The sequence below is a fragment of the Neomonachus schauinslandi genome, chromosome 3, assembly GCF_002201575.2.
Source record: "Neomonachus schauinslandi chromosome 3, ASM220157v2, whole genome shotgun sequence".
NCBI lineage: Eukaryota > Metazoa > Chordata > Mammalia > Carnivora > Phocidae > Neomonachus > Neomonachus schauinslandi.
In genome coordinates, this window is record NC_058405.1 from 61,901,163 (window position 1) to 61,973,251 (window position 72,089).

The window sequence follows — 72,089 nt, forward strand, 5'->3', positions numbered from 1 at the left end:
GGAGAAGCGGCAGGCAGAGGGAGAGGGAGAAGCAGACTCCCCGCTGCGCAGGGAGCCAGACGCGGGGCTCGATCCCAGGACCCTGGGATCATGACCTGAGCCAAAGGCAGCCGCTTAACCGACTGAGCCATCCAGGCGCCCCAAGCCACTAAGTTTTGGGGTGGTGTGTTAGGCAGCAATTGATAACTGGAATATAGAATGATTTTGCTTTTTCTGTTCATAGAAGGATTGTCAAGTTCATTAGTGTAGAATTTCATGAGACATTTAGGACAAAGTCACTGATGTATATATCAGGACCAATTTCAGTTGATTTGCTGCCTCTTGCCAAAGGCACATTGTTCTAGGAAGTGCATTTCAAGGGGGCACTGAGAAGAAAATTACTAGTGAGTCCATGCCAGAATAGAAGAAGGAAGGGAAAACATTTTCTACTTTCAGGCTACATTTTTGTTGCTTTTATAAATGATTGCTTTGGACAATTGCACAAGTTACATTTTTTCAAAGGACAGGTTTTTTTCTTTTCTTTTTCTTCGGATGTATTGAAATTCTCCTGTGGTATAATTTCTGGCCAATTTTCTAACTGCAAATTTCTAGCTGCTTTAATTATCTTTTTTGTTAAACTCAGCTTTGCTGAGATATCATTTATATGCAGTAAAATTCACACATCTTAGGTGTACAAGTCTACGAGTTTTGGTAAGTGTGAAAGGCCATGACCCCCCACCAGAATCAAGATATAGAGTATTTCGGTAAGTTCAGAAGTTCCCTCATGTTCTGTCGTACTCAGTCACCTCCGTCCATCCCCACTTCCTGGTAACTTTTTATCTGATTTCTGTCCCTTTAGCTTTGTCTTCTTCACATTGTTATGGAAGCAGAATCATATAGTGTGGGGTCTCTTAGGTCTGGCTCTGTTCACTGAGCATAATGACTTTGATGTTCATCAGAAGTAATAGTCTGATCATTACTTTTAATACTGCACCAATTACAACATTTTTTTCTTTATGTGTATCCTAAGTGTATGCAGAGCTGTGAATAGCTAAATAGGCCATATTGTCATTGTAGTATATCGCAAAGTTTTGTCTGAAGACCACCTGCACCAGAATCACTTGGGGTGCTTGCTAGAATCTCAGATTCAGATCTTCTGAGCTACTCAGTAATGTGCATTAGTAAGCGCCCCCACATGACTTTCATGCATAAGTAAAATCATAAACCCTCATGTATTCCAGGATGAACAAGAATAGCAGAGTTAAATGCTTCCGAGTTTAAATTTAGCTGTGCCATTGATTAGCTGCTAGAAGTTGGGCAAATTACCTAAACTCTCTGCACCTATTTTTTCCTTTGTACTTGGAAATAATTAATTTATTCACCAAATATTTTTGAGCATCTATCATATGACAGGCATGGTTCTAGGAACAAGAATTGCAGCAGTGAATAAGACAAAGTCCATTCCTGCACGGAACACACATTCTGTCAGAGTGAGATAACAAAAGCACATAGATATGAGATAAATTTCACTTAGTGATACTCTGTAGAAAATGAAACAAAGTTTTGACATAGAGGGTACCTTAGTTAAGATACGATCTAGACTACCTATCACAAAGAAACTCAAAAATACCTTTAAACAAGAAGGAAGTGGGCCCACCCCCCCTTCTTTGTGACTGTCTGGAGGAGGTAGTTAGGGACAGAGGTAGGGTGGCTGTCATCTTCATCTCTGAAATCCTTCATCTCTCCATTCCCTAGCTGCTTCAGCTCCTATAATCTTGTCTGTATTCCAACTAGGAGGAAGAAGGAAAAGTTTGAGGGGAATCTGTGCCAATTTTTTTAGGGGCACATCACTTCTATTCACATTCTATTGATAAGATGCAGAGGTACCTGTCTGCAAGGGAGGCTGGGAAATGTAGTTTCTGCCGTGGCCACAAGGGATAAAACTCCAGAGGAAGAGGCAAATGGGGATTGGTAGACAACAGCAATCCCTGGCAGAGAGTGTGACTGGATGGTGCAGGAGGCTATTTTAACTAGGGTAATCAGAGAAGGCCTCTTTTGGAAAGTGGTATTTTTTTTTAAAGATTTTATTTATTCATTTGAAACATAGAGAGAGAGCATGAGCAGGGAGAGAGGCAGAGGAAGAAGGAGAAGCAGGCTCCCTAGTGAGCCAAGAGCCCAATGTGGGGCTCGATCCCAGGATCCTGGGATCATGACCTGAGCCAAAGGCAGATGCTTAACCATCTGAGCCACCCAGGCGCCCCGGAAAGTGGTATTTGAGAGTCTGGGGCACCTGGGTGGCTCAGTCGTTTCAACCTTGGGAGTCTTGGTTCTGACCGAGGTCCTGATCTCATTGGTTGGGATGGAGTCCCGCCTCTGGCTGTGCACTCAGCAGGAGTTGGCTTGGATATTCTCTCCCTCTGCCCCTTTCCCTGCTCGTACTCTTTCTCTCTCTCTCTCTTTCTAAAATAAATAAATAAATCTTTCAAAAATTTATTTAAAAATTAAAAAACAAAAGAGAGTTGAGCTAGGCTAAATTTCAGTCCCTACTAATTCATTAAGGTCATTTTCCTCAACATGTTTATGACTCATACGCTTTTCTGTATTTCCGTTTACAAAAAATTCCCCACCAATCTTGGTTGTCTTTTGAAATGGTAGGGGAAAAGTTGATGTCAGCATTCAACTGCCAGCATGCAATTCTAAGCTAGAGGGTCCCATGTGGCCTATCAGCTGGCATTCTCCCGGGGGTTTATGCTCATGCACTTCCAGGTTTGACCACCCCTCATCCACTGCTCACGGCCTTCATGGAGGGCAGGAAGAAGCTACGCCTTTCTCGTGCAGATTTTTATCTCTAAAACCATCTTTGAAAAAAAAAAAAGAAATATGTATGTCTCATGTTTTGACTCTACATCAAGAACAGAGACTGAAGGGCGCCTGGGTGGCTCGGTTGGTTAAGCGACTGCCTTCGGCTCAGGTCATGATCCTGGAGTCCCGGGATCGAGTCCCCGCATCGGGCTCCCTGCTCGGCAGGGAGTCTGCTTCTCCCTCTGACCCTCCTCCCTCTCATGCTCTCTGTATCTCATTCTCTCTGTCTCAAATAAATAAATAAAATCTTTAAAAAAAAAAAAAAAAAGAACAGAGACTGAAAAGAAATACTAATTTATCGGGCAGCGTGTCCTATGGTAATTTTTCTTTTTTAACCCGGTCGCCACGGATCGTTCTGAAAATGTGATGAACGCTGTGCATCCTCACCCCAAACACAGCCCAGTAGGGTCAGTTCTCCGCCTCATTTTACTGAACTCCCCAAAAGTATTTGCACAGTAGATCACCCCCTCCACTCTCTCCCTCTCCCGTCCGGGTCCTGCCTCACCAGCGCATCTTAGGTGAATTCAGGCATCCACTCCACTTAGGTCACTAGAATCGCCTGGAGGAAGCCGACTGGGCCAGGCCGAGGGCGAGCCCGGAACTCAGTTTCCGGCCCCTGTTGCCCACCGGAACGTGAAGGGAAGGAACGCGCCAGGCCGGGGAACGGAAGAGAGAGCGAGGGACGTGTTTGGCAAGGGACGCGCTGTTCCGCTGTGCTCCCGGTTCAGTTTGTTTCTTGGCGATGTTTCCAAGGGTCTCCGCGATCCTACCTCTTCGCCCCCTCTCCCGCTTCCTTTTATGCTCTGGAGGCTCAGAGGCACCGGCGGCTGCGATTGTGCTACTCGGTGCTCCGCACGGAACGGTCAGGTACCGCATTTGGGCGCTGTTGGCCCTGCAGGTCTTCAGGCAACCCCTGGCTTCCCTCCGGTGCATTCAGTGATCATTCCCAGGCTTCCTGGGATCGATGTTCTAGCCCGCGGGATCTTAGAGCCGTTGCTTTAAATCCAAGGAAAGGGAAATCCCAGAAAGGTAAAATGACTTGCCCAAGGTCATAACGTGAGTGAGAAACAGAGCTACGGTTACATGGTTGGCTACTGTCCCGAGCACTCTGCTCCATACCGCGCCTCCTACCTCTTGCCGCTCCTCCCCTCGTTCAGTCCAGGCTCCAGTAGCAAAGTGGTCTTTATTTTTTTACTTCCCCAGCCTATAACGGCCTCATTCCTGCCTCCATTTATTCTTTGGTTCATTATTGAAAGTACTTACAGTGTACCTATACTGGTGTTAAGCCCCGAATAACAACAGTCCTGCATCACGGAGCTTATAGTTCACCAAGCATGCAATTCAAGTTTAATGGAGTAAAGCTGAGGTGGTGTAGGTAGCACAGAATGCTTTATTAATTACAGTAATGGCTGGGTGAGGAAGTCGGGACAGCTAACTATTGCAGGAGAGGTTCAGAGTTCCTTTCTGGAAAAGAAGTCTGATAAAATCTAAAGGGGGACCAGGGGTTGGAACTAGCCAGGCAAGAAAAGTAGTTATGCATACTTCATGTTGGTATTTATTCTCTGAGAACCCTCATCATTATGGAATCTTAATTCTGCATATAGTCCATGTAGAACGATTTGGGGCCAGTATGGTTAAGTGTAGCTCTAAGCAGGTTAGTAGCAATGGGGATGGGAAGAAGTAGCCGGATGGAGAAGAAAAATTGCACAGGTAGAATTGATATGATGTGACATATGAAATAAGGGTAAGGTAGAGAAAAGATTTCAGCATGCTACCCTAGAGGACCAGTGTACCATTAGTGTTAATAGAAGATTGAGGAGCAGCTTTGAGAAAGCTTTTAAAATATGTCATAGTTTTTAGAATTCAAAATATCTATTATGGTAAGAAGCCCCTTCAATACAGAAGGGTGAAAAATGGATAGTATGAGAGGGGAGCTCTTTTTTTTTTTTTTTTTTTTTGAGAGGGGAGCTCTTGAATGTGGTTTTGGATGTGTTGTATTTGAAGTGCTGATGAGATGCTCTCAGTGGAAACAAGCCCAGGTGGGAGGTTATGACCGAAGTTTTATTATTTTAGTGTTATGGAGTTACTGCCTATACATGATTTTCCTGTACTAAATATAGATTACTTTCTGTGGCCCCGTAGCAGTCTTGGAAGGAAACATTGAAGGATGGGAGGTTATATGTGAGATTCATTCTCCTGATTGCCGCCTTTTGTTATAATACCTTTAATATTAATTTAACTTTCATATGTGAAATAATATTTTCCTAAGTTGAATTGTACCATAAATCCTGTGTACTGATTATAGGATATTAGTTATGCAGTTGGTTTTGCATTCTAATTGTTAAGTGCCTGATTTGGTAGCCTCTAACATTTTTATAAGCAGATCAAATGATTTGTTCCAGAATTCTTTTTTTGATAGGTTTTTTTTTTTAAGATTATTTATTTATTTATTTATTTATTTATTTATTACTGTGAGCGCAGAAGCAGGGGGAGCAGCAGAGGGAGAGGGAGAAGCAGGCTTCCTGCTGAGCAGGGAGCCTGATGTGGAACTCGATCCCAAGAGCTTGGGATCATGACCTGAGCTGAAGGCAGATGCTTAACTGACCGAGCCACCCAGGCACCCCCAGAATTCTTGGAAATAGCCGTTTTGTCTTTCATTAAAGGGTCCCTAGTCTGGTACTGCTATTGGCTGGCTTTGAGAACTTGATACCATAAGTAGCCCAGGGTCTGATGTGGGGTGTTGAGATGAGTTGTATCAGAATCACCTGGCATCTTGGGTGCCTGGGTGACTCGGTTGGGCGACTGCCTTCGGCTCGGGTCATGATCCTGGAGTCCCGGGATCGAGTCCCGCATAGGGCTCCCTGCTTGGCAGGGAGTCTGCTTCTCCCTCTGACCCTCCCCCCTCTCATGTGCTCTCTCTCTCTCATTCTCTCTCTCTCTCAAATAAATAAATAAAATCTTTAAAAAAAAAAAAGATACCAAGGCTGTGTCTTTAAAAAAAAAAATCACCTGGCATCTTGGTTAAATGCAGGTCCTTGGGCCTCATTCCAAACTTAGCAACTAAGAATCTCAGGAATATGTTTTAAATAAGCTCCCTACGTAATTCATATGATCCCTAAAGGTTAAGAACCACTGATTTAACCTCTTTGGACATCAGTTTCTTGTTCTATTAAAACAGAAGTAGTAAAACCTGTCCTATAAGGTTGTAAGGATTAAATGACATACGTAACATAGTTCCTCAAATGGGGTCCCCTGATGGGTAGTATCAGCATTACTTGCAAACTTGTTAGAAATGCAAACACTTTGAGTCCCTCCTCAAAGCTACTGAATCAGAATTCCTTGGTGGGACCACAGAACCTATTTTTTTAAAGTCCCCTAGGTAATTCTTATGCATATTGAAGTTTGAGGAACATGTTCTAGCCTGTTAGCTTCAGAAAGATAAGGACCATGAAATTCTCATTTACTATTGTATCGTCAATGCATAGTATAGTGTCCAGCACAGAGTAGATACTCATTGTAGTTAATGAATGACTTTTTATACATTTTACTTTCCTAATCTAACACATTCGTTAGCTTCTTAAATTCTTTTTTTTTAATGTTTTCTCTTTTTTTTAAGATTTTTTATGTATTTATTTGGGTTAGAGAGAGCGTGCACGAGCAGGGGGGAGGGGCAGAGGGAGAGGGAGAGGGAGAAGCAGGCTCTCCACTGAGCAGGGAGCCCGATGTGGAGGACACGAGCTCGATCCCAGGACCCTGAGATCATGACCTGAGCCGAAGGCAGATGTTTAACCGACTGAGCCACGAAGGCACCCCATGCAACCTTTTTTTTTTATGTTAGTTCATGTCTTTTATTTATTTATTTATTTTATTTATTTTATTTTTTTAAGATTTTATTTATTTGCGAGAGAGAGAATGAGAGACAGAGAGCATGAGAGGGAGGAGGGTCAGAGGGAGAAGCAGACTCCCTGCTGAGCAGGGAGCCTGATGTAGGACTCGATCCCGGGACTCCAGGATCATGACCTGAGCCGAAGGCAGTCGCTTAACCAACTGAGCCACCCAGGCGCCCCAGTTCATGTCTTTTATCAACCCATATACAATTACTTGTTTTCCACTTTGTTGAAGCAATAGGTCAGACGACATTTGTCACAATAATGTCTGTCAAAGTGGCTAGCCATGAAAACTCCAGCACCACATTCATCTGAAGGGCACTTCTGACAAAGGTGACTGATTTTGCCATTCTCATCCACTTTATAGTATTTCAGGACAGCTAACTTAACCTTCTTTCTCTTATGCTTATTCTTCTTGGGAGTGGTGTAAGACTTCTTCCTTTTCTTAGCACCACCGTGAAGTCTCAGCCAAAGAAGAAAAGTGGACTCTTTTGAATGTTGTGTCAGACAAAGTAGGTCCATCGTGCAGTTGCTTGCCAGCGAAGATCAGTCTCTGCTGATCAGGAGGAATTCCTTCCTTATCCTAGATCTTGGCCTTTACAGTTTGTTATATCCGATGGTTCATCCTGGAGAGTGGTCTTTCCCCATAAGGTTTTTCATGAAAATCTGCATCTTGGTGACGTTTCCACCGCAGATGGTGGATCAGAAAGTTGTCTCCTTTTTTAAATGTTATGGAACGCATAGAAAATGATCTTTGTATCAAGCCTTCAGGTAAATGGAGGGAGGCGACAGATAGGAGCACCAGCAGCGACACACTTCACCCAGCTACCCCCAAAGACCAGGTGATCAGTCAGTCTCAGCACACCTGTAACCCATTTGTGACTCACCAGTGTGTCTTAGGCCTTAGTGAGCCCTGAGCTACATGACCTTGGGTAAATCACTTCACTTCTCTGGTTTCTAGTTTCCTAACCTGCAGAATGGGGATAATACTTGTGGAGTTGTTGTGGGTATGTGGAAGTGTAGTAAATATGTTGCACCAGACGAAGCACATAGTATATATTCAATAAATGTTAACATTGCTGTTGTTATGGTCACCGACAATAATAATAAAAAGCAAAAGGGAAGAGTTTGAATTAGAAAATTTTAAAAACACACAGAAGCAGTGTTTTGAATCCTTGTTTTATTATTTTGCATTGTATTTTTCTTTTTTTTTTTTTTCTTTAATGCTTCTTTCCAGGACAAAAAATAATGCCCAAAGATATTTTGGCACTAACAATGTTATCTATAGCAAGAAAGATGAGCAGTCTGCTCCAACACCTGAGATTTCCAAAGAAACAGAGAGCCAAGAGAGTGTAAAGGAGAATACAAAAAAAGACTTGTTAGGTATTATTAAGAGCATGAAAATTGAATTAAGCACAGTAAATGTGCAAACAACAAGGCCATCCAGCAGAAGACAACTTAAGAGTGTGGAAGCTACAATTGGCAGGCTTCAAAAAGCTCCGGAAGGTGTCCCAAAGAAGAGGTAAATTGAATTGAATTTCATTTACATTGAATTTTTGAAACTCCTTTTTCTTTTAGGAAAAAAAAAAAATTGAAAATAGAGGACCTGGGAGATGCTACATGAAGACTATCAGTCTGTAAACACAGAGACTCTAACACTTACATGAGAGACAGTTACCCTTTCTATATTTATCTTTTTTTTTTTTTAAGATTTTATTTATTTATTTGACACAGAGAGAGATAGTGAAAGCAGGAACACAAGCAGGGGGAGTGGGAGAGGGAGAAGCAGGCTTCCCGCGGAGGAGGGAGCCCAATGCGGGGCTCGATCCCAGGACCCTGGGATCATGACCTGAGCCGAAGGCAGACGCTTAACGACTGAGCCACCCAGGCGCCCCAGTTACCCTTTCTATATTTAAATAGGAAGGAGAGAGGCACCTGGCTGGCTCAGTGGGTAGAGCATGTGACTCTTGATGTTGGGGTTGTGAGTTCAAGCCCCATGTTGGGTTTAGAGGTTACTTAAAAATAAAATCTTTAAGGGGAGCCTGGGTGGCTCAGTTGGTTAAGCATCTGACTTTGGATTTCAGCTCAGGTCTTGATCTCGGGATCGTGAGTTCAAGCCCCGTGATGGGCTCCATGTTGGGTGGGGCGTCTACTTAAAAATTTTTTAAAAACGGGGGAAAAAATCGAAGGGGACATCTGCATACAATCTAGAGAGGAAAAGAGTCATGATCTAATTGAGAATTCCATATGTTTTCTTACATATTCATCAGTGTTATTAACTGCCATTTAATTGCCTCTTTAAACTGTTAATTACCAAATCGTTTATATCCTGATTTGGAGGTAGCCTCATGTCTCTAAAGGATTGATTTTTGAAATTTCCATTTTAAAAGTTCCACTTAGGATAGAATTTAAGTATGTTGATTACAGCTGTTTTATATGACTTCCTTTGACCAGTAATTATCAGTGCTCTCAGCTTATGTGGTTTCCTCAAAATATTGTAATTACTTGTGCTTGTGAAAAGAGTATTATATTTCACTGATTCTAAATGCAATCAATAATATTTTAGCATTGTGTTGTAATTTAAATGGCAGTGTTTTGTTTTAATGACACTTAAATAATGGTGAGTCTTACACAGATGATGTCATTGATTCAAATAATAAGGTATGTGGCTTTAACATCCCCATCTCTGACTTCTCAGCAGAATCAGCAGCTAACGTAGATTTCTATTTTCTAGAATGACTTAATATTTTTATGAAACTTCTTGGTTTCTATATTGTATCAAAACTACCCCTGGAAAGCATAATTGGGTGGTAGAGAATAAGCTAATTCAGTGCATGCCCATCATAGGTACTTCCTTCTTCTCTATTTATTTATTTATTTTTAAGTAATCTCTACACCCAATGTGGACCTCAAACCCACAACCCTGAGATCAAGAGTCACATGCTCTACTGACTGAACCAGCCAGGTGCCCCATCTTCCTCCTCCTTCATAGAAACAAAATAAACAAAAATATTATATAAAAGTATATAGAATTAGATGATACAGACACACACACACATATATACATATATGTATATATTTATCAAGAGTTTTTTTTTTAAGCTTCCAGACCTGTTTGTGACCCATTGTGGTTTTTATTATAATTATATAATTTAATTATCTATTATAGAAATGGTTAAAATGAGTTGAATGTTTTGCAAAGACTCAGAAAAGGAAATTTTTAAAATTCTTTTCCAATTAGGTATGAATGAGACAAGCAGAAAAATGTAAGAAAATTCTGCACTCAGAATGCTTTGTAAGCATTTTTAAGTTCTTGATCTGAGTTTCCACTTTAAAGAAACCAAAATTGGAACTCTTGGAGGATGTACTATGAGTGCAGTGTATATATAAAAGATATATGTTGGAATTTCTATTCAAAGAAGGGTTTTGGTCCTGCATCAAAAGATTGGTGAATGAGATACATTTGTTTTATTTATTTTTTAAAGAAAGTGTTTTTTTTTTTTTAAAGATTTTATTTATTTCTTTGACAGAGAGAGACACAGCAAGAGAGGGAACACAAGCGGGGGGGGGGAGTGGGAGAGGGAGAAGCAGGCTCCCCGCTGAGCAGGGAGCCCGACACGGGGCTCAATCCCAGGACCCTGGGACCATGACCTGAGCTGAAGGCAGACGCTCAATGACTGAGCCACCCAGGCACCCCAAGAGATACATTTCTTTTAAAAATTTATCTTTTAGGGGCTCCTAGGTGGCGCAGTTGGTTGAGTATCGGACTCTTGGTTTTGGCTGGGGTCATGATCTAGGGGGTCGTGAGATTGAGCCCCGCGCTGGGCTCTATGCTTGGCACGGAGTCTTCTTGTTCCTCTCCCTCTGCTTTCTCCTCTGCTTGCGCGCTCTCTCTCTCTAAAATAAATAAATAAATCCCTGCCCAGCGGGAAGGCTGCTTCTCCCTCTCCCACTCCCCCTGCTTGTGTTCCCTCTCTCACTGTCTCTCTCTCTCTGTCAAATAAATAAATAAAAGTCTTTAAAAAACAAATCTTTTTAAAAAATATCTTTTAGGGGCACTTGGCTGGCTCAGTCAGTAGAGCATGCAACGCTTGATCTTGGGGTCATGAATTTGAACCCCACATTGGGCATAGAGTTTACTTAATTAAAACAATTTTTTAAATGTATCTTTTAATGATTTTGTTCTCCACCCTCTTTTTTTAAGGGATCCTAGATGCACAGATTTGGGTTAATCATCTTTGATTCATGATGACTGTCATGGCTCTATGTATGACCTGATTTTAGTTTTTTATTTGTATTATATATTGAGCAGCCATTGATATAGTTAGTGTGGCTACATAGCAATTACCCCAAAATTTAGTGGCATAAAACAACTATTTTTTATGCTCATGGATTCTGTGGGTCAAGCAGTTTGAACAGAACACAGTGGAGAAAGCTAATCTCTGCTCTATGCTGTCCTCACTCGGAGGGTTTGCTCATTCATAGCTCTGACAGTTGAAGCTGGCTGTTAGCTAAGACCTTAGTACAGAACTGTGTGGGCTGGGCTTTCTCACTACATGGCGTCTGGGTTCCAAAGGCGAGTGTCCCAAGAGAAAGTGAGCCAGAAGGAATTTGTATTGTTTTTATGATGTAGCCTGGGAATCATATTGGATAAGATTGGATACTTTCCTGTTTCATATTGATTTTGGGGGGTACTTTTATCATAGCAACTGCCAGAGAACCATCTTCACAAAGACATGATGTCATCAAAAGAAATGCAGTAGTCTAGTGTTAAAACTGGGAACCACCTTGACTTAGTGGTTTACACGGTCACTGAAAATGGCTGTATTTCCCTGTGGTGCTCCAGGGTGCCTTAGGGCATTGTTTGGGAACCTATTCTACTTTGAGCTCAAAGTGCAAGGCTGTGGGACCACACCCATAAGTTTCTTAGAATTCCTGTTGTCTGTTTATAGGCACTCTGAGGCACCATTTTATTTTATTTTAAAGATTTTATTTATTTGACAGAGAGACGGTGAGAGAGGGAACACAAGCAGGGAAAGTGGGAGAGAGAGAAGCAGACTTCCCTCCGAGCAGGGAGCCCGATGTGGGGCTCAATCCTAGGACCCTGGGATCATGACCTGAGCTGAAGGCAGCTGCTTAACGACTGAGCCGCCCAGGCGCCCCTGAGGCACCATTTTAAATCTAAGATCTTGGGGTGCCTGACTGGCTCAGTTGCTAGAACATGGAATTCTTTTTTTTTTTTTTTTAAGATTTTATTTGTTTATTTGATAGAGAGTGAGAGAGCACAAGCAGGGAGCAGCAGAGGGAGAGGGAGAAGCAGGTTCCCGGCTGAGCCAGGGAGTCCGATGCGGGGCTCGATCCCAGGACCCTGGGATCATGATCTGAGTCGAAGGCAGACGCTTAACTGTCTGAGTCACCCAGACGCCTCGAGCATGCAATTCTTCATCTCGGGGTTGTGAATTCAAGCCCCAGGTTGGGTGTAGAGATTACTTAAAATCTTTGAAAAAAAAAAATAAATCTAAGGTTTTAACAAAGGGTTTTGTAGTGATGCCTTTTGCTTTATCATTAAACCATGTTTTCCTGACACCACTGAATTTGATCTCTGTTCAGAAGCCATTTCTTTTTTTAAATGTTATTTAAATTCAATTAATTAACATATAATGTATTATTTGTTTCAGGGGGACAGGCCTATGATTCATCAGTGTTAATACAATACCCAGTGCTCATTACAACACATACCCTCCCCAATGTCCATCACCCAGTTACCCCATTGCTCCCATCCCTCCCCTCCAGCAACCCTCAGTTTGTTTCCTATGATTAAGAGTCTCTTACAGTTTGTCTTCCTCTCTGGTTTTGGCTTGTTTCATTTTTTCCTCTCTTCCCCTATGATCCTCTGCCTTGTTTTTAAATTCCACATATCAGTGAGATCATATCAGAAGCCATTTCTAAATTTTAGCATCATTTGCTGCCTGGAGGGGCTGAGAAGGAGAAATGTTTGATTTTGACCCCAGCAAGTGTTTCTTCCTTTATATGGTACAGTTCTTTCTTATCTCTGTCTTCTTACATTTTACCATCGGCAACTAAGAAGCCAGGAGGCACCTTCTACACTGGAAGTCTCCTTATACTGGCTCACCCAGTTTACTGGGTGTATTTCCTATTTTCCACATTACTACAAGCAACAGTGTTGCTAAACAGAAGTCCCCTTTCCCACAGCTTCCAGTAAGGATTTTCCTCAAGTTTTCCCTCATAGCGGCTTTGAGGGCCCTCAGGCTCTAAGTCTCTTTGAGGCCCTAGTCTCTCATGAATACTTGCCCCAAGGTCTTTCCCATTTTCACCCACTGCCTAATACCCAAACCTCTCCCGTACATTTTAGGTTTTTTGTTACAGTAGCATCCAACTTCCAGACACCAAAATCTGTCCCAGTTACGTGTTGCTGCGTTAACAAACCATCCCAAAGCTTGGGCAGAGCATGGCAGAGGTGGCAGTGTCTGCTCACTTAGCACTAGTGACGGCCAGCGCAAGGCAAAGGTTTGCTCACGTACATTGCAACAGCTGCTGCTGGCTATTGGCTGAGACTATATTTGGGGCTCTTTGCCAGAACACTGAGCCAAGGCCTCTCCAAAACCTGCTAGCTGAGTTCCACGGACAGACATCTCGAAAAGACAGCCAAACAAAAGCTGTGTCATCTTATATGACCTAGGCTCACAAGTCACAGTGCGTCATCTCTATCATTGTGTTCATCGAGGCAGTGACAGAGTTTCCCCTGGTTTCAAGGGAGGGAACATGGATTCCCTCTCTGGATGGAGATGTGGCAAGGTTTTGGAAGAGTTTGTGGGACCAGAAATATTGCTGTCTCTGTTTTCTAAAAATATAATCTGCCACACCCATTAACCTGGTAACTGTTGATGTCTGTTGTACTGAAGGGAACAGTACCATGATGAAATTGACCCCTGATTGATTACATCTGGATTGGGAGAACTATCGGTACCTTATGGTTCACCATATACACTTAAGGGCTTCCTTAAGTGCAGTTGCTCTTGTAACTGCATGTCCGTTGTGGGGACCCTGGAAACTCTGTGGCCTTGTTACACGAGATAACAAGTTCCTGTGGGGCACCAAGTGAAGCAGCTCCCGCACCTGCATGATGTGGGTCTCCTGTCCTAACTTTTGGATGGCGTGTGCAGTGTCATCCCCATGAGTGCTGCAAGGATTGCCACCAAGAGGGACACCTGAGGCTGCCCTGCCAGCCTATTATGGTTCTGTCCTTTATCTTTCTGAATAGACTGGGCCAAGCATGTTTGTGGTAGTCTCGTGAGTCTGAATGTATTATGGAACCTAACAAGACCCCTGGTGAGTATAGCAATAACCAAATTTCTAGCTCCTACTTTAACTTAACTAAGCAACTACTTGCTCTGATCATCCAATAAGGTTTCAGTTACTTATTAACTAATGAATCCATGAATTGAAATTTAGATTATTTCTAGTTTTTCATTAGTATAAAATAATGCTATGGTTAACTTCCTGCATTCAACAACTTTAGATTGTCATTATATCTCAGGCAGTGTCCAATGAGATGGAGGTAGAACAGTAAACAAAACAAAGTCTCAAAAAAAAGTCTCTACTCCTTACGTAACGGTGAGGGAGTCGGGGTGGGAGAGAGTATATATATTCACACCACACAGACACATTAATATGTCAGGTGATGAAACATGAAGAAAAATAAGATAGCTGGAGAGGTGCTGTTTTTTTAAAAGAGATTGTGGAAGAATAATGATTGAACAAAGACCTGAAATAAAGGGGCGCCTGAGTGGCTCAGTCGGCTGGGCGTCTGACTCTTGATTTCAGCTCAGGTCATGATCTTGGGGTGGTAAGATTGAGCCCTGCATCAGGCTCTGCATTGAGCATGGAGCCTGCTTGAGATTTTTCTCGCTCCTTCTCCCTCTGCCTTTCCTCCCCACCCCCATTTGCTCTCTCTCTCAAAAAAAAAAAAAGGCCTGAAATAAAGTTATATATAAAGCCATGCAGACATCTGAGAGATGATTTGCAAATTCAGGCTTAGGCCTTGAATTTGGAGTATGTAGTATCCCTCAAATTCCATGTATGTATCTTCTTATTTTCTTTAGACAAATAACTCCTGGAAGTGGAATTGCTAGGTAAAAGGATTTGCATATATTTTGGGCTTTAAGATGGAAATGAGAAATGCTCTATGTCTTGATAAGCATGTGGGCTACATGGGCATATCAATTTGCCAAAATCCTACAGCTAAAATGTGTATGCTTCAAAGTATGTAAATTTTACCTGGGAAAAACAAAGAACCATAAATCATCATCATGATCTAGTAGGAGATGGAAAGTAGGTGAAGATATAGACCACACAAGAATGGTAAACATGTTGATTACTGAAACTGTGTGACAGATACAAAGGGGTTCATTACATGATTTTATGTTTTAAATTTTCCATAAGAAAAAGCTTTAAAAAAAAAAAAAGCTCCTCAGTAAATTAGGGTAAGTTCATGGAAAAATGTGCCAGACATAAAAAGAAATTGTCTACATTATTTACATATTAACTCACTAAGAATTGCTATCTCAGTGAGTGGGATCCAAGTTAATGTTTTACTATATTAGACTTTCTACATAATGATCCGTTGTCTAATATGCAAATCAAAATTCCCAAATCGCCGATGTTGTTGGATAAAGATTTAAGGACTTTATCTAAGATACGAGAGCTCTAAAATCTGCCAAGGAAGAAAAACAGAATAAAAGAGGGAATATTACAGTTAGTTAAAAAGAAATGAGCTACTTTCAAAACTGTTACCTATGAATAAGATCTGAACTTTATCCCAAATCACTTTCCTAAACTACTTGAGAGGTTTGTTTTCAAATTTTCATATATGTATTTGATCAGAGTATACAAAGAATATAAATGAGTATTCATAGCTTCTTGCTTTATAATCTGAAATGTTCTAGTTAATAAAAATTGTCAGGAAGCTTCTATCATTGAAATAAGATAATCTTTACATACCAAGATCTTTCTACATAGATTTTAAAAAGGTGATGAGAACTTGTTAAAAATATCTTTTACAACAACCTGTTCTATAACTCAGACTGTTTCATGAAGACATACTTTATACCATTCTGTACTTCCTAAATTTATTTAAAATGAACTGTATGACATATACAATTTCAGAAAAGAAATTCTAATAAGGGGAACACACTATTAAGGGGAACACACTATTAAGGGGACATAGAAATTACCATAATTTTTGGCAATTTGATGACATATCTCAATAGCCTAAGCATCACCGGGCTAGCTCAGTTGGTTTAGCGCCTTTTTTTTTTTTTTTTAAGATTTTATTTATTTATTTGACAGAGAGACAGCGAGAGAGGGAGGGAACACAAGCAGGGGGAGTGGGAGAGGGGGAAGCAGGCTTCCCGTGGAGCAGGGAGCCTTATGTGGGGCTCGATCCCAGGACCCTGGGATCATGACAGCCGAAGGCAGACACTTAACGACTGAGCCACCCAGGCACCCCAGTGCCCGACTCCTGATTCTGGCTCAGGTCATGATCTCAGGGTTGTGAGGAGCCCCATGGCACGCTCATTCTCTTTTCCCCTCTGCCCCTCCCCAACTCACGCATGCATGCTCCAATCATGTAATGAACCCCTTTGTACCTGTCACACAGTTTCAGTAATCAACATGTTCTTGTGTGGTCTGTATCTTCACCTACTTTCCATCTCCTACTAGATCATGATGATCTATGGTTCTTTGTTTTTCCCAGGTAAAATTTACATACTTTGAAGCATACACATTTTAGCTGTAGGATTTTGGCAAATCGATATGCCCATGTAGCCCACATGCTTATCAAGACACAGAGCATTTCTCACTTCCATCTTCCCATCAGTAGCATTTTCCTGAGGCAACCACAATTTGTTTTTTTTTTTTACCCTAGGTTGATTTTGCCTGTTCTAGAAGTTGGTATAAGTGGAATCATACAAAGCATACTCTTTTTTTTTTCCAACTTTTCATTGTTTCATTCATGTTATTGGCGTGAGCTGAGTACTATTCCATCATACGGATTTATCATGATATGTGAATAGATTTAGCTACTTTAATATTTGCTTGCAGTGTATATAGTTTCTGAAATAAATTTGCATCTAATTAAAAAATCCAGTAAATTATAACCGCCACTCTTTTTTTTCTTCTCCTTACCCCTCTACTTTCATATATTGTTCTGAGTTAGTATTATGCTTCAACAAGTATCCATTAACTTCAACTTTTAACATTTTAAAGTTTGTATAAAACCAATACCTAAGGCATCTGGGTGGCTCAATGGGCTGAGCATGCGACTCTTTATCTTGGGTCAGGTCTCAGGGTCTTGAGTTTGAGCCCCACTTTGGGCTCTATGCTGGGCATGGTGCCTACTTAAAAAAAATGCCTAATATTTAAAAATAATTGATTTTGTCAGAAATGGATTTTTTTTGAATGACAAAAAAGTTTTCTCTGAAAAAGAATCATTTTACTTTCCACTAAACTAATGGCATAATAAGTAATGCCTTTTTTTTTTTTTACTTGTTTTTCATTTTCTTTGTTAGAACCAAGTCCCTGAATCCTGAGTTGGTAGCAGCTGCATCTGCTGTTGCAGATTTTCTTCCTTTTGATAAGCAGACAACCAAGTCAGAGCTGCTCAGGCAGCTCCAGCAGCATGAGGAAGTCTCAAAGGCACAGAAAGATGGAGAAAGAGCTAAAATTAGGTTAGTGAATCAAATAGTTCTGTTGGTAATGCTGGTTTTTCAAAATAGGCTGTTTTCATGTGACTGGTGAGTAGTGTACACAATATATCAATTTATATATTAAATATTTCTCATAAGTGGAATATTAGTAATTTGGATTTTTTAAAAAACTCACATCTTAAGTAAGATTGCAGTTTTTAAAAGATCAATGGAATGGTTAAAATTGTCTTTTGCAAAGTTACATGATTTCTTGTCCCTGAAAAACAAACAGTAAATTCAGTAATGTTACTAAAAACAAGTAACAGAATAAGACAGTTTCTCTGAGAAGATTAATTATTTCCTGTTAAATAATTTGCTGGTCTTCTGTACAGTATGATCATCTTCAGGTCTGTTTCCTTCACTTTTGCTCTTATGTTTTAGCTGACACCTTCTCACTCAGCCTCTCTTCTCATTACTTTATGCCAAGTTTGAGGTTGATACACAACTTCAAATGTTTGATACTTTTTCATAAGTGACACTCTTTTTATAAGTGACACTTTTATGTTTTAAATGAACATTTCTGAAGAACACCTTCAAAAGTTATGTTTCAAAAGGAAACATAAATCTTAGTGGTCTGTGGGATGTGAATGTTGAATGTTAACATGTGACATATAATCTTTCATTTAAACATAATGCTTTATGCTGTTTTAGTATATGGAGGTGAAATATGAATTAAATGATATGAATTTCATGGGTAAGAAAGTTTATTACTGTCCTGTAGCTATAGTTTCTAATACACTTGACCTTTTTCTTATTTCAGTGTCAGTACCATAATATCAGATATGAAAGTTGCCAAATCTGCCACATCTAGGGTTAGTACAAGACCAGTGCATCAAATTCAGTTTGATGAAGGAACTGACAATTACATGGGACAGAAGACTGATGATCTTAAGAAAAGGTACTCAGGCTTTGCAGTTTGTTTGGTTTTGCTGGTTTTGTTTGTTTCTCTGTAGATTTACTTTATTCTGTGCATGTTACTGCTGATAGGTATTTGAGCATTATGGATGCATTTATGTCTGTCTTCTCTGCTTGTACCATTTCCCATAGAGGAAAAAGTGTTCTGGGTTTAGCAGTCTTATGCTTTTCTATACCATTAATCAAATTGGGCCCTGCCTCCCATTTATCCATGATGAATAGAGGTCTCCTGATTTAGGGTAAGTGGAGCTGATTGAATTCTGAACAAATGAACATTTTGTGAAAAGCATTATTTTTCATTCTGGTATGTATATAACAATGTATATTTATATAATCTTTAGATCTCTCTATGTAATTATCATTATTCATACCTTAGAGAAATAATTCACCATCAAAAAAAGAAAGAAAGGAAGATCCATTATAATACCTTAAGGTGGTAGATTATTTGTGGCAATTTGAATTTGGTACTTCGCAAACTTAAAGATGTTAAGCCATGCCTTATGTAGTTATTTTATAATAAAAAGCTATCTGTATTTACAGAAAGTTTCTGTTTTCTCTCCTTCAAGCCCATGAAGTGATAGTTGGGGAGGGGGAACCAGATATTTAGTATGCTCTAACAAAAACTAACTGATCTTTAGGGGGTGCTTAGAGTTGGAGTATTTTTGATGTTATGTATTCTTTGGATTTTCTTTTAAGTAGAATCCCAGCAACTTGAGTTAGCTCCTTTCAGAAGTTAAACTACTAATTTGTATAGGAAAATTGTAAAAGATAGTCAACAGTTAACAAAGGAAGTTCAAGAAGTTACAATGACTTAGGGAGATTTTTGAATTACTAATTTAAAGTGATTTTGTACCTATGACATATTATTGGATAAAATATAATGTGTACTTGGAGTTTTACTTAAGATTCCTCAAGAATATTTAATTTCAGGGGTGCCTGGCTGGGTCAGTCAGTAGAGCATGCAACTCTTGATCTGGGGTTGTGAGTTCAAGCCCCATGTTGGGCGTAGAGCTTACTTTAAAAAAAAAAAAAAAAGAATAATTTCAGTCTTGTTTGAATCAGTCTTCTTTGAAATGATTCCATTTAACTACATCAGAATGCTATATCATAGTTTGATTCTTAATGATATTAGCTGTCATTGAAAATTAGAAGGTGGCGGGGCGCGGGGGTGGCTCATTTGGTTAAGCATCTGACTTTTGATTTCGGCTCAGGTCATGATCTCAGGGTTGTGAGATGGACCCTGCTTAGGATTCTCTCTCTCCCTCTCCCCCTTCCCCTGCAGCCCCCCCCCTCCCCGCACATGTGTCAAAAAAAATTGTTAGGGCAACCCTGTTGGGACCCCTCTCACTCTTGAGACCTTTTTCTATATCTTCACTTAATAAACTTCTATCGCTTTACTCACAAAAAAACAAAACAAACTCTTAGAAATTAGAAAGTGGCAAGGGAGAAGCTAAAAAGAGCAGAACAGTCGTTTATGTGCATATAATGACTATGTAAAAAGCTGACTGAAGGACTCTAGAGTAAGGGGAAGCAGTGGTGAGATACCAAGTTGTTCACCCTGCTCTGTCATAGGACAGCCTGAGACAATCCAGGCCTAGACTGATCACCACAGATACACCCTGGGCTGATTCCTTCAGTACGAGACAGAGAGGAGTCATGGCTTGGGAGTCATTCTGGCCTGCCTCAGAATCTTGGCATTATGCCACTGACTAATTCTGGGACTGGGGCAACTTTTATAGCCTCGTTGGTCTATTTCCTCATCTATAAAATGCTGAAATTGAAGCCTAACTTAAATGGCTTTCTTGAGAAATAGGAAAGGAATGTGCCAACTGTATATAGTAGATGCACAGCAAATGTCTGTTCCCTTCCCTTCCTCTTTAGTACATTCTAAAATTCCATACTTTACCAAATCATTCCCTCTTTACTATGAGTTACCTTAATCCATCATCCTGTTAACCTGATGCACAGTTAGGGAGTGCAGATGGGGAGAAGGATGCAAAAGCACTGAGAATAGTTGGGGAGCATAAATACCTTTGTTTAAGAATACTTAGGGACCTGCTAAAGGAAAACTTAAGTGATTTGAGATTACTTTATCTAATTTTAATATGGTATTTGAATTTTTTCAGTTAATGTAATTTCATAGGAAAAAAGTAATTTGATTCAGAAAAGAATTTTTTTTTAAAGATTTTATTTATTTATTTGAGAGAGAGAGAGAAGCATGCTCCTCACTGAGCAGGGAGCCCAATGTGAGGCTCGATCCCAGGACCCCAGGATCATGACCTGAGCCAAAGGCAGACCCTTAACCAGCTGAGGCTCCCAGACTCCCCAAGAATTCAAAATTATTTTAAAACTAACTCTCCAGTTTTGAACTGATTTTTAATCTGCCAGTAAATTTATTCAAGTATGAATGTGAATTGATGCATAAAGCAGTTGATTTAAATATACAAGGAAAAGTTACCTATTAACTATCTGACTAATTTTAATAGCTAATTTAAAATGTTAGGTAAAGAAAGTTAATCATTATGTTAAAATTACAGAATGATTGCTTTGTAAGTGGGAATGTTTTGATTTATCTGTGCCATCTTTTATAATTATAATTTGTAATTAAACATGCAGTGTTTTCTGCCCTTGAACTAAGACAGCTGTTGACTTTAACAACTTTTAATTTAGCATATTTTAATAGCTTTCTAATGTTGAGTTTTCTAAAACCTTAATATGAAATGGATCACATAAAATTATGGCAAATTAAACTAATCTTTTCAATTAGATATTTTGGAAATTAAACTACTTAAACTGCTTTATGGTATCATGGTGCAAAAATTCAAGTGCATTTGTTCCAGTTTTTAGTTATCAGTTCTAACAATGTGGCAATTTAGTTAAAATGTCTGGTGTGGGTCAGTGGAATTATTTTTAATTTCTATATTGAATATTTAATATAGAATTGTTTTCTCAAATAGTTTTTTGTTGGCCATGTATAAAGATATTAAATTAAATTGTTTTTTCTTTTTCAGTCTTAGGAAAAATATGCTCAAAGGGAAAAGACTTAATATTTTTGACCTTAAGGCAGTTACTGAAGAGGCACCTGAAACAGGTTTGTTAAGAACACTATTTCTCAGGTGTAGAAACATTCCTTCTTTCAAAAAAAGTCCTTAATGTTTTGATTGCACAATGTCAGGTATTTTAATAATCCATCCTGTCATTGGCCTAGATCCTGCTTATGAGTGTAGTTGTTACCATTGCTAGTCTTGGTCAGATTCCTCCCTTGAAATGTTTCATTCTTGGAGACAGTGGGAGGTAAATACTACCACCTTCTTGAAGACAGTGGGAGGTAAATACTACCACCTTCTTGAATCCAGAGCTATCAGTTGGCTACTGATTTGGGTTAGAACATTAACATCAAACTCCATTTGCAACTATGCTATTACAAAAGGTTCTGCCCTAAGGCAGCTTGCTATCTAGGAGAGGAGATAGCATTTGTAGAAGTAACTTAATGAAGTGATTTTGTGATTGTTTAGGAGCTGGGAAGAAGAGCATTCAGGAAATACATTTAGCAGACTTGTGGGGTTTTTTTATTTTTTTTTAACACACCGTCCTTGTTCCCTGTACTTACCCCTTTCATCTTTGGGTAAGAGGTCAAATCTTTCATATTCACCATTTTAAGTCTAATTACAAGAGATATGAGAGTGTCCTCTTGCTTGACATTAAGTATCGTTTACTGATAAAGGAGGAAACTCAGTACGAATGGTCTTCAGCTTACAAGTGACTTTCATTTCCAAAGATTGTTAAGTTAGCTTTTTGGACTTGATAAAAATAATTTTATAATTGATACTAAAGTTCCGAAGCCAGCCTCCAATGGCTCATTTAATCTATCAGTTACTTATATAAATGTCTGATTTTTCCCACTATTCAGTAAACTCCTAGATACTAGGGCCTGGGTTTCACTGATTTTTGTATACCCAGCAGCACCTAGCCAGTGGCTGACGGATCATAGGAATTAGTTATCTTAAATCATAAATGCTTTTTTTGAACAAATTGAGCTATGAAATATCTGTCCATAGAGGAAAGGAGTTAATTCAATCAGTGTTTGTTCATTTAAACTAAAGGTGAAGCTAAGAGAACAGCTCGCCTTCTCTTACTTAAAAACTGCTTTCTGTCCTGTATAATGGACAGGAAGTACAAGGGGCACCTGGCTGGCTCAGTCCTCAGAGCATATAACTTTGGATCCTCGGGGTCATGGGTTCAAGCCCCACGTTGGTTGTCAAGATTACCTTAAAAAAAAAAAAAAGGAATTACAAAATGCATGCGTGCGCACGCGCACACACACAGATGATTCTAACAGCTACTTGAAAAAAGCAAACTAAAACGTGCAGTCATGGAGAATGGGTCACCTCTCCCCTGTTGTTGTGGCAACTGTTAAACTTGCCTCAAAAAGGGCATTTATTGTCAGGGCAGCTGCCATTGTCCACCTACTGAACAGCCAGGAGAGGCACTTGGATTCTTGAAGGAGCCAGCTTGCTCTTTTAAATCAGAAACCCTATTCCTTAAAACTGAAGCACTGAAGTTTTATAAAAAATATAAAATGATTGTGCTCTAATAAGGAAAATAATACACAGATTCATAAAAATTTACCCACCACCTGGGTGGCTCAATTGGTTAAGCATCCCACTCTTGGTTTCAGCTCAGGTCATGATCTCAAGGTTGTGGGATGGAGCCTGATGCATCCCACGTTGCAGGAAGTCTGCTTGTCCCTCTTCCTCTGTTCCTCCCCCTGCTCTCTCTCTCTCTCGAATAAATAAGAAAAAATAAGTAAAATCTTTAAAAAAAATTTAATGAAGGTACTGTTTTAATAAATTATACTTGAAAAAAAATAAATTATACTTGATTGAGTCTAAAGAATGTCTTTTGTTCCCAATTAAATCGCTACCAACCATGTACAAACTTAAGCATTTATTCACTGTTGTTTCCCTACCCCCTAAAATAATGCCTGACATATAGTTGGCATTCAGTAATTATTTGTTGACAGAATGATGAGTTCTTCTGTCCCATGATTCACACATTTTGCTTCCCTCCAGGTTCCTACCACTGCTGCAAAGGACCCTTCTGCTTATCCTGCAGTAATTTAGAGCTGAGGGGCAATATAGCTTAATGGAAGGAATGTTGGTATTTGATAGATGTGGATTATTCAAATTCGGATTCTCCCATACTAACTTCTCTGAGTTTCCCTTTCTCCATCTATAAAATGGGGCTAATACATGCCTCTCAGGGATTAAATGAAGTAATGTAATTCAAGTGTCAGGCACAGTGCCAAGACCACAGTGGACAGTCAGGACATAGTTGCAGCTGTTAGCAGTAATAATAATAATGGTGGTGGTGATGATCATGATCACAGAAAAGACATGTGTTGATCAGTGTCTACTGAATAAATCTATAAAATGTGACTAATTATTTTGCTGTCATGATTATCTGCAAATATGGCTAATTAAGCCTAACTGATGTGATCTTCTCTCTGTATCAGATGTTTTAGGCCAATATACTTAATATACAGCAGTCAGTCAGTGTGTGGTCAGGCAGGGTCATACATGAACTTTAACATACAAGTCTGTGTGTGCACATATTTTTTGTTTTGGGTAAATATCTAGGAGTCAAATTGTTGTATACTGCCAAACTATTTTTGAAAGAGGTTGTACCATTTTACATTCCCACCAGCAGTGACTGGTGGAAATATGATTCATTCTTTTTTTTTTTTAAAGTTTTTTTTTATTTGACAGAGAGAGACACAGCGAGAGAGGGAACACAAGCAGGGGGAGTGGGAGAGGGAGAAGCAGGCTCCCGGCCGAGCAGGGAGCCTGATGCGGGGCTCGATCCCAGGACCCAGGGATCATGATCTGAGCCGGAGGCAGATGCCTAACGACTGAGCCACCCAGGTGCCCCGAAATATGATTCATTCTTGAAAGATGTCTTCAATTTCTAAAGCAAGTAAATGATTGAAATGCGATATGATGGTGGTTATAAGCTAACATTATAATATGAACTTACTCATAGAGTTGGTTGTGAGGATGAAATTAACTAATGCATAAAAAGCATTAGCACAGAGTAAGTGCTCCATATCCATTAGTAGAATTGTCATTATTATTATGTTAATTTCTCTGGTCTTTAATAGTAGTACTTTGTGACTTATCTTGACAGACTAAAAATAAAGATAAATAGGCTGGACTTTAAATATCAAAGTAACCTGTTATATAAAAAATACTCACTTAAATGGGGCATCTTGGTGGCTCAGTCGGTTAAGTGTCTGACTCTTGATTTTGGCTCAGGTCATGTTCTCAGGGTCATGAGATCCAGCCCTGTGTTGGCGGGCTCTGTGCTCAGGGGGGAGTCTGCTAAGATTCTCTCCCTCCCCCCTTTCTTTGCTTGTGTGAGCTCGCTCTCTCTCTCTCTCAAATAAATAAATCTTTAAGAAAAATAATCACGGGGTGCCTGGGTGGCTCAGTCGGTTGAACATCTGCCTTCTGCTCGGGTTGTGGTCTTGGAGTCCTGGGATCAAGCCCCACGATGGGCTCCCTGCCCAGGGGGGCATCTGCTTCTCCCTCTGCCCCTCCCCCCACTTGTGCGCGCGCGCACTCCCTCTCCTCCTCCCTCCCCCCTCATGCTCTCTCTTGTGTTCTCTCTCAAATAAATAAAATCTTAAAGAAAACAATAAAATAAATATTCACATTCATGAAAGCGTTTTTAAACAAAATACACATTCCTCTTTCCTTTCCAGTAGAGGGGGCAGTGAGACTTGTTGCTTGCCTAGCAGTGTAGTAAAACAAAAGCTAAGGCTTGCGGTAATTGTCGTGGTAGGATTTTTATGTCGTCTTCCTTTAGTTTTAGCTCTCAGAGAGTGAGCTTTCATTATATACTGTTTATTTATAAGCCTCAGGGCCTGAAATGTATTAACAAGTTGGAGTTGATGATAAAATTTTTTAAAATAAAGATATATACATTGACTTGTGATTACTTGAAATGTTTTTATCATAGAGACAGCACCTTCACTTTGGGAAGTAGAATTTGCTAAGCAGTTAGCCGCAGTAAATGAGCAGCCCCTTCAGAATGGCTTTGCAGAGATGATCCAGTGGACGAAAGACGGGAAACTGTGGGAGTTTCCAATTAACAATGAAGCAGGTAAGTCTTAATTTCAGAGGTTTATAAAATTCAGTATGGAGATTAAATCTGGCGGGTGTTCAGTCATAGAGTCTAGATATTTACATGAATTTCAAAACTTGGTATAAATATCTTGGTGGTGTCTGAAAAGAAATTTGACGGTGTTTTTTTTTTTTTTGAAAAAAGTTAGGATTTCATTTAATTCTGGGTTTTTGATAAGGAAAATGAAGTAAAATTAGGGGCGCCTGGGGGGCTCTGTTGGTTAAGTGTCCAACTCTTTTTTTTTTTTTTTAAGATTTTACTTATTTATTTAAGAGAGAATATGAGTGGGAGGGGAGGGGCAGAGGGAGAGAGAGAAGCAGATTCCCCGCTGAACAGGGAGCCTGCCGTGGGGCTCGATCCCGGGACCCTGAGATCATGACCTGAGCCAAAGGCAGACGCTTAACCGACTGAGCCACTCAGGCAACCCTAAGTGTCCAACTCTTGATCTCAGCTCAGGTCTTGACCTCATGGTCATGAGTTCAGGCCCGTGTTGGGCGCTGCGCTGAGCATGGAGTCTACTTAAAAATAATAAAAATTTAAAAAGGAAGTAAAGTTATATGGCAGAAATGCATAATGAATTTCTACGTGACATGAAAGTGTTGACTGCAAATGATGATAGTTACTAATTGCTAAGCAGATTACCTGGAAAATCTTCTCATATATTAAATCCTGGGTATGAGATTATATTTCAATTTTGGAGAACATTACAACTCTGAAAGTTTTATGCTGGTTATCTTTTACTCATAAAACTATTGCATTAATGAGATGAAAGTTTCTTGGAGTTGAAAGCTATTCAAAGCAAAAACGTTAGAAGGCTTCAAAATTTTTTGGACCTCCGGCTGCATACCTAGGTTCTTCGAACTATTAGATGCTATTATCTACTTTCCTGAAGATTATTCTGGAGATGTTATTTCTTCCTCACTCAAAAGGAAAACAGTATTACTATGCTATTTATTTTTATGCTTTTTTTAATGTTATCATTAGCTAAACATTTTAGGTGTATTTTCAATTAGAAGAGATTCATTTACTTTTATGGTACAGTTTGCTAGGAATTGTAAACACCTCAGTAAGTCTTAGGAAAATATAGTCCATATTTTAACCTTTGTAATATTATGATGTTACTGTAACATTTTATTTTTTTATAATCTTTCATTTTTTGGATTAATAGGTGGAATGGAAGCTTAAATATCAGAAATATTTTGTCTTATATGTTCATATAGTATTACTTTGTATAGGAAAACTTTAGAGACTGATAATTCCTTTAATAAAATCTGAATATTTTGTGGTTTTGTACAGTGTATGCAGTAATAAAGGATGCTGTGTTGTTGTGTTTTATCTGTTACATAACATGTACATTTCTCAAAGTAGTATGCTTTCCATACTCTGGTAGGTATCAGAGAAAGGTAGAAAAAAAGCCCAAGGACTTTTCAGTTGTGCAAACCAGAGTACAGATCCAGCTCTCTTGGTGATTAGCCATTTGCCTTTGAGGAAACTAACCTCTAGAGGTTAAAAAACCAGATGAGTTTCCTCATCTATAAAATTAAAGATACCTCATTGGAAGAATGTAAGAACTAAGACAAAGTTATGTGAGTTGCTCAGCACAGTTCTTGGCATATAATACATGTAAATAAATGTTAGTTCATTTCCCACTGTATGAACACAGAATTTTAAAAGGAGAAAAAGTTAACAGAATACAGTGTAATACAGAATATTAAGGAAAGATTTCCTTATTTGATGAAACTTGAGTGTTCTAAGTCCTCATAGTTAAAAACATGGCTCTAAAACCCGATATTGAGGTAGAATAACATGTGACTTTTTTTTTTAAGATTTTATTTATTTATTTGAGAGAGAGAACATAAGCGGGGTGAGGGGCAGAGGGAGAAGCAGACTCCCTGCTGAGCAGGGAGCCCCATGCTGGGCTTGATCTCCGGGATTATGACCTGAGCCGAAGGCAGACACTTAACCGACTGAACCACCCAGGTGCCCCAACATGTGACTTTATTTAGGAGAAATAGTGGTTAGGGGTTCAAGTTTTGAATGAGTTATATGCTTAATCTCACTAAGCCTCACTTCCCCTGTCTATGAAATGATGGGGATGAATATAGGATTTATTTTATGGGATTCTTCTGAAAAACAAGTGAGGTTATACAAGTAAAGCATCATCAGCCGTCATCATCCCCGTTCCTACTTCCTACAACAACAGTATATATGAGGGGGTTTTACTATGCTGCAAGGATCTGAAATCTTAAACTATTAGTGAGGATATGTATTTTCTAGGAACCACCAAATAGGGTAACCAAAAAGTAAGAGTTAGTGTACATTGTCATCAACAATAAAACACTTCAGTTCATCAAAATCTTGAATGTCCAAACTCCAAAGAAATTTATCTTAAATTTGACCTGGGTTTTGAGAAAGTTTAATTTTTACGAAAGGGAAAAAAACCATGTCTTTTGGTCAGGTTAGGGAGATAAATGTGACAAGTTTCCATATACACTGTACATATTATTGATGCTTCAGGGTGGGAAAGGGAGGTATCTCATTTCCAGCTCCTTGAGGCAATTGTTATCTGAATGAAAAACAGGAAAGGAACTGTGGAAACTTTCTCACTTTGATCACTCTCCTCAATATACACTTAGGAACTTCAGAATACTTTTAAGAGACTGGCATTAGAATTTGGAACCTTTACAGTTCAATAATATTCTTCTATATTTCTTATTTTTAAATTTTAAGATTTATAAAATGTCATGCTCTCTCTACTGATAGTTAGCTTCATGAAGATTTACTTTGATGCTTTTGGGGAAAGGTGTTTTATTTTTAGGGGTGAACCATGCCAGTTTCTGAACGTAATACTGAAAATGACAAAATGACGTGTCCTGTGTTGACAACTTTACTTTCCAGTGTTATGTTTTTCATTTATATAAAAAATTACTTTGTTGTTTTAACACATAAAACATATAAATTATTTTCCAATTTGAAGTAGCTTTTTTCCAGTTTTTTTTTTTTTTTTTTTAAGAACTGGTTTGTCCCTTCTGTTTTGCTTTGCCAGCATAGAGATTTATAAGAGTAGTTAAGTGGCATTATTCCCACTTAGATTTTGCAGTAGTTATTATATATTGGATTGATAAAAGTTTTATTTTAGCTTTGACTTTGACTTTAAATTTAATCATGTTTTTACCACTACCCAGTTAACAGAGTCTTGGCTCTTGAATATTCTTTAGCCATATATATGCCACCAAAAAAGTGTAAGTGCAATAAGTTTTGAAATGTATCAGTTTTTGATGTATAACATGCTACCCCCAAAACTTAGTAAGACAACAACTAAGTTATAACTGTTCCTGAATTTATGGGTTTTCTGGTTGGTTTTGGCAGCTTAGCTGAGGGTGGTTCCCTCTAGAGTGGCTTGTCTCACATGTCTGGTTGTGGGTGCTGGCTCTTGTCAGGGGAGATGGAGATAACTGGGTTATATGTCACTCATCATCTCACACACTAGCTTGGGCTTCTTCACATGACTGTAGTAGAGTCCCTAACAGCAAGGAAGAGCAAGGATTGATGTGTAAGTACTTTTCAAGCCTTTGTTTGCACTGTTCTGAGTAATATCCCATTGACCAAAGCAGGTCACTTGGCCAACCCTGAATTCAAGGGTCTGAGAAACAGACTCCATTTATGGGAAGAATGACAAAATCACATTGTGAAGGGTCATGTCTAGAAACATCGGAGTGATATGTATCAGTATGTTTGTGGCCATTTGTCTATCTACCACCTTGATTTTATTTACTTTAGTTTTAATAAAAATAGTGTATAGATCTTTAAATGTCCAAATAAATTTTTACAAAAATCTCTTTCAGTAAATATAAACTAACTGCAAGCGTGAGTAGAAAGCATTTAAGCCTTTTATTTTGAGATAATTGTAGATTCACATGCCATTGAAGAGAGAATAAATACCCTGGATAGCTTCTACCCATTTTCTCCCAATAGTTGCTTCCTGCAAAACCATAGTACGATATTACAGCCAGGCAATTGGCATTGATACAGTTCTTCAAACGTTCAGATGTCACCAGCTTTACAAATACTCCTTTATACATATGTATTTAGTTCTGTGCAATTTTATCACATGCGTAGACTCACGTGACCACCACCACAGTGAAGATACACAGTTCCATCACCTCAAAGAGCCCTCTTAGAGCCCTTTTATGACCACACCTGCTTGTCGTCCACTGCCTCCCCTTAGTCCTGGATCCCTGGCAATCACTAAATTCAGTCACCATTTCTTAATTTTTTCATTTCAAGAAGTATATACAAATAGAATCATACAGTGTGTAAGCTTTGGGAATTAACTTTTTTTCACTCAGCCTGATTAATTATCTGGAGATTTATCCATGTTGTTGCATGTATCAGTATGTTTGTGGCTTGTTTTTTTTGTTGTTTTTTTTTAAACTTAGCCAACCAGGTGCCCTACATGTTTAGTTTTAGTGTTTTTTTTTAAGATTTTATTTATTCATTTGAGAGAGAGAGAAAGAGCGCATGTATGAGCAGGGGGAGGGGCAGAGGGAGAGAGAAAGGGAGAAGCAGACTCCCCAGGGAACGGGGTGGGTTGGGGGGAGCCTGTTAGGCTTGATCCCAGGACCCTGAGATGATGACCTGAGCTGAAGTCAGACACTTAACCAGCTGAGCCACCCAGGCATCCCCTGCATGTTTAGTTTTTTAAAGAAACTTCCAAACTGTTTTCTGGAGTGGCTGTGCCATTTTATATTCCCACCAGCAATGTGTGAACCATCTAGCTTCTCGTTCTCACCAACATTTGATGTTGGCACTATTTTTCTTTTAGATGTGTTTACATTCTGATAGATGTGTATTGATAGCTCATTGTGGTTTTAATCTGCATTTCCCTAATGGCTAGAGAGGTTGACCTTGTTTTTTTTTTTTTTTTTTAAAGATTTTATTTATTTATTTGACAGAGAGAGACATAGTGAGAGCAGGAACACAAGCAAGGGGAGTAGGAGAGGGAGAAGCAGGCTTCCCGCGGAGCAGGGAGCCCGATATGGGACTCGATCCCAGGACCCTGGGATCATGACCTGAGCCGAAGGCAGACGCTTAACGACTGAGCCACCCAGGCGCCCCGAGGTTGACCTTGTTTTTCTTGTGTGTGTTTGCCATCTGTATATCTTCTTCAATGAAATGTCTGTTCTTGGTTTTTTTGCCCATTCTCTCTTTTTTTTTTTAGTATGTTCAGTTAGCCACTGTGTAGTACATCATTAGTTTTTGATGTAGTGTTCGACGATTCGTTAGTTAGGTATAACACCCAGTGCTCATCACCACATGTGCCCTCCTTAATACCCATCACCCTGTTACCCCTCCCCTCTGAAATCCTCACTTTGTTTTCCGGGGTCCATAGTCTCTCATGGTTCATCTCCCTCTCTGATTTCTCCCCCTTCAGGTTTCCCTCCCTTCCCCTATGGTCCTCAGTGCTATTTTTGACCATTCTCTAATTGGATTGTCTGGTTTTCTTACTGTAGAGCTTTGAGAGTTTTTTTAAATATATTCCAGACACTAGACCTTTATTGAGTATTTGGTTTGCATTGGGGTGCCTGAGTGGCTCAGTCAGTTAACTATCTGACTCTTGGTTGCAGCTCAGGTCTTGATCTCGGTTGTGAGATCGAGCCCCAAATCGCGCTCTGTGCTGGGCATGGAGCCTGCTTAAGATTCTCTCTTTCCCCCTCTCCCTGTGCTCCTCCCCGGCTCTCTTTCTCTAAAAAAAAAAGGAAAAAAAAATTAGTTTGCAGATATTTTCTCCCAGTCTGTAGTTTGTCTTTTCATCCTCTTAACAGAGTCTTTCACAGAGCAAAAGTTTTTAATTTTGATGGGGTCCAGTTTTTGCTTTTATGGATGGTACTTTTAGTGTCAAGTTCTTTGCCAGCTTTGAACTAGAATATTTTCCTGTTTTTTTCTTTTTCTTTTTTAAGATTTTATTTTTAAGCATTCCCTACACCCAGCATGGGCTTGAACTCACAACCCCAAGATCAGGAGTCCCATGCTCTACTGACTGAGCCAGCCAAGTGCCACTCCGCTTTGTTTTTTTCTGTAAAATCTATAGTTTTACGTTTATTTTTTTTTTTAATCTTTAATTTTTTTTTAAAGATTGTATTTATTTGACAGAGAGAGACATAGCGAGAGAGGGAACACAAGCAGGGGGAGTAGGACACAAGCACGTTTAACTGACTGAGCCACCCAGGCTCCCCTATAGTTTTACATTTAAATTCATGATCCATTTGGGGTTAATTTATATGAGGTATGAGGTTTAGGTTGAAGTTCTTTCTGTGTGTATGTCAACAGATATCCACTTGCTCTGGCATGATTTGTCAGAAAGACTATCCTTTCTTCATTGAATTGTCTTTGCACCTTTGTTTAAAAGTTTGGGCACATTTGGGGCGCCTGGGTGGCTCAGTCGGTTGAGTGTCTGCCTTTGGCTCATGATCCCAGGATCCTGGGATCGAGCCCCATTTGGGCTTCCTGCTCAGTGGGGAGCCTGCCTCTCCCTCTGCCGCTCCGCCTGCTTGTGCTCTCTGTCTGTCTCTCTCTCTCTGTCAAAGAAATAAAATATTTTTTAAAAACTGGGCACATTTGTGTGGGTCTGTATTACTCTGCTAGGGCTGCCATAACAAAAAACCACAGACTGGGTGGCTTGAACGGATTAATTTTCTGACAGTTCTGGAGGCTTGAAGGCCCAAGATCAAGGTGCCAGCGGGTTTTATTTTTCCTGAGGCCTCTTCGTGGTTTGTAGATGTTTGCCTTTTTGTTGTGTCTTCATGTGATCTTTTCTCTGTGGGTGCTCCTTGTGTTTCTTCCTCTTCTTATAAGGGCACCAGTCCATCAGGACTCCACTGTTGCAACTTCATTTAACCTTAATTACCTTCTTAAAGGTCCTATCTCTAAATATAGTCACATTGGGGTTAGGACCACAACCTATCGATTTTGAGGGGTCCCTAACGGTCTATTTCTGGGCCCTCCCTCTTGTTCCATCAATCTATGTGTCTGTTCCTCTGCCAATACCACACTTTTGATGAGTGTAGCTATTTCTTAGCTAAACCTTAGCATTATTGCTCCCATTTTGCTCTTCTCTTCCAAGATTGTTGTAATATTCTACAACTTTTGCCTTTCCATGTAAATTTTAGAATAAACTTGTTGGTGGCAAAACTTTACTGAGATTTTGATAGGAAGTACATTAAACATATAGATCAGTTTGGAGAGAATATCTTAGTGTGTTGAGTTTTCCAGTTTAAATGTAATTAGAAATGTGAGTGATTTTTTTTGTGTTGATCTTGTATCATGTAACCTTACTGAACTGACTAGTTAGTTCTAGGAGGGTTTTTTTTTTTTTTGTAGATTCTTTGGGATTTTCTATGTAGACAAGCATGTCATCTACAAATAGGGGGAGTTCTCTTTCTTCCTTTGCCATCTGTATGCCTTTTCTTCCTCCCTCATTGCAGTGGCTAAAATTTTTAGTACTGTGTTGAGTAAAAGTGGTAAGTAAGAGCTGACTTTGTTGTCTTGTTCAGGAACTTAGGGAAAAAGCCTTCAGTCTTTCACCATGAAGTATGATATTAGCTATAGATTTTTTGTAGATGCTCTTTATGAGGTTGAAGTAGTTTTTCTTTTTTTCTAACTTGGTGAGAATTTTTATCAAAAATGGGTGTTGTGGGGTGCCTGGGTGGCTCAGTCAGTTAAGTGTCTGCTTTTGGCTCAGGTCATGATCCCAGGGTCCTACGACTGGGCCCCGAGTCAGGCTCCCTGCTCATCTGGGAATCCTTCTCCCTCTGCCCCTCTCCCTTCTTGTGCTCTCTCTCTCTCAAATAAATCAATAAAATCTTTAAAAAAAAAATGGGTGTTATATCATAGGACTTTTCTTCTTCAACCTGTTGATATGGTGGATTACATTGATTTTCAAATGTTGCACCGTCCCTGCACACCTGGTCTAAGTCCCACTTGATCTTGGTATATAAATCTTTTTATACATTGTTGAGTTTGTTTGCTAATCTTGTTTAAAGTTTTTGCCTCTAAGTTCATGAGAGATAATGGGTTGTAGTTCTCTCTCTCTCTCAATTTATTTGTTTTGTGGTTGTGTCTTTGTCTGGTTTGGTAACAAGGTAATACTGGCCTTATAAAATGAGTTAGGAGTGTTCTTTGTTCTAGTTTCCAGAAGAGATTGTGTAAAGCTGGTGTTTGTTTTCTTTCAGTGTTAAATAAAATTCTCAAGTGAAGCCATCTGGGCTGAGGGATTTCTCTTTTGAGACCTTTTAAACTACAAATTCCTTTTCTTTAATAGTTACGAGACAATTCAAGTTACCTATTTTGATTTGAATTTTGGTCCTTTAGTGGATTTTCTTTAAGTTGTCCTTTTTTTTTTTTTTAAGTTGTTGAGTATTTTAGTGTATAGTTGTTTGTGGTATTCCCTTATGATGCCTCTGATGGTTTCAGGATTTATAGCGATAACCCCCTTTTCATTCCTGTTTCATTCTTCTCCTTTTTCTTTATCAGACTTAATAGAGATTTATTGATTTCACTGATTTTTTTTTTTTTAAGAACTAGTGTTGGTTTCATTGATTTTTCTCTATTTTTCTATTTTCAATTGTACTGACTTTGGATGTTATCTTTATTATTTCCTTCCTTTGCTTCCTTTGGGATTATTTTGCTCTTTTGCTAGGTTCTTGAGGTGGGAACTTAGATTATTGATTTGAGACTTTTCCTCTTATGTATTCATTTAGTACTGTATGTATCCCTCTTAGCACTGCTTTAGCCACGAAATTTGATTTGTTGTGTTTTCATTTTCATGGCAATTCTGAGTGTTTTTTAAGTATATTGTTTAATTTTAACTGTTTCCTATTGTCTTTCTGTTACTGATTTCTAGTTTGATTCCATTATGGTCTGAGAATGTACTGTGTGTTACTCCAGTTATTTTAAATGTGTTGCAGTTTGTGACCCAGGATGTGGCCCAGCTAGGTGAATGTTCCATGAATGCTTGAAAAGAATTTGTATTCTGAAATAGTTTGGTGGAGTGTTCTGTAGACGTCAGTTTGATAATGTTTGTTGATATTGTTCAGTTCTTCTTTATCTTGGCTAATTTTCCACCTGGTAGTTCTTGAAATTGCTGACAATGGACTGTTGAAATCCCCACTATAATTGTGGGTTTTTCTGTTTCTTTTTTATTTCTATCATTTTCTTCTTCACGTATTTAGAAACTCTATTGTTCGGTGCATACGTAATTCACATCACTATGTCTTCTTGGTGGATTGACCCTTTTATTATGTAATGTTTTTCTTTCTCCCTAGTAATTTTTTTTTGCTCTGAAGTCTGTTTTGTCTGATAATCATATAACCACTCATGCTTTCTTTTTTTTTAATTAATGTTAACAAGATATATTTTTCTCCATCCTTTTATTTTCAACCTTCCTATGTTGTGTTTGAAGTGAGTTTCATATAGAAAGCATATAGTTGGATGCATGTTTTTATATTCACTCTGCAATCTCTGTCTTTTGATTGGTATATTTAGACCATTTACATTTGAAGCAATTACTGATTTATTAGGACTTAAATCACCTATTTTATTACTTGTTTTCTGTTCATTTTCTCCATTTCTCATTCCTTTTTTTTCCCCTTTGGCTTCCTGTGGGCTGCTTGAACATGTTTTAAGATTCTATTTTGTTTTATTTATATAATTTTTTTTAGTGTAGTTTGTAGTTTTCTTAGTGGTTGCTTTAGAATTGAAATTTTCATTAGCAGTAACTGCTGCTACACTTTGAACATTTATAATGTGCTAAGCATTATAAGAGTTTTATAAGTTTTGTGTCTTTGTAATCTTTACAGAAACCCCAGGAACCCTCATTTTATACCTGATGCTCAGGTTAATTAATTTGCCCAGACAATTAGTAAATTGGCGGGCAAACCTAGATCTAACTCCAAAGTTCATGGCTTTAACTGTAATACTCATTAATGTTAATTTTACAATAGAGGTTTTACATCAAAATTGTAATGTATTTTATCTCATTTCCTAGGTTTTGATGATGATGGTTCAGAATTTCATGAACATGTATTTCTGGATAAACACCTGAAAGATTTTCCAAAACAAGGACCCATTCGCCACTTCATGGAGCTGGTGACCTGTGGCCTTTCCAAAAACCCATACCTGAGTGTTAAACAGAAGATTGAACACATAGAGTGGTTTAGAAATTATTTTAATGAAAAACAAGACATTCTAAAAGAAAGTGGCATACAGTTCAATTGAAGACCATGAAAATTTTTATTTCAAGCTGTTGGTGATGGATATTATAACTAAATAAAATAATTTTACTAGAAGTTTTCCTATGTTGTGTTAATTAATACATCTGATTTGAATGGTATAAATGTTAAATTGCTTAAAAGTATATAATGGTAACTGAAGAATATTCTTGCATGGAGAAAAGTTGTCAACATTCACAGATGCAACTAGGAATTCTTAACAAGAAGAATATTTTAGAGTTAGTAATAAGTTTAAGACAACTTCCTCTAATCTTTTTCTTTTCGGTGACTGTACTTTGAAATACAATTATTAGCCACATATCTGATGACATCAGAGTGCTATAACAGTTGAGATGATTTATAGACAGGTTTATATGCACTGACTATATTATACACATATATTTTTATATATTTGTATATATACATATTTATATACCTTTATATATTTCACCCTAAATTAACTACCCTTGTCTAAGTCTGGGTCACCTACAAGGAGTAACCTTGTAGAAATAAGCGGCTTACGGGCTCCTGGGTGGCTCAATCGTTAAGCGTCTGCTTTCGGCTCAGGTCATGATCCCGGGGTCCTGGGATCGAGCTCCCGCATCGGGCTCCCTGCTCGGCGGGAAGCCTGCTTCTGTCTCTTCCACTCCCCCTGCTTGTGTTCCCTCTCTCGCTGTGTCTCTCTCTGTCAAATAAATAAATAAAATCTTAAAAAAAAAAAAAAGAAAGAAGCGGCTTATTCTAACCCCTCTAGTCCTTTAGGTCTTTGTGCCAAAGTTAGAACTATTTATTTTCTATTAATGGTGCTTAGCAATGTGACTCGAATTCATACAACTCAACGGAATGAAGATTCTAAAAAACTCAGAACAGGAATTTAGTTTACAGTGGCCGTAGGCTAGTAGTTTTTTAGGCCCCTGGCATAAGCAAATGAAAATCATATGAAGGAACCTACCATCAACTCAGAATTCAAATTACAAAACACATGAGGAAATAAAACAGTGTGATTGGACAGGAGCAGACTCGTAAAACCTTTAAATATTGGGCTTGGGGCATCTGGGTGGTTCAGTCAGTTAAGCATCCGAGTCTTGATTTCAGCTCAGGTCATCATCTCAGGGTCGTGAGATCAAGCCCCGTGTCTGGCTCTGCCCTGAGTGTGGAGCCTGCTTGAGATCCCCCCCCTCAAATAAATATTGGGCTTATCATACTTTGAACTATATTTAAGATAGAGTAAAATATAGAGCAGGAGACAATAAAAGTGACTATATTTTGGGAAAAAAAATTGAGGGAGTGTAACAACAGATTAGACACGAAAGTAGATCTAAAGAAATCCATATGGGGCACTTGGGTGGCTCAGTCAATTAAGCATCCAACTCTTGATCTAAGCTCAAGTCTTGATCTCAGGGTCGAGAGTGTTGAACCTACTTAAAAAAAAATGCCTAGTGTGAACCCTACTTAATCCATATGTAGTGCAGAGAAGAAAAGAGAAATATGGAAGAGAGGTAAAGATTGATACAAGAAGGTAACATTCATTAGGCACCTGGCTGGCTCAGTTGGTAGAGCATTAACTGTTCGTCTCAGAGTCATGAGTTCAAGCCCCATGTTGGGCATTGAGAACCACTTAAAAAAATTTTTTTTAAAAAAAGTATAACATTGGGGCGCCTGGGTGGCTCAGTTGGTTGAGCGACTGCCTTTGGCTCTGGTCATGATCCTGGAGTCCCGGGATCTAGTTCCGCATCGGGCTCCCTGCTTGGCAGGGAGTCTGCTTCTCCCTCTGACCCTCCCCCCTCTCATGTGCTCTCTCTCAAATAAATAAAATCTTTAAAAAAAAAAAAAAAAAAAACAAGACCCCTGGCTTGCTTACCTATTAAAAAAAAAAAGTATAACATTTGTGGGACTCAGTCCCATAATTCTCCCTCTCCCTCTGCCCCTCCCTGCCCCCACTCATGCATGCTCACTCTCTCGCTCTCTCTGTCTCTCAAAATCTTTAAAAAAAAAATGAGGGTGGGGCGCCTGGGTGGCTCAGTTGGTTAAGCGACTGCCTTCAGCTCTGGTCATGATCCTGGAGTCCTGGGATCAAGTCCCACGTCAGGCCTCTGGCTCGGTGGGGAGCCTGCTTCTTCTCCCTCTGACCCTCTCCCCTCTCATGCTGTTTTTTTTCCTCTCTCTCTCAAATAAATAAATAAAATCTTAAAAAAAAAGAATTTTAAAAAATGAGGGTTAAATACATTTGTCAGATAAAAGTAGTTGGCTAGCAGCAGACCATTACAATCCTAAAAATGTGCTTTAAGCGAAAAGGACATAATCCCAAATTTAAGGTATGAAAAAAAGAAGAAATAGTGAGCAAAGAAAGAGGTAAATATGTAAGTTAGTTATAAATAATAAAATGTCTTATAGGAGTGATTAAAATATATGACAATAATAGGTTATGTGAGGATGCATTTTTTATTGTTATTTTTTTAAAGATTTTGAGAAAGAGAGAGAGGGAGCATGAGCAGGGGGCAGGGGCAGAGGAAGGGGGAGAAGTAGACTCTGTTAAGCAGGGAGCCTAACGCAGGACTTGATCCCAGGACCCTGGGATCATGATCTGAGCTGAAGGCAGATGCTCAACTGACTGAGCCATCCAGGCACCCCGATTTTTATTTATTTTTAAAGACTTTATTTATTTGAGAGAGACAGATCACGAGCAGCGGGGGAAGAGTAGAGGGAGAAAGAGACTCCCCGATGAGCAGTGAGCTGGACACAGGGCTCCATGCCAGGACCCTGGGATCACGACCTGAGCCAAAGGCAGATGCTTAACCTACTGAGCCACCCAGGGACCCAGGATGAATTCTTTAAAACGTCAAGTGATAAGGCTGTTTGGCAGAGGCACAGCTAAAACAGGACTACCAGAGGTTTGGAAGTAAAGGGAAAAAATGGACAAGTGTTAATCGGTTGTGGCTATATTCATATCAGAAAAAATAGTCTGAAAGACATTAGTAGGGATTTTTTTAAATGATAATTTAATAACAAAGAAATCAGATCTCTATTTTAAAAATCTTCTCAGAAAGGGGCACCTGACTGGCTCAATTGGTAGAGCGTGCAACTCTTGATCTCAGGGGGCGTGAGTTCCAGCGTAGAGGTAACTTAAAAAAAAAAAAAAATTTTCCCAGAAAGAAAGCTCAATTTCAGACTATTTGTCAGGCGAGTTCTAAGCATTCAGAAGGAAAGTAATTCTAATCTTATACAAGTTATTCTAAAGCACAGAAAAAGTGCAAACAAACCCCAAATTAATTTCAAGAGACTAGAATTCACAAAGGTTAATCGTAATCATGAAGGCACATTTGAAAAATGGAAAACAACATAGCAAACTAAATCCAGCAACGAATAGGAAAGAAACCACAGTCAAACGGAGTTTATTCCTAGAATGCAAGGGAGGTTTAACAATGGAGAAAAGAGAATTAAAGAATGCAGGGGTGCCTGGGTGGCTCAGCTGGTTAAACTTCTGACTCTTGGTTTTGGCTCAGATCACGATCTCAGCGTCGTGAAATCGAGCCCCACGTGGGAGCCTTCTTAAAATTATCTCACCCTTTGCTCCTCCTACCATGCTTGTCCACGCATGCTCTCTCTCTCTCTCAAAAAAAAAAAAAAGAGGCAGAAAAAAGTTTTGATAAAATTCAGCAGCCATTTATAATAATTTTAAAAATCTTAGAAAACTTGGAGTAGAGCCCCCTTAACCTGATAAATGGCATTTACAAAAAACCTATAGCAAACGTCTTACTTTGGTGAATCATGGTGCCATTTCCTTTAAGATGGTAAGTAGACCACATTTCTTTTCAACATTATACTGGCGGGGGTTGGGGTGGAGGCGCGCCTGGGTTAAGCATCTGACTCTTGGTTCCAGCTCAGGTCATGATGTCAAGGTCATGAGATGGGAGTCCCGCATGGGCTCCATGGTCAGCACGAGTCTGCTTGGGATTCTCCCCCTCTCACTCTCCCTCCACCCTGCCCCTCCCCTCGCTCACACACGCACGTGATTGCTCGCTCTCTCGCTTGCTCTCAAATAAAATCTTAAAAAAGGGGGTCACCTGGGTGGCTCAGTGGGTTAAGCGTCTGTCTTCAGCTCAGGTCATGATCTCAGGGTCCTGGGATTGAGCCCCGCATCAGGCTCCCAGTTCAGCGGGGATTCTGCTTCTCCCTCTCTCTGCTTATGCTCTCTCTCTCTGTGTCTCTCTCAAATAAAAAAATAAAAATCTTAAAAAAAAAAATTATCCTGGGGGCCTAACCTATGTAGTGTAGCAAGAAAAAACATATATAAAAGCTATTAGGATTAGAAATTCATCCTAAAGTAATCCTCAGTGAATCACATCCTCTCCTTGAGTATGGACAGAACCTGAGATTTGCTTCTAGCAAATAGAATATGGCAAAGGTGATGGGGTAGTCACTCCCTCAATTGAGTTATGCTCTATGGCAAAAGTGATGAAATTAGCCGCTCTTGTGGTTACATTACATTATGTAAGACTCCTTGTTAGCCAACGGGGTGAGAATTCTACTGGCTTTGAGGAAGCTGCCATGTCTTCAAAAGGCCTATGAATGGGCCACATGGCAGGGAACTGCAGGGCCCCCAGGAGCTAAAAGCAACTCATGTCTGACAGCCTGCAACAAAATGGAGATCTCAGTTCTACAGCCTCAAATAACTGAATTCTGCCACCAACCTTGGAAGAGGACCCCAAGCTCTGGAAAGTCACATAGCCTAGCGGACTCCTTGATTGCAGCCTTGTGAGACCTTGAAGAGGGGACCCAGTTAAGTGACCCACAGAAACTGGGAGATAATGTGCATACTGTTTTAAGCCACTAAGTTTGAGGTTATTTGTTAGACATCAGTAGAAAACTGATACAGAAATAGAAAAACAAAATTGTCGTTTTTAGAGTCTATGATTATGTAGAAAAAAATAATCTATAAATTATAAGAATGGGAGAATTTAGCAAGTTTGCAACTGCATTTCTATACACCAGCGACAGATAAAAGATGATTTATAAGATACTGTTCATAGTAGCAGCAAAAATATAACTGAACAGGGTGCCTGGGTGGCTCAGTTGGTTGGGTGACTGCCTTCGGCTCAGGTCATGATCCTGGAGTCCCAGAATCGAGTCCCGCATGACTCTCCCCCCTCTCATGTGCTCTCTCTCTCATTCTCTCTCTCAAATAAATAAATAAAATCTTAAAAAATATATATATATAACTGAACAAAATCTTAATGGAAGATATTTAGGATGTTTGTGAAGAAAACCTCTTAAAACTTTAATGAAACATAGTAAGTAATAAAAAGTAATGAAAAAAGGGGTGCCTGGCTGGCTCAGTCAGTAGAGCATGAGACTCTTGATCTCAGGGTTGGGAGTCTGAGCCCCACATTGTGCATGGAGCCTACTTAAGTTATAATAATAATAATAATAATAAAAAGATTTAAATAAGTAGATGGATAAAAAGTTCATGGATAAGAAGACTCAATATTATAAAGATTTGATTCTTCCCAAATTTATCTATAGATTTAATGCAATTTCATTCAGAGTCTCAACAAGGTTTTTCATAGAGCTTCACAAATTTATGATAAAATTATAGGGGGAAGCAACCAAGAAGAGCCAAAATGCTCTTGAAAAAGAACACAAGATGAGGTGAGGGAGTTGCCTCGATTTGAAAGCTATCGAGACTTATCAAAAAGCTATAATTAGTAGACAGCAGAACATTGCTCACAGGGATAGCTAAATAAATTTGTGGAATAGAATAGAGAACACAGAAATAGAACCAACAGTTTATGGAAACCAGATGCATGACAAAGTTGGCATTGGCAGTCAATGGGAAAAGAGATATTCCACAAATGGTTTCAGGACAATGGGTTATCCATATGAAGGAAAAGAGGGAATTGTTTACTTCATGCTATACAGAAAAATCCAATTCAATTATTCAGTGAGAAAGATAAAATTTAAAACATTTAAAACAAAAATATCTTTACAGCTCTGGCATAGATAAGGATTTAAAATATCAAAAAGCACAATCTTTAAGGAAAAGATTCATAAATTTGTTAAAATTTAGAACTTTTTAAAAAATTTTTTTAAAATTTATTATTATTTTTTAAGATTGTATTTATTTATTTGACAGAGAGAGACACAGTGAGAGCGGGAACACAAGCGGGGGTAGGGGGTGGGAAAGGGAGAAGCAGGCTTCCCACAGAGCAGGGGGCCTGATGCGGGGCTCGATCCCAGGACCCTGGGATCATGACCTGAGCCGAAGGCAGACGCTTAATGACTGAGCCACCCAGGCGCCCCAAAATTTAGAACTTTGAATTTAAAAAGGCAGTGCCAAGAGTGCAAAGATAAGCAGCAAACATGAAGATAAATGCTTTACATATAATCACCAAATAATTTGTATATAGAATATATAAAGAACTCCTAAAAATCAAATAGAGGGAAATAAACCAGCTGAAAGAATATAGTCAAAAGACAAAGGCAGACATTTCATTTCATAGGAGAAAATATATAAATAGCTAATAAACATATGAAAGAATGTTCAGGGAAATGCAAAATAAAACCGTATTATGATAACATTTGTATATTCTTTAGATGGGTGAACAATTAAAAGGCAATATCATTTATACACTGTTGGTGGGAGTGAAAACTGGCAACCACTTTTGGAATTACATAATTATATATTTATAATACATAATATACATATGTAAATATATAACAATTATACATGTAACATTTAATTATACATTTATACAGATGTAAATGTATATATAAATATATAATATAAATACATATAATTTTGTGTATATAAATAGTTTTTACATATATAATTATAGAACCTTATAAACAATCAATCCTGCTCCTGGAGTATACGCCCAAAGAAACCCTTGCAAATATGTGCCGAGAGGCATGTATAAAACTGTTCAAAGCAGGGACACCTTGCTGGCTCCGTCAATAGAGCGTGTGACTGTTGATCTCAAGGTCGTGAGTTCAAGCCCCACACTGGGCATAGAACTTTCTTAAAAAAAAATGTGAGGGGTGCCTAGGTGGCTCAGTCGTTAAGTGCCTGCCTTCGGCTCAGGTCATGATCCCAGGGTCCTGGGATTGAGCCCTGCATAAGGCTCCGTGCTCGGCGGGAAGCCTGCTTCTCCCTCTCCTACTCCCCCTGCTTATGTTCCCTCTCCCACTGTGTCTCTCTCTGTCAAATAAATAAATAAAATCTTAAAAAAAAAAAAAAGGTGGAAAAAAAAAAACTGTTCGAAGTGGTATAAATCGGGGGAGAAAGTGCCCATCACCCAGAGAACTGATTGACTGTAGCTTATTTATGCAATGCAACGCTCTGCCCAAGTGAAAATCATTCAAATGGAGCTAGCTATACACATCAACACAGATGATTTCAGAAACAATGTTGCGTGGAAAATAAGTCACAGAAGAATGCATGTAATATAACACCATGTCGGGCGCCTGGGTGGCTCAGATGGTTAAGCGTCTGCCTTCGGCTCAGGTCATGATCCCGGGGTCCTGGGATCGAGTCCCGCATCGGCTCCCTGCTAGGAGGGGAGCCTGCTTCTCCCTCTGCCTCTGCCTCTCTCTCTCTCTCTCTGACTCTCATGAATAAATAAAACATTAAAAAATATATATATATATATAACACCATGTCCATACAATTCAAAAGCCAAATTTTGAATATATTGCCTTGTGCGATAAATGTGATGAAACTTAAAGAAAAGCATGGGAATGATGAACACAACACTGTATTTCAGGAGATATGGCCATGTGATTGAGGAGGGACACAGGGAGCTTCAATAATACTAACAATGTCTTAAGTTGGATGGTAGGTTCACAGGTGGTCATTTTATTATCATGCTTTAGATTATTTCTATTATTTATATTTACATTATATTACAGATATTCTTTTGTATGTAACATTTCCTAACATTAAGGAATGAATGGAAATGGATAAATAACTGGAAGACAGGCATTGCTTAGCCGTAGTTTTGAAAGATGATAGAGATGGTATGTCCACAGCTGAGACCATGATGTTAAAAACATCCTTTATCTGGCCATTTACAGACTTGATTTTAAAGAATGTATTTATTATCCTTAGATTCTTGGTTCTAAAGACTGTGTTATCTTTAGATGCTTGCCTTGTTACCATTCTTAAAATTGATCCAAAATTCCTTGGAGTAATCAGCTTTAAGTTATGCAAATAATGACAACCAAATCCTCTTAATCCCAAAGTTGCTTTTAAAATCCATGCATTTATACATGTATGCAAATTGACTATTAAATTAGGAAGATTTCATTCTAAGTAACAGAGCTGTAAGGGGCTGAAGCAAACCTGCTTTCTAAAATACATTAATTCAAGAACTAAGCAAGTTCTGAAAAGTGAATAATTTACCGTGTCTCTTAATATCTCCTTGAACCAGAATATTGGTAATGGTGGCAGAGAAGGGGAAGTAGCTTGTATTAGGAAAAGCAAACAGCTGCTAGAATATGCTTGTGATTTAGAGCCTCTTAAACAAATCCTGTTCGCTGTACAAGAACGGAAGGACTAATGTTTTCCAAGATCTCAGTAGCATCTTTATGGAGAATGAAATATTGGTGCTCCTGTTGAATGTAGTAAGGAATGTGAAAACACTTAGTCATGGTCTCTGGCACAGTACCCCTAAAAGGGAGCATTTCGTGTATCTGATAGTGGTTTACCTTTACCAATATTTTTTTCTGAGAGAGAGAGAGAGAGCAGGAACCAGGTGGATGGGGGGGGGGGGCAGAAAGGGAGACAGAATCTTAAGCAGGCTCTGCCTTCAGTGCAGAGTCCAACGTGGGGCTTGATCTCCCGACCCTGAGATCATGGCCTGAGCCAAAATCAAGAGTTGGTCACTTGACTGACAGAGCCACCCAGGCGCCCTAACTTTACCAATTTTAATTGTGACAAATTTAAAGTACCTGTCTTGCTTTCACATGGAAAGCCACAGCTGGTCTGAAATAGTTAGCTCTGCATGCTGTACTATTTACTGAACAGTTCAGAGGGCGAGGAAGCAAACAGAAATGCTCTGATAGTTTCTTGGCTTGCCAGCTCCTGAATCATTGACAATTCTGCGGGGCCCTTCCTGTATTTTTCTCTCCTTTCTTCGGTTTTCTTCTCTGCTTTGGAGTCAGAAGCTTCGTTTCAAATGCCTGCTATGTCAGTAGGAGCTGTGATCCTGAGAACAGGGCTTAATCCCCCAGCCTGTTTCCTCCTTTGTGAACGGTGCGTAGAATTCCTTCTTGCGGGACCTGCAGGTGCCAGAACCGAATGAGGCAATGACTGGCATAGTGCATGCCAGTCATCACGGTGACTGGCATGCACTATGTACTTCAAAAATAATGTCCTTTGTCCTTCTCTGTACTCCTCCCCAGGCCTCTGATGTCAGGAAGGACACTCCATGAGTCGTTTTTTTTCACTATCCAACATTTATTTGGGAATGGCAGCTTGCTCCTTTTACGGTTTCAGATCCAATTACCATTACCTTCCGTCACTGAAACAGTATGCTTGATTTTATTTATAATGTCCTCATCCTCCACGACCCATAAACAGTCTCATCACCGTCACCGTCACTATGTAGCGGACATGGGGCCCGGCGGGTGTTGGGATAGGAGGGCCTCGTCTGTGGCGACTGGGAGCTCAGGCCTGTCCCTGATAGCTCCAGGCCCACTCTGGTGAGAAGGGGCCTGGGTCTGTCCAGATGGGCAGATGCCCTTTAAATGAATGTCTTGTCCTGTGGTCAGCCTCAGCGTCTCTTCGGGTACCCCAGGGGTGCAGAATACAAGTAGATCTGCCCGTATCAACCGGTGATAATGGTTAAGCCTTGTGGGCTCCTTTCCTCGCATGCAAAGTGTTTTCACAGCCGTCACTCATTCGCTGTTAAGCATTTACTAAGCTCTGCCATGGGCAGGGCCTCCGCCAGGCTCCAGAGTACCAGCACACCGGCGAGGCTCTGCCGGGCCTTGACGTGTCATCTCAAAAGTCACTTCCCAGGAAAGCCTTCTCTCCCTGCTTTGTTAAGTGGTTTCTCCCTGCTTATTGTCTAACACAGCACTCTGTTTACTTCCTTTACGACATTCCCTATCCTGATCTCCTTAAGGGGAGCGACTGTGTCGGCTTCTGTCGCCTTGTGAGATCCTGTGCTCAAGACCTAGCATATTGCCAGGCCCCAGAGAGGGGCTTAGTAACGCGGCTGATGGAGGAGAGGAATGGACGAAGGACATGTGCTCACAGAAGAGAGAAAAAGATTCCATTGCTATACGGTGTGATGGGTGACAAGGCCAGGAAATGGGTTGAGGGTATAAAAGACGAACATTTAACCAGACTGCGTGCCTGCTGAAATGTTTACTTCCTGCAGCAGAGAGCTGTCTCAGGCCAGCACCGTCTGCAAGCAGCCGGGTGGATCTGCCGAAATCTGGGGTGCAGAATTTGGAGGGCTACCTGCTCACAAATAGAGATAAGCTGCATTATCCAAAATCAGCTTTGTTCATAATAAACATAATAGTCTGGTCTCCATATGCCATACTTTTATTTTTATTTTTTTATTTTTTGAGAGAGGAGAGAGTGAGCGAGGGGAGGGGCAGAGGGAGAGGGAGAGACAGAATCTCAAGCACACTCCCCACTGAGCAGGGATCCCGACTCGGGGCTCAATCCCAGGATGCTGGGATCATGACCTGAGCTGAAGGCAGAAGCTTAAGTGACTGAGCCACCCAGGTGTCCCTTGTCTGCTCTTCTTATCACTTAAAAAAAATAGATCAAAGTGACATGATGATATTTGAGGAATATACTAGTTTTCTCTTTTGGAAGAGGAACAAAAGAGTTGAATGGCTTATGTTGTCTACTCACAGAATTAGAAATCCCAGGCTTTGTGGTTGCCACAAAATGGTAAACGGCCAGAAATAAAATAAAAATTATTTCATAATTCTTTTCCTGGGATTCAGTGTATTCGTATGATGAAACGTTAACAGGGCTGAAAATCAAGATGTAAAATGCTGCAGAATGTAAAATATGAGAAAGTCACAATGTTCAAAAGGTAGACACAATCCAAGTGTCTGTCAACAGATGACCGGATAAACCAAAGGTGATAGATACGCACAGTGGAATAGTATTTAGTCGTAAGAAGGAATGACGTTCTGACGCAGGCTCCAGCATGGGTGAATCCTGAGGGTCTTATGCTAAGTGAAGTTGAGCCAGGCACAAGCGGTCCCATATTGCATGATTCCACTTACATGATGCACCTAGAACAGCGAATGAATCGTAGTTGTTAGGGGCGGCATCGGGGAGGGAATAGAGAGTTATTGTGTAGCAGGTACAGAGTTTTTGTTCCGGAAGATAAATAACATTCTGGGGATGGATAATGGTGCTAACTGTGCAACAGTGTGAATGTACTTAATACCACTGAGCTAGGCACTTACAATGGTTAAGTGTTAGATCTTATGTAAATATAACTACAATTAAAAAATTTGTGATAAAGTCAGACCAGGAGTATAATAAAGATACTTCAGTGGCGCCTGGCTGGCTCAGTCGGTAAAGCCTGTGACTCTCGACCTCAGAGCTGTGAGTTTGAGCCCCACATTGGGTGTCGAGATTACTTAAAAATAAAATCTTTGAGGGGCGCCTGGGTGGCTCAGTCGGTTAAGTGTCTGCTTTTAGCTCAGGTCATGATCCCAGGGTCCTGGGAATCCCTGCTCAGTGGGGAGTCTGCTTCTCCCTTTCCATCTGCCCCTCCCCCACCCCGCTTGTGCTCTCTCTCTCTCTCTCAAATAAATAAATAAATCTTTTAGGGCACCTGGGTGGCTCAGTTGGTTGAGTGACTGCCTTCGGCTCGGGTCATGGTCCTGGAGTCCTGGGATCGAGTCCCACATCGGGCTCCCTGCTCAGCGGGGGGTCTGCTTCTCCCTCTGACCCTCTTCGCCCTCGTGCTCTCTGTCTCTCATTCTCTCTCTCTTAAATAAATAAAATCTTTTAAAAAAAAATAAAAAATAAAATCTTTGAAAACAGACAAAACATACTCCAACCATTTGAAAGAGGAATGCTCTGGGGGCGCCTGGGTGGCTCAGTTGGCTGAGCATCTGCCTTCGGCTCGGGTCATGATCCCGGGGTCCTGGGATCGAGTCCCACGTCGGGCTCCCTGCTCAGCGGGGAGCCTGCTTCCCCCTCTGCTCCCTGCTTGTGCTCTCTGTCCAATAAATAAATAAATAAATCTTTAAAAAAAAGAAAGAAAGAGGAATGCTCTGTTCTCAAGCCACCGAGGACCGCATCATAACATCCCAGAAAAGAGCACATGTGTGCTAAGGGCGCAGGAGAGGGGAAGGGGTGTAGTCCGGCGGCTGAGGTCCGCAGAGGGAGTTGCTCTGTTCATTCTAGTCTGTGCGTAATTACCTTCATCTTCATCCCGGTCCCTGCTGTCTGGGCGGCCACTGACAGGGCCCTTCCCGGCTGACCGGCCTGGTGCTATGTGCCTCACATGTATTATCTCACTGAAGTTTTGGAACATCTTCTGCGGTAGTATTCCCATTTATAGGAATTTAATAAATTTCCAAAGGTTGCCAATCAGCGAAGCAGCCGGGATTGAAGCCCCAGATCGCAACTCCGAAAACGAAGTGTTTCCAGCACCCCCCCAGAGTAGATTTTAGGAACAATTACATGGATCATCTGGAGTAAAGGGAATAGGAATTTCTTCATTAGGGTTTAGTGAGATGTACCAGTGGGATGACAGCAAACATAGGAACTTTGGAGCGGTAGTTAATGTTCAGATGAAAAATCATTAAAGAGTTTAAGGCGTGGAATAACGAAGCAATCAAAGAGTTCCTGGAGGCTAACTGGGTAGGGCTAGTTGAGAATGACTGAGGGGGAAAATACTAAAGCCAGAAAGCTCACCAGAGCAAATGCCACAGTGGTCACAAAGAAAACAGAATTTTAAAAATGGGATGGGAAGTGAGAAAGAGCAACTGGAGAGAAGTGTTTTCCAGTGTTGTTACGGGCATAAGGAGAATTGTTCTTTTAGACTCTAGGTCAGCTTGTAAATAATCCAGAGATTGGTGACTTAGGCCACTGATTCCTCTGACTTGCAATACGCCTCCGTCCCCTCTCCTGTCAGCAAGAGGGATCAGAGAAAGAAAATAAAAGGAAGGAGTCTGTGTGCACACTTCCGGCTGCTGAAAAACGCTCGCATGGGAGGGGGGTCTGACCTGTCCCGAAACGAACTTTCTGATTTCGGTGGATTGAGTTTCACCATTTGAAAGTAGTGCATTGCTATTCATTACTGTGTAAAATCAAGAGATTTCAATGAGATTAAGATCTTAAAAAAAAAAAATTTATAAACTTTCTGAGCTATTAAAAATTAAGACTCCAATTATCTCTGCCATGCAAATAGACTTCGGCGAATGCGTTGATTTACTGAGCCACAAACTGGCATTTACAGTCCCTGGTGATTTCTACACCCAAAAGCTGTTGGCCTCAGGTGGAGGTCAAGGCCACACTGAGTTAGGAATTAGGAAGTACGAAGCATGGGATTCCCCAACCAAGAAAGACAAGTATCTTTTTCTAATTCTCTCATTGTAGAGGTGTGGACAATTGAGGCCCAGAGGGAGTAAGTTGCCAGTGATTTTACAGTTCATTCACAGCAGAGCTGAGACACGAACCTCAGATCCCAGATCAGGGACCCTTCCACTGTGTCGTGTTTCTCTTTTACATAAATTACTATTTAAGCTGGTAAGAATTATTTTCTGGATGAACGACAGGGAACTCAATAAACTCATAAGATGAAAGAAGAGAAATATAATGCAAATTGGGTTTTTTAAAAGATTTTATTTATATGGGGCGCCTGGGTGGCTCAGTCGTTAAGCGTCTGCCTTCGGCTCAGGTCATGATCCCAGGGTCCTGGGATCGAGCCCCGCATTGGGCTCCCTGCTTGGAGGGAAGTCTGCTTCTCTCTCTCCCACTCTCCCTGCCTGTGTTCCCTCTCTCGCTGTCTCTCTGTCAAAATAAATAAATAAAAATTCTTTAAAAAAATGTCTATCTCTATGGTTTAGGGACTTATTTAAAAAAATAAATAAAAATAAGGATTTTATTTATTTGACAGGAGAGAGAGTGAGAGAGCATGAGCAGGGGGAGCTGCAGGAGGAGAGGGAGAAGCAGACTCCCCGCTGAGCAGGAAGCCCGATGCGGGGGCTCGATCCCGGGACCCGGGGATCATGATCTGAGCCAAGGGCTGATGCTTAACCAACTGAGCTACCCAGGTGACCCTAATGCAAATTGTTTTTAAAACATTACAGCATTGGGGCGCCTGGGTGGCTCAGTTGGTTAAGCGACTGCCTTTGGCTCAGGTCATGATCCTGGAGTCCCAGGATCGAGTCCCGCATCGGGCTCCCTGCTCAGCAGGGGGTCTGCTTCTCCCTCTGACCCTCTTGCCTCTTGTGCTGTCTCTCATTCTCTCTCTCTCAAATAAATAAATAAAATCTTAAAAAAAAAAAAGCTTAAAAAAAAACATTACAGCATTTTGTGAAAACACATGGTTTAGATGAAGAGCAGTCCAGTATTAGGGGAAATTTTGAATAATAATCAAATCCTCCACATAGCCATGATCAGGAGGATGTGTTTTTAAATATGCACTACGAAAATCACTCTTCAGATGAAGCTTATTCTTATTTTTAATCAATATTTTAATTTTCATTGGGGTACCTGGGTGGCTCAATCAGTTAAGCATCTGACTTTGGCTCAGGTCATGATCTTGGAGTCCTGGGATCCAGCCCCACATTGGATTCCTTGCTCAGCAGGGAGTCTGCTTGTTTTTCTTCCTCTGCCCCTACCCCCACTCATGCACACATGCTCTCTCTGTCTCTCTCCTTCTCTCACTCAGATAAGCGAATAAAATCTTAAAAATTTTTTTGAAATTTTTATTTATTTCTGGGGTGCCTGGGTGGCTTAGTCATTAGGCATCTGCCTTGGCTCAGGTCATGGTCCCAGGGTCCTGGGATCGAGCCCCGCATTGGGCTCCCTGCTCCGCGGGAAGCCTTCTTCTCCCTCTCCCACTCCCCCTGCTTGTGTTCCCTCTCTCGCTGTGTCTCTCTCTGTCAAATAAATAAAATCTTTAAAATTTTTTTCTTTTATTTATTTCTGAAATAATTGTAGACCTACAGAAAAGTTGTAAAAATAATATAGAGTTTACATATACCTTCATCCAGCTTCCTACCAATGTTAAAAACCTATATAACCATAGTTCATGATCAAAATCAGAAAATGGACATTGATCCAATACTACCAATTAAACTACAGACTACATTTGGGTTTCACCATTTTCCCCTTTGGTGTTCTTTTTTTGTTCCAGCCTAGAACCCAAGATCCCACATTGCATTCAGTTCCTGTGTCTCCTTAGTCTCCTCCAACCCATGCTGGTTTCTCAGTCTTTACTTCCATGGGCTCTTTTGAGGAGTACTGGCCATCTATTTTTAGAATGTCCTTTGATTTGAGTTTGGCCAATGTTTTTCTCATGGTTAGACTGAGGTTACAGGCTTGGGGGAAGAACACCCCAGAGGTGAAGTGCTTTTCTCACTACTTCATATCAGGGGTATAGGATATCAACATGACTTACTCCTAGTGAAGTTTGATCACTTGGTTAAGGTGGTATCTGCCCAGTTTCTCAACTGTAATGATACCTATCTTGGAGACGTACTTTGAGACTTGCTAACATCCTGTCTTCTCCTCAAACTCTTGCCTGTTGATTGTTACATCCATTGGTGGATCTTGCCTGTAGCAAGATGTTCTAATGGGGATTTTGTATTTTCCTCATTCCTTCTACATTTATAAGTTACAGTCCTTCTGAAGGAAGAGTTGTCCTTCTTCCCCACATTTATGTATTCAATCACTTATTTATATCAGTATAGACTTACAGGTATTTGTTTTATTCTATGGCTTATAATCTAACACTATTATTATTTTTTTAGAGGAGCGGAGGGGCAGAAGGAGAGGGAGAGAGAATCTTAAGCAGGCTCCCCACTGAGCGCAGAGCCCAACATGAGGCTCGATCTCACCACTGAGAACATGACCTGAGCCGAAATCAAGAGTCAGATGCTCAACTGATTGAGTCACCCAGGCGCCCCGAACACTATTAGTATTTATTTGTTGCTCAAATTGTTCCATCTTTAGCCTTTGGAAGCTTTTTCAGGTTGGCTCTTCTGTCCTTCTGACACGCTCCCATCTTTTTAAGTATTTCCTTGTTGTCTGGTACCGCAAGATGCTCCAGGCTCATCTTGTCCCCTCCCCAGCCTGGAATCAATCATTTCTTCCAGAAACCCTGGTTTCTCTTACTGGAGAATAACAGTTCGAAACCAAGATGTGCACACCAGGTGGAAGCTTATTCTTTGATGATTATAAAGCTTACATATCAGAAAATTTACCAATATAGGATCATGCAGTATCTTCAGTAATAATTCTGAGACAGAGCAGCCAAATACATATGAGTTTCCTTTAAAATGCATTAAAATGTTCTGCTTGCTCCAGGAGGTGTTTGGGCATGAATGCCATTTATATCAAAGTTGAGAAAGTCCTTTTCCTTCCAAGAATGATCTTTTATTCTTTAGTAGAAAGATTAATTTTCTTCTTTTCAGTCACATAGCCTTCTATCAATCATGTCAAAGTTATTACATTTTAGATTTTATTTATTTTTTTAAAGATTTTATTTATTTATTTATTTGAGACATAGAGAGAGCAAAGGGTGGGGAGGGATAGAGGGAGAGGGAGAAGCAGGCTCCCCACTGAGCAGGGAGCCTGATGTGGGATTTGATCCCAGGACCCTGAGATCACATGACCTGAGCCGAAGGCAGATGCTTAACCGACTGAGCCACCCAGGAGCCCCATTACATCTTACATTTTTTTTTAAAGATTTTATTTAGGGGCACCTGGGTGTCTCGGCAGAGAGAGACACAGCGAGAGAGGGAACACAAGCAGGGGGAGTGGGAGAGGGAGAGGCAGGCTTCCCGCGGAGCAGGGAGCCTGATGCGGGGCTCGATCCCAGGACCCTGGGATCATGACCTGAGCCGAAGGCAGACACTTAACTGACTGAGCCACCCAGGCGTCCCTCTTATGATTTTCTTAATCACATTTTCCTTTCCCTAGTTTACTTTATTCTAAGAAAAAAAATATATATATATCTGCACATATATATATCATAGAAAATATGTGTTAATAAACTGTTTATGTTATTGGTAAGGCTTCTGGTCAGCAGTAGGCTATTTGTAAGTTTTTGGGAAGTCAAAAGTTATATGTGGATTTTCTTTTCCTTGTTTTTTTTTAAGGGGGCTCAATGCAGGGCTTGAACTCATGACCTTGAGATCAAGACCTGAACTGAGATCAAGAGCCAGAGGCTTAACCAACTGAGTCACTCAGGCGCCCCTAAAAGTTATATGTGGATTTTCAACTGCACCAGGCTAGTGCCCCAAAGCCCCAGGTTGTTCAAGGGTCAACTGTATTCAACTGTCTACCATTAGAATAGGGTTTTTTTTCAACTTATATTTTTTTAATGTAGGCTCCCTGGAGCCCAATGCAGGGCTCAAACTCATGACCATGAGATCAAGACCTGAGCTGAGATCAAGAGTCAGATATTTAGGGGCGCCTGGGTGGCTCAGATGGTTAAGTGTCTGCCTTCGGCTCAGGTCATGATCCCAGGGTCCTGGGATCAAGTCCCACATCGGGCTCCCGGCTCAGAGGGGAGCCTGCTTCTCCCTCTGACCCTCTTCCCTCTCATGCTGTTTCTCTCTCGCTCGCTCTCTAAAAAATAAATAAAATCTTAAAAAAAAAAAAAAAGAGTTGGATATTTAACAGACTGAGCCACCCAGGCACCTCTGGGATAGGGTCTTAACCTGAGGTCCAGGGTCTTATTGAGAGAAAAGGTGTGTCTGGGCTAGAGTTCAGGGTGGGGGACTGTCTGTGAACTTAGATAGGAAAAAATATCCTATTTCCACTCATCTCTCATGGAAAATTAGCATTTCCTTCCATTATAAATGTGCACATCACAACACAGTCATATTAGCCATACTATGACTTTGTCACCCATAGAAGTCATAACTATTTTCATAGCACATTAGAACATTGTTGCAGATATCTCAAAATATAATTTATGCTCATTACTATTTGAAAATTACAGTAATTATTAGACAGGCCACTAGATCTTGTTCTTTAATGTGTCAACAAAGTAATAACTCTTATTATTATATCACATTTCAAAAATATTTTGATAACTGTATTTCAACATAATTAGCTCTCTTATACTCCCATATATTTTATTTTATGCATTTAAAGACATTATTCAGGGGTGCCTGAGTGGCTCAGTAGGTTAAATATCTGCCTTCAGCTCAGGTCGTGATCCCGGGGTCCTGGGATCGAGCCCCGTGTCGGGCTCCCTGCTCAGCGGGGAGCCTGCTTCTCCCTCTGCCTCTCTCTCTTTCTCTCATGAATAAATAAATAAAATCTTTGAAAAAAAAAACATAACTCTGAGAGGAAGTCTACAGGTTTCTCTAAAATGTCCATGGGACAAGCGGTTAAGAACCTTACTCTGAGGGGCGCCTGAGAGGCTCAGTTGGTTGGGCGACTGCCTTCGGCTCAGGTCATGATCCTGGAGTCTCGGGATCGAGTCCCGCATCGGGCTCCCTGCTCAGCAGGGAGTCTGCTTCTCCCTCTCCCACTCCCGGTTTGTGTTCCCTCTCTCGCTATGTCTTTCTCTGTCAAATAAATAAATAAAATCTTTAAAAAAAAAAAAAAAAAGAACCTTACTCTGAGAGCATAGCATATACAAAATTTATACCACACTCTCCATGATAAAGTATTGTGATGGAAATTGCAAGTGTCACGCCCAACTCCCTTTCTGTCAAAGAGGTACCACTATTTTTTTTTTAAGGTTTAATTAATTAATTTATTTGAGAAACAGAGTGTACACGTGTGTGCAAGCATGAGTGGGGAGGAGGGAGAGGGAAGGGGAAAGAATCTTAAGCAGACTCCATGCTGAGCACGTAGGGCTTGATCCCGTGACCTTGAGATCATGACCTGAGCTGAAACCAAGAGTTCAATGCTTAACTGACTGAGCCCCAAACAGGTACCACTTTTGCTCTTCCATCTCCCAACTCGGGGCATTCTGGTCTCTTTCACCTCTCTTCAATTGGACAAACCCCTTGTTTACATGCTTTCAATGCTTACTTCAATAAGAATGATTATAAAATATAAATAATCAGCCTGATCTCTCTCTGGGCCCTAATCATGTAGTAACAACTGTCTGTATTTCTTGTTGAACCCAACATCATCTCAAGTTCTCCATTTTTCTCTACAAATTAACTCTTTTTCCTAATATTTCTCTTCTCTTATTCTCCCAAGAGCAAAATGCAATGTATCAGCTTTGAGTGCTCTGTCTCTTAAGTTTCTGCTGGTTGGGCAGCAAAGCACATTAATTCTCCTAGACCTCTGAGTTTCACAGTGTCCAGTTGTCTGTAGGATGATTTACTTTAAAATACTTTAATATTAACAGTGTGATGTATGTGTGTGTAAATTAACTTTAAGCTACACCCTAGAGGCTGTGCACATTTGAAGTACCCTAATTAGGAACCCACACTCTAGGGGGGGATTAGTTAGTATTTGAAGTACTCTAATCAGAAATTCATTCCTTGAGGTAGTTACACAAGCACTTCAAATCCATTATTGATTTACAAATGAAATGATATGATGCCTGGGATTTGCTTCAAAATAATCCAGGAGGAGAGCCAAATAGGTGGGGATGTGGATTGAAACAGGATAGACTTTGAATTGGTAGTTGTTGAAACTGGTGATGGGTAATGTAGGGATGGCTCATTAACATTATACGTATCTTGTATATATTTGAAACTTTCCATAATAAAAACTTCTGAAATATGTCATAATTGCAATCTATACCAGAGTTTCTGTCTAAAGATAACAAACTGAACACATGCCATCCTTCCTTCCTGAACCCTCACTAAAATGGCTGTAAAGGGATCTTTCCTTTAAAAAAAAGAGGCCATGGGGCGCCTGGGTGGCTCAGTTGTTAAGCGTCTGCCTTCGGCTCAGGTCATGATCCCAGGGTTCTGGGATCGAGCCCCACATCGGGCTCCCTGCTCGGCAGGAAGCCTGCTTCTCCCTCTCCCACTCCCCCTGCTTGTGTTCCCTCTCTCACTGTGTCTCTCTCTGTCAAATAAATAAAATCTTTAAAAATTAAAAAATTAAAAGAGGCCAAAGTACATAAAGTTGGACAGAATGAAAGAAAAGATGGAACCATTTTGGAGGCTAGGTAGACAATGGGTGAGAGATAAAGGATGAGCTGACCAAAGAAATGGGACCAACCTGTTTTATGCTACAGAATTGACCCCGTGCCCTCAGTTGGCGATCAATTGCACCAGATTCCTCTGGAGGCAAGGGTAGAAGAAAATAGGTAAAATAAGGAAGATTGGTTGGAAGTCAGGTTAAAAAGCAGCCAGGTGGGGCACCTGGCTGGCTCAGTTGGTAGAGCATGTGACTCTTGATCTTGGAGTCACGAGTTTGCACCCCACACTGGGGGTAGAGTTTATCTAAAAAAACACACACACAAGAATCTAGGTGCCTGTCTCACCTACTCTACTCATAAAATACTGGAGATGTGTTCCAGAGAGGGTAAAACAGAAGGTTGGGGCTGGGAGTTACCAGGCTCTAATAAGAGGTCCTGTGCTAATAACAGAGAGATTAAATGGAAACCCTCTAAAGGTCTAATCTCTCCTCTGAAGATACTGAGATGCTTCTTGTGTTAGCAGTTTCACCTTCCTGAAGAAGTCTTGCCTGGGAGCTCTTCACCTGCTCTGGGCTGGTTGCCCACTGCACGTGGTGAATACCTGTCATCCCAGGATCTCTCGTTACCTCTTCCTAAGGGGACCTCTCTCCTGTGTTGCTTATAGTTCTTCCTATATTGCTTACATCTTCCTCTTAGTTGACTTCATGTTTTGCTGAAGCATATCCTCCGACAGCTTTCTGAGAAAGAGAGTATTGGTTAGTTCTTGCTATAACTTGCTTTATACCAACCAACCACAAAACCCTGCACGCGCGCCAGCCTTCAGCTTGAGGACTAGGTTCAGCCGGGCTTCCTTTAAGCTAGTAATCCTGAGTGGTTATGAGAATCACCTGGGATGCTTGTTAAAAAACCCAGACTCCTGGGACCCAGCCCGGACTTTCTGATCAGAGCCCCTGAGCATAGGAACCTGGAAATTTGCTTAATAAATTCTGCCATCTGGGAAGTATGAGAAACACTCCTGTGGATGTTGGCTCCATAAACCCAAGTCTTCAGATGTGTCCAGGGTAGGCATATTGGAGCAACCTGGTGAGTTTGATGAAAATACAAATGCTGCTGAAAAGAAAAAAGAATACAAATGCTGCTGATTCAGCCCCAGAGATTCTGATTTCAGAGGGTCTGACGGGAGTCTTGGGAATCTGAAGTTTTAACAATCCTCCCTCCCTAAGGTGATTCTAAAATGCAGCCAGGAGCCAGGGGACCAATGCATTAGCTGACAGTGCTACCAGTTAATTCAGCTACTTATATCTTTCATCACTTTCCATTGATACTGACCTTTACGATGTTCAAGATACTTCCTGTTATTTGCAGATCTATTGTGGGAGATAAAGGTGAATAAGTTATGATCCCTAGCTACAACAGCTTCAGTCTGGCCTGAAAGACAGGCATAAAACAATTAGCTAGAAGACAATGCGAATCAGAGGTCAATATATTTTAACCCAAGAACCATGTGTAATTTATCGAGTGCCCATTTTTGTGCTGGGTACTGTGTAGTTTAAACACTTGACACTCCTCCATGGGGTGCCTGGGTGGCTCAGTTGGTGAAGCCTCTGCCTTCAGCTCAGGTCATGATCCCGGAGTCTCAGGATCGAGCCCCACGTCGGGCTTCCTGCTTGGTGGGGAGTCTGCTTCTCCCTCTGCCCCTCACCCTGCTTGTGCTCTCTCTCTCTCTCACTCTCAAATAAATAAATAAAATCTTTAAAAAAAAAAAACACTTGACACTCCTCCAAAAGCATATATGAATTCTGGAGACATGAGCTTTTTTTTTTTTTTTTTTTTTTTTGGTGGTGGTTCAATTGCAAAGCAGCCTGAATCATGATTTCTCGTTCTGATGTTCTGTTCTCTGTTTTTGGGAAATCACTTAATTCTATTTTACTGCAGGTGATACATGGAAATATCAGGACATTTATTTAAAATTCTATCTAAACTCATTATGAAATGTTACCACCCCACTCAGAGGATATTTGGGAATGTGTGTGACAGGAGGATGGTTTCTGATTTTTGGTTGTCACCATGACTCTCAGGGGACAGTGGTGTTACTAGGGGCCACGACTGCTAAATCAACACCTTGTAATACACACGACAGTCCAGCGTGTTGAAGAACTGCCCTAAAAGCCAATATTGCCCCTGCCAAGATACAGTGGTAGCATATTTCTTTTTTTGTTTAATTTTAAATTTTTATTTATTTTTCTTAAGTAAACTCGAAGCCCAACGTGGGGCTTGAACTCATGACCCCAAGATCAAGAGTCACATGCTCTACGGACCGAGCCAGCCAGGTGCCCCTCAGGTCCTTCTTCTTGATTTCCTTACTTGGGGGACACTGACAGCTCAACCCCAGGTATTGGGCTGCCCAGCCTTCTTTCCCAATCTTGCATCCAGCACAGGAGGAGGAAGAATCAAACCCCTGATGTCTCTCTCTCTCTCACAGTTCTTATCACCTTTGCAAACACCAGCTCAGCAGACTCAAGTCTGTAAAATCATCCTATAATCTATAAGGATAGAGTGGGCTAAATCCAGATTTGGATAGGAGGGGCTCCCCGAATGGAAACAGAATTTACTGGAGCATAGTCCTATAAGAAGATAACAGAACACTTTGCATCTCTTCCTGAAGCATCATAATCCTGTGGTCCCCAAGAACAATGAGGATGAATTTGCTTCTATGTGCATAACTAAAAGAACCCAAAATAGAACACACAATTTCTCCAGAGTGATCGTTTTTTTTTAAAGCAGTGTTGATAAGCTTTTTTTTTTTTTAATATTTTATTTATTTATTTGAGAGAGAGTGAGTCAGAGAGAGCATGAGCAGGGGCAGAGGGAGAGGGACAAGCAGACTCCCCGCTGAGCAGGGAGCCCATTGCTGGGCAAGATCCCGTGACCCTGGGATCATGACCTGAGCCGAAGGCAGACGCCTGACAACTGAGCCATCCAGGGGCCCCTGTTGATAAGCTTCTCTTAAAAAATCTCCCTCCCGCCCACCAAAGCCTTCCATAGCCTTGCATTGATTAAATGGCAAACATTTTTATCTTTCCATGTGCTGTTCGTTGTTTGGAGCACCACCCCCTTCTCTAATTGAGAAACACCTTACCATTTCTAAAAAACATAGCTTAGCAGTGGCTGCTGGGGGCTTCCCTTTCAGGATCTCCCTACAGAACTGGCCCTGGTCTCCCCCCACTTGCTCCCAAGGGACAGTGTGGGACAACGTAAATGCAGCACACCCACTTAGGTTACCAACACGGGAAGCCTGGTTCCGTGATGAGCTGTGTCATTGTGCATAAATTATTTACCACCTTGTGCCTTTGTTTCCTCATTTGACAGTGATTGTAAAACTTGTCCCTAGCCCGTAGGATGGTTGTGATATGTTGTCTAATATGAATAAAGGCACATACTAAGCATGAACTAAATGCTTATTCATACATCTCTACTGTAGCCTTAAACATTGTGTAAGTAGGCTTCAGTGAATTTCTTGTTGAACCACTATGTAATCCCAGGTTTTCTCTACGTTAATGGTGGAATTTAGCATAAAGAAAATCAGGGCAGAAGGTAGCTACACTGGTGGTGAGCAGAGCATAATGTGTAAACTTGCCGAATCATTATGTTGTACACCTAAAACTAATGTAACGTTGTGTGTCAACTATATTCAGACTAAAAAAGAAGAAGAAGAAGAAAGAAAAGGGGAAACAAAAGAAAATCAGGACAACTGCCCTTTACATCAGGGTTTCCAACTTTCCCTACCTGTAGGAGTTGTGCTATTAATTAATTAATTAATTAATTAATTAATTTGACACAGAGAGAGAGAAAGCACAAGCAGGGGGAGCAGCAGAGGGAGGAGGAGAAGCAGACTTTCTGCCCGATGCGGAACTCAATCCCAGGACCCTGGGATCATGACCTGAGCCCAAGGCAGACTCTTAACCCACTGAGCCACCCAGGTGCCCCAGGAGTTGTGCTTTTAAGGCATATTTGAGACTGCATACGCCATAATGTGTTTGTGGGTGACAGTCTATTTTTACTCTTTCTTCGATCTAGGCATTTTAGTCAAACTATGGATTGCAGATGAATATGAACTCCTTCATGAGAATGATCTGTATGTTAATAGGCTTGCTTATAAAAACAAACAAACAAACAAACAAACAAAAAAAGCCAACATTCGTCCTGTCCCTTCCCTTCCCCTGGAACATGAGCTGAGATGTACAGTTGAATCAAATTTATAATGTGCTTCTGACCCTATGACAAATAAGCCCTGGAGACGAGCATGGATTTCCAAGTTGCCTAGTTCCTGTGAAATTATAATGGGTAGGTTTGCTTTTAGAAGAACTTGTCACTTAAGGCAGTTTTTCCCCCTACAGTATGACTAATAATGGTAGTTATTAACATTGAAGCCAAAGTACCTAGAATTAAGATTTTGGCAGAACACACTGAGACATTCCACAGTTTTGGACATTTAAGTATATGCCCTTGATGAAAAGTTCACTTCTTGCTTAACAGATTTTAAAACAAGAGGTGGAAATAAGTGACAGAAATAAAAGTAATATGACAAATGTACCTCAAATGCTCTCCTCCAGTGAATTTTAAAATTAAAATTAGGATAAGGATAAAAAGCCTGAGAAGATCAGGTCTAAAGGATTTGCAAACAGCTTAGAAAATCCTTGAGGAACTAGCAGAAGAGCATTTCAGGCAATTTAAATTTCCTGGGACGCTTTGCTCATTGTGAGGATATGATACTTTGAGAGCGTTTTTCACCTCAAGGCTAATCTTTCAAATCAGGCACAAGGTTATAAGTAAAATGGTTTCACTTGGCATATTTGTGACATAAATCTATCTCTGGTTTTTCTTTGGTTTTGCCAATACGGGCCCGCCCATCAACGGCTGACTTGGAAACCCCTACACTGGCGTGTCTTCCCCCGCATGGGCCCCGGGACTCATCAGTGCGGATCAGGCGCCATTTGGCTGTGGCCTGCTGCTTGGACACTCCCTTCTATTTTCTCCTCTTCCTTCTGGCTAAGAGTGCACACAGAGCTCTAGGCCATATGGGCTCCTTCTTGCCCCAGTTGGCTGTACACTCCACCCAAATGCAACGAGAAAAAGTAGTTTCTGTGTGCAAATCGATGTTGCGAAATTATTTTACTATCTAAAGCAGGGCTTGCTTTATTAAGGACAAAAATCTTCCTCCACATTTCATTAAAAGTCATTCTAGTTCCAACTTACCCCCCCCTCCCTTACTCGTTTGCCTCAGTTCCTCTCCGCGTCAGTGGCCCTTTCATCCGTGGTCTCTCATGTGGCACGGAGTGTTCTTCTACTATCCTTCTAGGGATTTGGGGTTTTGTTGTAATGGCTAGTCATCGTTCTACTTCCATAATTATCACTGTTTATGAAAATCTAAGGCATAAATTTTCTTTAAAGATCGATTCATTCCCAAAGCCTACTTCCTCCCTTTTTCTCAAGTGGAACAATGCTATTTTTAGACTAACAGAAAAGATGCTTCAGAGAGGATGTGAAGATCTAAGGAAAATTCTCTCGTAGTAAGTATATTTACTCATTAAGTAAAAATGACCCAGTTTCCAAAAGTGCAACTGATAAAGTTTTTTTCCCTGCCAAAACTGAATATTAGATTGAAAAGAGCTAATAGAGAATTCAAGACATTTCATGTTAAAGCATGCCTATATAATGAACAATAATGAAAATGATGGAGTATTTGTGTTACTTTTAAGATATTTTAAAAATTAAACAATGTCTAATGCTAAGTGAAATAAGTCAAGCAGAGAAAGTCAATTATCATATGGTTTCACTTATTTGTGGAACATAAGGAATAGCATGGAGGACATTAGGAGAAGGAAGGGAAAAATGAAGGAAGAGGAAATCAGAGGGAGAGATGAACCATGAGAGACTATGGACTCTGGGAAACAAACAGGGCTCTAGAGGGGAGGGAGGTAGGGGGATTGGTTAGCCCGGTGATGGGTATTAAGGACGGCACGTACTGCATGGAGCACTGGGTGTTGTATGAAAACAATGGATCGTGGATCACCACATCAAAAACCAATGATGTATTGTATGGTGACTAACCTAACATAATAAAATTAAAAAAAAAATTAAACAATGTCTACAAGGCTGATAAAAGACTTTTTTTTTTCTACGTTTACGTCTTTTCTCTAAAAGGTAAGGGCATCTTTTTTTTGCAGATGGACCACTAATATTACTTACCAGTAGGGGGCACTAAAACACTGCTTTTAGACGTTACTAAAAGTACTTTTATCAACGTGAAAAAGGACTTTTTGGGCAACTTTGCCCCTCCTCATTCATCAGAAGATGATGGAGGACACTGGCAAGGGAGAGAAAAGTGGTTCAAGTAGAAGAGGAAAGCTAACAAAGAACCATGACTAGGTTTGCGGAGAATCATTTTCTGTGTAAAAAGTAGCGTGACAGCTCGGTTTAGTATGTTTAGTATTAGTGAACGGCTCATGAACATAAAACTTCATGCTAGTTCTCTGATGCCCCACAATGACTGTAGGCAATTATGTATGAGGATCCCCCAAACTGAAACAAACGGCAAAACATGGTCTGCTGTACATTTTGATGGTCTAGAATATGCAACTTCAGAAAATACTAGATTGTAATAGCTTTCAGATAGATGATAGTTTAGGCTTGAAACATTTAGCTGTCTACTTGAGGTGTGGCAAGAGTACATGGTGAAGAAGGGCCAGATGGCCTTCCTGGGTGCTGGGTGCCATATTGGGAAGGCTGGACTACGGGGGGCCTTGACTACTGGCTGGGATGACCAACACTGGGAGGTAAATGAACATCTGATCTTAAAACAGTGCTCAATTTCTTGGAGTGTTTATTTCCATGAGAACAGAGGGAGAAGCAAGCCCATGCATTTCCCTTTGGCCCCCGCCACACAGCTAGAGAATGTGCACTGCATTTAGCCTAGCCTGTGGCATTTTTGTCCTTTGTCTTGCAAATTTTAGTGGTATAGAAAGAAGCCAACAGCACAGGAAAAAAAAATTCCTATGGCTCTGAATATGTTAAGATTTATCTTAAATATGGGGCCCAGCCCAGCTAGTCTCTCGTGGGGTAAGCTTGGTCCTCGGTCCCTGCTAAGATGTAAAGAGCTCTCTCCGAAAGATAATTTAGCTGCACGGGACATGAGATGAGCTGGGTTTAGACCCTGACATGGGAGAAGATGCAGTAATGGAGCTGAGGAGAATGCAATCGGTGGGGAGTGTTGATTTCAAAAGCGGGTTCTTGAAAGAGTTTTTCTCTTCCCATCATGAGGCTTGTGCTAAGATCAAGAGTAGGAAGGGAATTAATTAAATGTTGTCATCAGCCCAAACAGGTGTATGGCAAGGCATGGACAATGCTGCTGAGGCCAAATGTCAGAGACGGGGTGGGGGGTGACTTACAACTCCCATTACCAAGTGTGAGTCCGGAAGGCCCAAGCTGTGGGGGGCCTGGGAGGAAGCCACAGAAGTTACCTGGAGGGCCAGGGTTTACAATCTGGGTGGACTGGGTCTAACACGGACATCTGAGGCCTGTTCCAGGGAAGACGGGTGGCCTTATGATGCCTCACAGCCACAGGAACCATAGAGGGCAATGAGCTTGAATGCGCTCTGGGTGCTGGCTGCGGGAGGGAGAAGCTTCTGGTAGGTTTTGAAGGCTCCCGCTCCTAGCTCCTGGAGGGGGCTGCCAACAGATCTGGTCTTGTGCTTACCTTATTCAATAGGCTGGCTTTCCCTTTCTTTCTTTTTTTAAAAAAAATTTTATTTGATTATTATTTATTTATTTAAAAATTTTTATTTATTTTTTAGAGAGAAAGAGCACAAGCAGGGGGAGCGGCAGGCAGAGGGAGAGGGAGAAGCAGATTCCCTGCTGAGCAGGGAGATCAACCCTGGGGCTCGATCCCAGGGTCCAAGGATCATGACCTAAGCTGAAGGCAGATGCTCAACTGACTGAAACACCCAGGGACCCCAATATTTTATTTTTATTCTTTTTTTTTAAGATTTTATTTATTTATTTGACAGAGAGAGACACGGCGAGAGAGGGAACACAAGCAGGGGGAGCGGGAGAGGGAGAAGCAGGCTTCCCGCGGAGCAGGGAGCCCGATGCGGGGCTCGATCCCAGGACCCTGGGATCACGACCTGAGCCGAAGGCAGACGCTTAACGTCTGAGCCACCCAGGAGCCCCTATTTTATTTTTAAATAAATTCTGCACCCAAGGTGGGGCCTGAGCTCACAGCCCCGAGATCAAGAGTCACGTGCTCTACCCACTGAGCTAGCCAGGTGCCCCAGCCTTCCCTTTCTTTCAGAGCCCCGGCCCCCCACGTATGTTTTTCATCCAAAGACTGCTTGTCCTAAACGTGGTCTTTCTAACGGCTCTTCGAAGCCTCGGGAGGGCAGGAGAGCAGGCTCCAGAGGCTAGGGGAAGATGAGTGGAGACCTCTCTTTCCTCCGTCCTTACTCGTTCACAGAATGGTTTACAGAAGGCAAGGACGGACCTGTGAGGGTGGCATGATTGAGCCCTCACGGACTATAGATAAAAGACCAACTGGGGGTGCCTGGCTGGCCCAGTTGGAGGAGCATGCGACTCTTAATCTCGAGGTCTTGAGTTCAAGCCCCACGTTGGGTGTGGAGATTACTAAAAAATAAATAAACTTAAAAAAGAAAAAAAAGGACCCGCCGGTAGGGGATATAAGCCTCTGATGGAACTAAGGCCATGGTGGATTCCCACTCAGCAGAGAACCCCTCTAAATATTTCCAGAAGGAATCTCAGCCCCTGTAAACATGCCTACAATGCCTGGGGCTGAGCCCCCCTGCAAAGCACCTTTCTATGATTGTCTCAGTTGGCCCCCACAGCCGATAGGCATTATCATTCCCATAAGGGGATATCATTATCATTCAGATAAAGAAGCTACCAGGAGGGGTAAGGGGTAGAGTGAGAATTTGAATTCAGGTCTTTTAACTTCCCCTCTAGTGTTCTTCTTACCAGTTCTTGCTGATGTGTGCTGGGTTGGTGAGGAAGGGTAATAAGTAGTAGATTTACTAATTAAGGACGCCACATGGCTTCCTGGTTAAGGGCAAAGACTCCCTCAGTATCCCAGCTCTCACGCTTGCTAGCTAGGTGACCGTGGGCAAGTGACTCCACCTCTCTGGACTCCCCTGTAAGACTGTAGGACCTACCCCCAAGGGTTTTGTGAAGACGAAATGAGTTTATACAGCGCAGTGCTTAGAACAAGACCTGGCACCCGGTTCTCCTCTAATACTGGCCCTGCTTGTTAATAAACCCAGCATTACCAGATGGATTTGGTCAAGACTTTGGCTCTCAAATTAGTGTTTTATTTTTTATTTTTATTTTTTTAAAGATTGTATTTATTTATTTGACAGAGAGAGACACAGCGAGAGAGGGAACACAAGCAGGGGGAGTGGGAGAGGGAGAAGCAGGCAGCCCGATGAGGGGCTCGATCCCAGGACCCTGAGATCATGACCTGAGCCGAAGGCAGACGCTTAATGACTGAGCCCCTCAAATTAGTGTTTTATTTGCTTAACTGTCTTTCTGGGTTAGGGCCTTTAGTTCCTCAATGGAATGTTAAAAATCTAACTTAACCTTTGGAAAAACATAACTGATCATTTAATCAGTGTATTAGTTTGCTCGGGCTGCCATAACAAAATACCACAGACGGGGGGGTGTGGGGGGGGCACTTAAGCAGCATAAATTAATTTTCTCCCAGTTCTGGAGGCTGGATGTCCAAGATCAAGGTGCCAGCAAGATTGTTTGTTTGTTTGGGTTTGTTTTGTTTGGAGTCCTCTTTCCTTTGCTGGCAGGCCTCCTTCTCTGTGTCCTCATATCATGTCTCTGGGGTCTCTCCTGTGTCCAAATTTCCACTTCTTAGAAGAAAACCAGTCAGATTGGATCCGGGCCCACCCTAATACTGCATTTAACTGAATTATCTCTTTAAAGACACTATCTCCAAATGCAGTCACATTCTGAGGTTCTGGGGGCTTCAGTATATGAATTTGAAGCAGGGCTGGAGAGATGACATAATTCAGCCCCTAACAGGTTCCTCAAGCAAAAAAAAAAAAAAAAAAATCCAAATGCGTTAACATCAATCAAAGAATGTGACAGGCGTCATTTAAAGGGAGAAGTTGAGACTTGGGAGCTGATGGTTGGTGAATGCTAGCAGGAGTACCCTCGCATGACCAGGAGGATGTTCAGGAACCAAAGTACACTCCAGATTTTGAACTAAGTTGGATATCATGATTTAAAAATTTTCCCTAGCTTCTCTCTCCTACTCTCTTTCTCAGCTGGCTACCAGAAGCAAAGTGGTCAGGGATAGCAGAGGGAAATTAGTGAGGACTGAGGAGAGCTATTTCAGGAACACTGATGTCCTGCCCTTGTCACCAACCCCCCAACTGCAACGCACACACACCTGTCCTACTCAAGAAAGGCCTAGGAGTTACAGAGATAAGGGAGAATGCTTTCCCCATTACTACTATTTTTTTAAAGATTTTGTTTTTAAGCAATCTCTACACCCAACATGGGGCTCAAACTCACAAACCCGAGATTAAGAGTTGCATGCTCTACCAACTGAGCCAGCCAGGCACCCCTACCCATTATTACTATTTTAATAATTTCTCCATTATGACGAGTTTAAGAATTTGTTAGCAAAGGCCCTTGCCAATAAAAACTTCCACATCTTTAAATGTTTTGGGGGTAACATTCTTACCTTGACTGTGTAATTTTATCAACTTTTTTTTTTAATTTCAGGTCCACCTGATTGCTAATATAAGAGGTTTCCATGGTTCTCATCAACGTCTGTTTATTAGTGACTAAATTTGCTGAATGTTTTAATTGGACTGTAAAAATAAGGTGGCGTGGGCGCCTGGGTGGCTCAGTTGGTTAAGCGACTGCCTTCGGCTCAGGTCATGATCCTGGAGTCCTGGGATCGAGTCCCACATCAGGCTCCCTGCTCGGCGGGGAGTCTGCTTCTCCCTCTGACCCTCTCCCTTCTCATGCTGTTTCTCTCTCTCTCTCTCTCTCTCAAACAAACAAATAAATAAATAAATAAAATCTTTAAAAAAAATAAATAAATAAGGTGGCGATTTGTGCTCTTTTAATAGAATCCTGGTGTGTACACATAAGAATGTGCGTGAGCACACACACGAGCACGCACACACACACACTGACACGTGGTTTTGTAGCACAACTGCCAAGAATAACTAATCTAGGAAAAACTGCAAAATCTGATAATACAGGTGGTGTTTCTTGTTAGAAATAATTTGTCTACATGAACAGGCATGAGTCCTTCTTAATTTTAAAAGTGAATATTAAAATTAAGTTACTGACTCCTTCCTCAATAGCTATTTAAATAGTCAAAAAAAATCATACCTTAAAAAAAAAAAGATCCAGGACTTAGAAGCCATTATATTCCATTTCCATTTAAGTAGAATACTTATCGTCCCTGTTGTTCTGTATGTTTTCTTTTCTTTTTTTGAGAGAGCTAATTTTGTAGGATTTTTTGTTTGTTTTCTCTTCATGAGAAAGTCACTTGTCTTCAGTTTCTAGGTTTCTTAGATGCAACAACTACCTCTTATAAAATATGTTGGGGTGGGGCGCCTGGGTGGCTCAGTTGGTTAAGCGACTGCCTTCGGCTCAGGTCATGATCCTGGAGTCCTGGGATCGAGTCCCGCATCGGGCTCTCTGCTCGGCAGGGAGTCTGCTTCTCCCTCTGACCCTCCTCCCTCTCATGCTCTCTGTCTCTCATTCTCTCTCTCTCAAATAAATAAATAAAATCTTTAAAAAAAAAATATGTTGGGGTGTCTGAGTGGGTTTCATTTTTAAGAATTTTACCCTAACGAACGAACCACAGAAAACCAAAGAATACATTGTATCAATTCTCTGTTGAAATTATTTTAGAGAAATTTTCTCTATTGTTAAGTTGGGCTGCCTTCTGTGATAACATTATCTGTTGAAGTTGAAGCTGCCAGTAACATCATCAGCTAACCTCCCAAAATGAGTCAGCTAACTTTATTTTTAACTGCTTTTTAATTGTCTACTGAGACTGTCAAGGATAATATGATCTTTAAGGCCTTTATAGCAAAGTTTTGGTATTACCAGACCATAAAAAAGGTGGATCAAAAGTTCAGAATCCTCAAGTCCTTTTTATGTATTGCTTTCTTTTTAAACTCAGCTGTAGGCCATTGATAGGTAGTAAAGATCCCTAATTTGAGACTTTTCCTAAATGCTTGCTATGATATTCCATGGTACTTCTGAATTCACAAAGAATCAGTTGGAATTGGGCAAGCAATGTTCATAACACTTGAATACAAAGGCAAAGGAGCCATAGTAGGATTTCGAACAAATACCAGTGATTTAGAAATCATATGTTTACCTACGTTAAAGTAATTCATAGTGTAACAAAAACCTACCCACGAGGTTGTACCAATGTCAAAGAACAAACATTTCATCCCTGTTTCAAAGCGTTTTAAGACATTATTTTAATCTTTATAATACCTCATTGAGGTATGTGGGTAGCAAGTCTTACCAAGATAAAAATTCAAAATGCAGAATAAATTGAACATTGCATAGGGAAGAAAAGAGCTTCTAGTTGATTGTGCCTTGTTGGTTTTCGGCTTGTCTTGGAAGATCCGTTGGTGATTTCACTTTATCATCTTTTGCATGTAGGGCCAACAAACATCATGGCGGCATACTTTATAAAAAGGCTACCAAATCCGTGTCTCTGCAGTTTCCTGCTCCCTCAAGCCCTGGCTGGAGACAACCCAAGGGACGCGGTGGGGCGGGCTTTCAGATTCCAGAGGAGGCATTCCGCTCTTTGCTCCACCCTGTTTCCCCAGGCCCTGTCAGGCTTCTGATGATAGCTGTGTCTCTCATGGAAAGTGAAAAATCAGATATATGGCTAGTAAAGAAGAGAGGTAATATATTGGGACGATTGACTTTACTTGGTTATCACACAGAGGCTGGCATTAATCTTCGACATTTGCAGACTCTCCCGGCAACTGGATGGATTGGGGAAAGTTCAATGGGTCATTATAAGGAGGCTATCTCCTGGAGATTCGAAAGCACTGAGGAATGATTTTCCTTTTGTGATTCATTGGCAATTGAAATGGTTCCTGGCTGAAAGGAAGGTAGCCACAGATAAATTCTTCTCACTAATACTGACCGGTAATCTGTGGTTTGTAGAGACTGCCTATACTTCCCTGTGTTGTGAGGCTAAAGGCAAGAGAACACACCCTAAACCCTTAGCTGAAGGATGTTTTATTCATGCCTTTTATGAGAACTGGGGGCATTAAGATATGACCCCATGCCATTCCCACAGTCGTTTTCTAAAGGTGCTTTAAAAAATATTTCTGGTATTTTATGCTCACTTGATGGTGGAGGAGGCACTTTCCGATTCATTTTGAGGTTGGCTTCAAAATAGAAGGGAACACAAGGGTTTTATTTGTTTTGCTTGTAATTTTGCTTATTTTCTCAGGAAGGAGACCTGAGGGCTCTGACCAACCCCGAGCAGATTCAGCAATAGAGCTGGATTTTAAATAATATAGGAGTAAGGCCTCCATTTGAACTGTAAAATAGATGTTCACGTGTTCTAATCTAAACCCAAGCTTCTGAAACTCATATGAAGAAAGGCTTTTAGGTAAAAATCCAATACAAATAACCTTCTTTGGTGGGAAGAGAGCCCAAGCTAGCTGTTCAATTTGGTTTCATGTGCTTTTATTCAGGATAAGACGAGCTGTGGAAAGAGTCCCAGATAAGCCAACCATTCCGGCAGGGCAGGTTGCTCTTATTGTATATGGTCGGTTCAAATAAGCAAGTGCTAATGGCTTGACATCCCCACATCATTTGCGTTATACAAATGCAAACATCAGCATTATTATTGTTATTTATGTTGTATCTCTAGGCTTCTTCCATTAACATAAACTAAACTGGTTTCAGGCAGGGCCCACTGCAGGTAACCACCCCCCCACACACCAAAAAAAGTCCAAACGTCAATTTTCTGGAAAAAAAAATAGAATCATCGAATTAATCTCTGGTTAATTTCTATTTCTAGACCTTGGGTTAATTGCTTAGGTCTTTGTACCTCAGTTTCAATTTCTGTAAAATGTGAATCATAATATCTCCTACCTTATTGGGTGGTTTTGAGGGCTGATTCAGATGATAGCTATAAAGTGCTTAGTCCATAATAGTTGGAAAAAATAGTTGTTTTTATTAATCCTGGGGCACAAAGAAAATAACTTTTATGTACATGTTTGATTCTGGGTAAATAGTGATCTATGGTTTATAACTGAAAACATTTTGGAATAAGAAGTATATACTTATATTTGTCAATTTATATAACATCTTGTTTCAGATCATATATAAATCTGAAAAACAGGAGGAAGGGATTTCACCAAGCCTCGTCTTGGATTGTGGAAAGTTTTTCCAGGTTGGGTTCTTCCAGAGTGCAGGCATGCAATATAGCTGTCAAATGTTCTGTTTTTAGTTTGTTGTTCAAACACAAAATTATTTAAAGCACACATGGCATCATATGAGACAAATAAATTTTTCCTCCAGCATGATATCAGTGATCAGCTAATTAGAAATTCCATTTTTAAATGCTAAACCTTAGAATATAGAATATTTCAATGTGTTTTAAAGGCTGTATTTACCGCCAAATAGAAACCTGATATCCTGGAGAACTACTGATCCATCTATGTTTACTCTCTGGCACAGCCGACTTTGCATATGGGTGGGCCCTGTGAGTCAGCCAAATCTGAAATTTGATAAAACTCTTACCTCCTGTTTTCACACCCTAACTGACACAGTCGGTGACTATACGTATCATTAAAAACACATGTACTCTACATAGTCATTACTTCTTGTTATTGATTTTTATCAACCAAGGACAAGCAACATGGTTAGTTACTATAAAACGCTAACAGTTTCTTCTTCATTCTTCTATTACGTCACAACTCTCATGGGTTGCTTTCCAATCACATTTGACTCCCTTTCCTTACTAATGGTATGGAAATACGGCAATTGGATTTGGAAAAAAAAACAACAACCCAGTTATTGTAAAACAGCAATTAATTCTTACTGCTTAACTTGAACATTCATACATATTAGTTTTCCAAGTAAATAAGTAAAATGCCTCGTTAAACTTCCTTTCTGCCAAAAATGTACTGCCATCTGTGTTCTACATGGCAGCATTTTCTTATTTAATACATATGTCCCCCCTTTTTTGGAAGCATGTTAAGAGCTTTAATATGACATGAAACAGAAATAAAATAGTGAAAACACATTGTGTTTAAGCATGGATGCAAAATTCAGATTTGTGACATTCAAAGAATTTGGGATTTCATGTGCCATCCATGAATTTTATGGCAATTCCATGAGTCCTTAATGTCAGGAAAAATTTTAATTGTAACACTGATACAGTTTGGAGTTTGGGAGAATTATTTTATAGTCTCAAAAATACAGACCTAGCATTTAAAACAGGTTGAATTTGAGGGGCAACTGGCTCAGTCAGGAAAGCATGCAACTCTTGATCTCTGGGTGGTGAGTTCAAGCCCCCTGTTGGGTGTACAGCTTACTTTAAAAAAAAAAAAGTTGAATTTTAAACAAATAAAATAAAGTAGGTTGAATGTCATCAAATAGTCTGAAAATCCCAGTTAGCGAAGGTACTGTCGTGAGAAGCAATGCAATAGAACTCAGTTTTGGCCTGAATGTTAAGAGGTCTGCATTCTGGGGGCACCTGGGTGGCTCAGTCGGTTGGGCGGCTGCCTTCGGCTCGGGTCATGATCCCAGGGTCCTGGGATCGAGCCCCGCATCGCTCCCTGCTCGGCAGGAAGCCTGCTTCTCCCTCCCCCTCTGCCTGCCTCTCTGTGTACTTGTTCTCTCTCT

At 40.6% G+C, this 72,089-nt stretch overlaps 1 protein-coding gene and 1 pseudogene across 3 annotated transcripts; one reads left to right on the plus strand and one right to left on the minus strand.

Annotated features, from left to right (window-relative positions):
- Nucleotides 1–3,515: 3,515 nt before the first annotated feature.
- On the plus strand, nt 3,516–35,929 carry MRPS31 (mitochondrial ribosomal protein S31). Of its 3 annotated transcripts, none has more exons than XM_021678312.2 (7): nt 3,516–3,708; nt 7,966–8,250; nt 17,318–17,476; nt 18,255–18,392; nt 21,421–21,500; nt 25,430–25,573; nt 35,640–35,929. In XM_021678312.2, the coding sequence occupies exons 1-7, from the start codon at nt 3,584–3,586 to the stop codon at nt 35,867–35,869; spliced, it is 1,161 nt and encodes a 386-aa protein (XP_021533987.1). In that variant the 5' UTR covers nt 3,516–3,583; the 3' UTR covers nt 35,870–35,929. The 3 variants fall into 3 exon arrangements, with proteins under 3 accessions (XP_021533987.1, XP_044769123.1, XP_044769124.1); XM_044913188.1 differs by having other exon boundaries at nt 3,523–3,735; nt 21,427–21,500; XM_044913189.1 differs by lacking the exon at nt 3,516–3,708 and having other exon boundaries at nt 7,741–8,250.
- LOC110570192 lies at nt 6,939–7,400 on the minus strand (annotated as a pseudogene).
- Nucleotides 35,930–72,089: the final 36,160 nt, after the last annotated feature.

Coding starts and splice junctions, on each gene's coding strand:
- MRPS31 (XM_044913189.1), top strand. CDS start 7,796: ATGTTAACATTGCTGTTGTTATGGTCACCGACAATAATAATAAAAAGC. Junction 17,477..18,254: donor GGAGAAAGAGCTAAAATTAG/GTTAGTGAATCA, acceptor TTCTTATTTCAG/TGTCAGTACCATAATATCAG. Junction 25,574..35,639: donor TCCAATTAACAATGAAGCAG/GTAAGTCTTAAT, acceptor CTCATTTCCTAG/GTTTTGATGATGATGGTTCA.